This window comes from Eptesicus fuscus, chromosome 17 (genome assembly GCF_027574615.1).
Source record: "Eptesicus fuscus isolate TK198812 chromosome 17, DD_ASM_mEF_20220401, whole genome shotgun sequence".
Taxonomy (NCBI): Eukaryota; Metazoa; Chordata; class Mammalia; order Chiroptera; family Vespertilionidae; genus Eptesicus; species Eptesicus fuscus.
The window spans coordinates 54331988-54404076 of NC_072489.1; positions in this window are offsets into that span (position 1 = coordinate 54331988).

Genomic DNA, 72089 nt, shown 5'->3' on the forward strand with positions numbered 1-72089 from the left:
TTAGGGGTGAGTTAATTAAATGTTTGACCAAATAGAGCAGGCTGATCTTTAGTTGATAATTTTGCATGGCCCGTGAATGATGTTATAAATACCCAAATGGCCCTTGGTTCCCCCACCCCTGCTCTAACGGAATGATGTGCTGGGGGTTCCATCACTGAAAAGTGGTCAAGTCAGGTCCAGAACCCAGGTTTTGAAAGTCAACGTGGAGTTGACTCAAATCCACCCCCATCTCTGTAGCCTTGGACAAGGCTAAGCAAGCCGTCCTTGCGACGTTCAGCATGGACCTGCCTGGACCGGAAGTTCGGGAGAACCGAGTTCTAACTCTGGTTCCACCGTTCTCACTGTGCAGGTCATTTCAGCTTTCTCGTTCTTCGTCCCTTTCCTACCAAGCACTGAGGGTCTCCAGTTGGGCCATCTCTGCTCCAGCAGCCAGGAGGAGCGTCTCCTTCCTCAGAACTGAGATTTACCATCCGCACCCCGCAGTGTCTCCTCTTCCTTGGGGTTCTCCCTGTGTGTGAGCGCTCGGTGGACAAGGACCGTGCCTGGTGGTGGCTTGCCTGCCTGAAGCCCCCGGGCAGTCCCTGCCACGCAACAGGTGCACCCTTAAAAACGTCTTGTTTCCTAACATCCCCTTGACCTCGATTCCTGGGGCTTGGGGAAGCTCCGTGAGCAAACGAGGGGGATCTCCTTTACACATGTTAGGAGAAGCTAATAAATCAATAAAGGTGTTCATCAAGATAAAAGGAAGACCAGAGCATCTGCTCTGCCCAGGTGGTTGAAATCAGCATGTTTCCTGAGGAAGTTTTGCCCAGTCACCTCAAAAGTGTTCCGTTTCAACTGTTAGAAGGGGTTTAATGATAAAAATATGCCCTGGACACGAGTCTCTGTCAGATATGGAGCTCAGCCAATAGCCCTGTTCGCAGCCCTGACTGTGAGACGCTGGCTTTGAATACCAGAAATGATGAGAAGTGTCACAATAGGCAAAATCGGACACTTCTGCTCTGACGTAGGCAGCTCCATGACCTCAGGGCTCTCTTCTCTGTGGGAAGATGGAACGTATCCCCACGTCATCTTTCTAGCTTTGTCAGCCTCATCCGAGTGCTGTCTACTGTGGACCTGAGCATAGGGAAGCTTCAGGGAAAGTGCTGGTCACCTGGAGGGACAAGGCTGGCTGACCTGATGGTTACCTCCAGCTTTCAAGTGATAAAGGGGTGAAGGTAAGGAGGAGTGGTGTGGGATGTTGCGGTAGATTGAAAAATTGAATGCAATTCTTCACGTCCACCTGGGATTATTCTACATGGCTGCCCTTGGACTTTGGGCTCAGTCAGGGGACTTGCTTTGGCCAATGGGATGCTTGCAGATGGGATGCAAGAGAGAACTGAATTGTGAATGTGCAGTTGGGTTTTCTCTCTCTCTCGCTCTCTCTCTCTCTCTCTGCTTCTGCTATTGCTCTGAGAAGTGTGTGTCCTGGTTAGCCACTGCCCTTCCAGTCTAAAACCCAGAAGGTGACACGGGAGAGAGCAACTCCAGCTGAGTCACAGACCTGCAAGCAAGAAAAATGTGTCTTTGCTGTAAGTCAATGATGTCTTGAGGTTGTTTGTCATGCACAACTATGTGTCAATAGCTGACTAATACAGAGGTGAAAGCTGGTGTGTGCGTGGGAGGGCTCGTGTTGGTAGAAAGTTCCAGTTCCTTTCTCAGTATTCCAGAGAGGCCTGACAGCTCTCAGCTAGCTGCTGTGTGATCTCCCTGACTCCCCCATGGTCGGTCTTCAATGCTCTCCTTCCCAGAGGAGGTTATGGAATGTGGGCTTGGTCAAGTCTGTTCTGAATTACCGAGTGTGATAATTGTTGCAGCAATGCCCCCAATATATCTCGCTCCTTCTGTGTCAATGCGCTTGTGTGGTCCCTTCTCAGAATGACTCTAGGCGTGGCTGTGTGACTTGGCCAGAAGACGTTAGCAGTTGTGTTGCCAGCCGAATCTTAAGACATGCATTGAGCTTGCATCCTCTTTTTTTTTTTAAAAAATATATTTTTATTGATGTCAGAGAGGAAGAGAGAGGGAGAGAGAGATAGAAACATCAATGATGAGAGAGAATCATTGATCAGCTGCCTCCTGCACACCTCCTACGGAGATTGAGCCTGTTGCAACCTGGGCATGTGCCCTTGACCAGAATCGAACCTGGGACCCTTCAGTCCGCTGAGCCAAACCAGCTAGGGCTGGGCTTACATCCTCTTGTGGAAATTGGCTTTTTGTGAAGAAGTCAGGCTAGCCTCCTTGGGGATGAGGCCATGTGGAGAGAAGTCCCAGTCATCCCAGAAGTCTCAGATATGAGTGAGGGTGCCAGCCGAGGCATCCAGAGCAGAAGAACTGCCAGCCCATCCACAGAAGCATGACAGCTAGTACATGGTTGTTGTTTTAAGCCACTGCATTTGGGGGTGGTTGGTTATGCATCAAAAGCTAACTGGTACACCTAGGTCAAAGGCAGTTTGAAGCATCAGTGAGGCATCATTCGCGCATGCATACTTTTTGAACATTTACCATGTTCTAGACCTCGTGCTACAGGCTGAGCTTGAGATCTTGAGTCAGGAGATGAGTTCTACGTTTCAAATGCAGAACCAAAAGGCAGATGGCATCACAGGGGCTTTGTCTAAAGTACAGTCAAGATGGGTCATCTTGGCAAAGCCGGTCATCCAAGGCAAAGAAGAGCATGCCAAGGAAACATGGATTACTATGAGGGCAGAGGTCTGAGCTTCAAGTCCAAGTTAAGCTGTGAGAACAGCAACAGGTGAAGAGGGCAAAAGGGCCTAGAACTTGAGAGGTGTCTGCTCTAGTCAGGAAACTCTTTTTTTAGAAAAAATATTTTTATTGATTTCAGAGAGGAAGGGAAAGGGAGAGAGAGAAACATCAATGATGAGAGAGAATCATTGATCAGCTGCCTTCTCCATGCGCCCTACTGGGGATGGAGCCCGCAACCTGGGCATGTGCCCTTGACCGGAATCGAACCCGGGACCCTTCAGTCCGCTGGCCAGTGTTCTATCCACTGAGCCAAACCAGCTGGGGCTAGACAGGAAACTTTTAAAAAAATATATATATTTTATTGATTTTTTACAGAGAGGAAGAGAGAAGGATAGAGAGTTAGAAACATTGATGAGAGAGAAACATCGATCAGCTGCCTCCTGCACACCTCCTACTGGGGATGTGCCTGCAACCAAGGCACATGCCCTTGACCAGAATCAAACCTGGGGCCTTTCAGTCCGAAGGCCGACGCTCTATCCACTGAGCCAAATTGGTCAGGGCTGGACAGGAAACTCTTGCTCCTTAACCAGAATAGCAAGATGATGAGTATAACCCTGGACAGGGTAGGGGGTCTTGCTAAAGAGGGACCTGGGGTTCAGGAAGGAGGCTATCTGTCTTTTTGTCCAAGTCAACACAATGCGGGAGAAAAGTGTACCGTGGCGATCACCCCATACTCCGGGAAGGCAGGTGCATTCACAAGGGAATGCGGATTCAGCCTCGACCCTCGACCCAGAGTCCTGGAAGGACCAGGTCTTCAGAATCGAGCAGACCTAGTTGTGATTCCTGGTGCAGCCACTCCCAAGGTGCGTGGCCTCGAGTAAGCAACAACCTCTCCAAGCCTCAGTTTCTTCATCTATACCAGGGGTCCTCAAACTTTTTAAACAGGGGGCCAGTTCACTGTCCCTCAGACCGCTTGGAGGGCTGGACTATAGTTTTAAGAAAAACTATGAACAAATTCCTATGCACACTGCACATATCTTATTTTGAAGTAAAAAAAAACAAAACGGCAAAAACCGGTCATCCAAGGCAAAGAAGAGCATGCCAAGGAAACATGGATTACTATGAGGGCAGAGGTCTGAGCTTCAAGTCCAAGTGAGGCTGTGAGAACAGCCTGATCTATACAATGGGGGTACTAATACCGACCTTGCAGGGTTTCATGCAACTTACATGAGGGGGTGGCCTGAATGCCTGGCATGGGCAGATAGTCAATGCATCGTTGCATTTTTCATCTCTCCCTGCTTGTAAAGACACGATCCAGCCCAATGCTTCTCTCTTTCCCTCTCTTCTTCTTCCTTTGTCCGCGTGTGAGCCATGTACTTATAGCGTAAGTTCTCTGCAATTATGAAGCTGGGAAATTGGGCAGGAAAGCTCTGCAAACCTGTTATTTCTCTGTAGATTGTGTGTGTGTGTGTGTGTGTGTGTGTGTGTGTGTAACAAGAGATTGGGTGGAGGAGAGTTTAACTTCCCCAATTCTAACCGCAAACATACCGTAGGTACGATGACCTCCGTTCCCTCTTTGTATCCTGAATGGTTTATTTTAAGGTCTGCTATAAAAGCGAGACGCCGCTTAATTGTCTTGCTATGAAATATGTAAAGTAGTACACTATTGGGGCTCATTAGCTCGAGCAGAGTTGCTGTTTAGTAATCCGTAAGGTGATACTTGTTAATGAACGCTGCAAATGATTCTCCTAACTACCTAAAGAGTAATAATAGATATGTCCGCCTGAACAAACAAGCCCCCGGTCCCCGGGGGGCGTGGAGATGCTGGATCATAATTGGATGGAGGGGAGAGCAGACACTTGTGCTTTTGTGCCCCCCCCCCCCCCGCCACCCCCCTCCAGGTGTGCAGAGCTGGAGCCCCTTCGGTCTGCATCCTTGTTCGGGTGAAGGGCCCTCCGCTGGCTCATGAGGGACATAGTCACCGGGTGTTATTGAGCCAAAGTTCCATCCCCCCAGATGTGGGGCCGCGGGGACCCTCACGAGGCGGCCTTTCCGGCAGAGAGGTGTTTTCAGTGGCTCTCCGTCCCTTGAGGCGAAAGGGAAGCTCATTATCCTCCTCCACGCCGTGGCTCTGAGTCTGAGACACTCAGAGAGGAGGCGTGCGGGGAGGGGCCGTATTCTTGGGCACTGGTGTGCTGAGAGCCATTCGGTCCTTGGAAAACAGCATGGCAGTTCCTCACAGGTTAAACAGAATGATCGGAGGATCCAGCAGTTCCACTTCTGGGGATGCACCCCGGCGAACTGAAAACAGGGACTCAGACAGACGTTCATACACCCATGTTCATAGTAGCTCTATTCCCAATAGCCAAAAGGCGCAAAAGCAACCAAGTGTCCATGGACGAATGAATGGGTAAGCCACTTGTGGTGTGTATGCAGCCTTAGAAAGAACGGAAATTCTGATACATGTTACAGCATGGACGAACCTTGCAGACATCATGCTAAGTGAAATAAGGATCTGCGAACTCATTCTCGTGATATAAGTAAGTAAATGAACAAGTGAGAGGGAAGGAAGCATTTCATCACAGCGATTTAAAAAAAAATATTTATTGATTTTTTACAGAGAGGAAGGGAGAGAGATAGAGAGTTAGAAACATCGATGAGAGAGAAACATTGATCAGCTGTCTCCTGCACACCTCCTACTGGGGATGTGCCCGCAACCAAGGTACATGCCCTTGACTGGAATCGAACCTGGGACCCTTGAGTCTCCAGGCCGACACTCTTATCCACTGAGCCAAACTGGCTAGGGCTCATCACAGCGATTTTCAAAGCATAGGTTAGAAAAAGGATGGAGTTGAACATGAACATTTGATGTCTACGATAATTAGAATTGTTTCAGGCAGCGATCGTCAACGAATGCTAAAATTATTGGTTGAAATTAGGATGGGAAACAGAATACTTACATAGTTTCAAAGTCTCTGTCCACAAGATACTATTTACAGAGGGAAAATGGGAACTCTACAGTAGCAGCAGCGAAACCTGGCAGGCATCCCATGAACTGAGGAGCAAGGTCAGCGTGACAGGAACAGAGCAAATCAACATCGTGTGTCCCCCGATAGGACTCTCTGGGAAGGCCTGGCACCCTAACTGCTAAAAGTGTATTCCTACTCAAGATGCATAATGTGAACCCGATCACGAGGAAACGTTAGACACTCAAATTGAGAGACATTCCACAAAATAACCGCATTTACTCTTCAAAATGGCCAAGCCCAGGAAAGATGAAAACTGAAGACTGCTCCAGATCCAAGGAGCCTAAAGAGACATGACAAGTAAATGGAGCGTGCCATCCTGGACCGGGCTCTGGACCAGGAGCAGTACAGCAGTGTGACAGTTGGTGAAATCGGAGTCAAGCCTGCAGAGTGGATAATGCTATTTGTCAATGTCAGTTTCCTGATTTTGATCATTGCACTGTGGCTCTATAGGAGAATGTCCTTTTTTGAAAATTATTAGTAAAGGAAATATACACTGAAGTATTTAGAGATAAAAGGACACTATGGCTCCAACTTACTCTCAAAAGTTTCGAAGGAAAAACATTAAATTTACATATAAGTTTGTATATATGAGAGAGAAACTGAGAGAATAGTAAAGCAAGTTAGGGAAATGTTAATATTTGGGGAACACTGGGTAAAGGGAATTCATTATATTGCTTTGGCAACTTTTGGTAGGTCTGAAATTATTCCAGAAAAAGCTCGATTCTTAATTTTTTGAGGAGTCACCAGACTGCGTTCCATAGCGGGTGTATCAGTCTACATCCCCACCAGCAGTGAATGCGGGTTCCCTTTTTCCCACAACCTCTCCAACACTTGTAATTGCTTATCTTGTTGATAATAGCCACTTTAACAGGCGTGAGGTGGTATCTCATCGTAGTTTTGATTTGCATTTCCCTGATTGCCAGTGAGGTTGAACATCTCTTCATATATCTATTGGCTATTTGTATGTCTTCTTGGGAGAGGTGTATTTTCAGGTCCTCTGCCCACTTTTTGTTGGGTTGTTTGTTTGGTGTTCAGTTTTATGAGTTCTTTATATATTTTGGAAATAAAACCTTTGCTGGAGCTACTGTTTGCAAATATCATTTCCCATCTGGTTGGCTGCCTCATTGTTTTGTTGTCAGTTTATTTTTGCTGTGCAGAAGCTTTTTTGGTTGGGTATAGTCCCATTCATTTATTTTTGCCTTTGGGGTCAAGTTCATAAAATGTTCTCTATGACCAAGGTCCATAAGTTTGGTATCTGTATTTTCCTCTATATAACCTATTGTTTCGGGTCTTACATTTAGATCTTTGATCAATTTTGAATTCCTTTTTGTACATGGGGGCAAACTATAATCCAGTTCCGTTCATTTGCATGTGGCTTTCCAGTTTTCCGAACACCATATATTGAAGGGACTATCTTTACTTCATTGTGTGTTTCTGGCTCCTTTGTTGAAAATTATCTGTCTGTATACTTGTCCTTTATAGCTGGGCTCTCTATTCTACTCCATTGATCTGTGCCTATTTCTCTGTCAGCACCATGCTGTTTTGATGATGGTAGCTCTGTAGCATCATTTGAAGTCAGTAGTGTGATATCTCCAACTTGGTTCTTTTTTCTCAAAATTGCTTTGGCTACTCGGCGTCTTTTGTGGTTCTATACAAATCTGATGATTTCTTGTTCTATTTCTTTAAGCAGATGACATTGTATTTCCCCTCATTTTAAAGGTGAGACACTGAAGGCTCAGCAAGATTCCTAACTTGCCCAAGTCACAGGGCTAGTAAACGGCAGAGTCAAGATATGACTGTAGGCTGTTTCACCCCAGCACCTGCATGTATAAACAATTCATAACCAACACTGAGAGTGTCTATTAGGTGCTCAGTACTCTATCATAGCAAGCAGAGTAACTTTCAGCTCTCACTGTAACCCTTTGCCGCAGGCAGTGCCATGCTGGTTTTATGGACGGGAACTTGGCTGCTCAGAGAGGTTCAAGGATGGGCCAGTGTCCTACAGTAAGAGATGGCAGATGCGGGATTTGAACTCAGGTCCTCCTGAGGCCAAAGTGTGTCTCTCCACTACGCCACGTGCTTCCAATCTGGGTCCAGGCTGGGGACAATCAATAGAATATTGGGATCCTGGCCCACATCAGGTTTGTGGGTGTGCAGCCCCTCTTCCTTGTGAGAAGCCACACGCACAGGCTCCGGCTTTCAAATCTGGGAGCAAAGTGCTAATGGCACAGCAGCGTGCACTGTCTTTGTTAGCGAGCCGCACGGTCACCGTGGCGGGGAAGTCCGGAGAGTCCTGAGGGAAGATCCTACAGAGAAGGCCATCGACATGGTGAGCTGATCCCACAAGGTCATGCCTGGCTCCAGACCCGGCCTCAGGGGGTCCTCAGCTCCCAGGACCATTTTCACTGGTGGCCCGTGGGCCTTGGACTCCAGCCTCATCAGGCCGGTCTGCAGGCTTTCTCCCCGGCCTCCCGGCCTGCCTCCCTCTCTGTGCGCGGTGGCTGCGGACAGCTTTTGCTCAGTTTCTGGCAGGGCAGCTTGATCATGAGTTAGGTATAAAAATATTCAGGGGAAGACAGTGACTCACAATGGGGGATTCCAAGGAGACACACGTGACGCGATGTGGCTTCAGCACCAAATCCAAGGGGCCGCGATGGTGTGGAAGAGCTCCATCCTCGGAGGAAGAGGAGGAGGCCCGAGGCGGGACTGCTCCTTCCTGTGAGCAGGCCGGAGGTGTCCTTCCGATATCCTCTCGGATTAAACGTGTGGATGCTCTTCCTCGATGTGGGTCTGGAAATAGACAAACCCATCAGCTTCCAGGACAGAATCTTCGGCCTCGAGCGCTGGCCGGAGCGCGGGGATCACGGACGTCGGGGGCCCCGGTTTGGCCGGAGAAGCTGAGGCCGAGAAAGCCCGCCAGCCCTGACTCCCAGCCGGGTACTCCGTCTCCCCGTGCTCTCGGCCCGCCTCCCTCCGAGGCCTCCCGGCTCACTCATTCCCCCGGCTGTTCGGCATTAGAATTCCCCCAGGGTTCTTACACTTTTTAAAATTTTAACCCACAGTAAGAACTGCATTTTGTATGGTGACTCGGTACGCACACACATACACACACATACACACACATGCAAGATCAGCAGGGGTCAGGGTCCCAGCAGAAAGCAGAATTCTCCCAAATGACTCGAATGAGGAGACTTTAGCGAAGGGGTATTTCCAGAGATGTGGCCAGGGTTAAGGAAACAAAGCTAAAGTGGCAGCCCTAGCTGGTCTGGCTCAGTGGTTGGAGTGTCGGCCCTCAGGCTGAAGGGTCCCAGGTTCGATTCCGGCCAAGGGCAGGCGCCATCCCCAGCCACAGTCAGGGTACGTGCAGGAAGCAGCCAATCTGTGTGTCTCTGTCACATCGATATTTCTCTCTCTGCCTCTCCCCCTGCCTTCCATGCTCTCTAAGAAAAATCAGTGGGGAAAATCGCGTCAGGGGAGGAGTAACAAAAAACCCTCCCAAACAAGACAGGGCTGTTGAGGCATCCAGACACTCCCGACAGGGGCAGCTGTCCCACCCGCAGGGCTGAAGGGGCCAAGCGAGGACCAGTGGTGCCAGGGCTGGAGCCTTGAGGGAGGGTCCTGGCAGGGCCGAGGCCTGGAGGTGCAGCCTGGGGTGCAGGTGTTGAGCCGAAGCTGGGTGTGTGTGGAGCGAGGAGAGCGGGCGGGTGGAAACACCTCTCTCTCCCCCAGCCCGTGTTCTCAGACTGGGCTACCTACGGCCTAACCCCGTGAGCAAAAGCCCAGGAGATCCACGTGAAGGGGCAGCCCGCTGGGCCCAGAGCAGAGCAGGGGAGGGCGGGGAAGGGACAGGGACTGGGGTGTAGGAAACTCGGTGGGGACCAGCTGTGCACACACACAGCCATTAGCCCAAGGGGCACCTTTGTGAGCAGGGGATAGGCCCCCCGGTGAGACGCAGCCCGGTCAGCACGCAGCCCGGTCAGCACGGAGCCCGGTCAGCACGGAGCCTGGCACGCAGGAGGGCATCTCTGTCCACACCGGAAAGGCGCTCTTCCTCCCGGGGTGCGGTCCCATGTCGAGTGTGCGGTTGGTGAATGAAGGTTGGGCTGAAGCCTGAAAGCCAGCATCCCAAGCATTCCCCATGGGCAAATTTTCCACATTCCACATGTGCAAAAAGGAAATAAAGTGTCCTGAAATAGTACACTTTATTGATGGCGTTGATCTGCTTATTCCCATGTCATTCCTTTTCACCCCATCCCATCCCATCCCACCCCATCCCACCCATCCCATCCCATCCCACCCCATCCCATCCCACCCATCCCATCCCACCCCATCCCATCCCACCCCATCCCACCCACCCCATCCCATCCCATCCCATCCCCCACCCCATCCCTCCCACCCCATCCCATCCCACTCCATCCCACCTCATCCCACCCCATCCCATCCCACCCCCATCCCACCCATCCCATCCCACCCATTCCATCCCATCCTACCCCATCCCATCCTACCCCATCCCATCCCACCCCATCCCATCCCACCCCATCCTACCCGACCCCATCTCATCCCACCCATCCTACCCCATCCCATCCTACCCCATCCCATCCTACCCTATCCCATCCCACTCCATCCCATCCATCCCACTCCATCCCATCCCATCCATCTTACCCCGCCCCACCCATCCCATCCCATCCCATCCCACCCCATCCTATCCCACCCATCCCACCCATCCCATCCCACTCCATCCCACCCATCCCACCCCATCCCATCCCATCCATTCCACCCCATCCCACCCCATCCCATCCTTTTATTTAAAATGCTGGTCTCACCTCAATTAATGGGTGGTCATTGCCACCTAAAAGTGCTGCTCCCGAGTGTGAGCTGTGGCACTTCTGGGGCCTGAGAACCAGGGGTAGCTCTGTTTTCAGGGCACAGCTTGGTGCTGCTCACCCCTGGGCCCAGACCTCCCAGGGGCAGCCCAGGCTGCCTGCAGGGGTGAGAAGGGCATGGACATCATTGTGGCTCTGGGCTTAGAAGGGTCTGGGATCACACTTTGCCTCCATCAAGTGTGACATTGGCTAGGTGGCCTCATCTGTAAAATGGGCATGATAATTACCCCTCTTGGATTTATGCAAACGTTATATTAAACTAGACGAGGTCAGCAACACACATGGCACATGTATGTGCTCAAAATATATTGTAGAACTTCTTCTTATTATTATTGTGATCACGGCTCCTCCTTGCGAGGAGTCAGCTCCCAACCTGGGACCAACAGGCAGAACCCGTGTTTCTCAGGCCCACGTCGAGGACTTGGGGGTGGCCTGGTCTGGACAGAGATTGGCCACCAGTTTCTGCTTTCCAAACTGTGAACTAAACAGGCCAAAGGTCAGCTTTGCCGGACCACAGGGCACTGGAGAACGGTGCGGCCCAGATAGTCCCTGGACATGGATGTACAGCACCTTCCTGTTTACCCAGAATCCGGACTGGAAAGTTCAAACACTGGGCACCATTTTTTTCTTGCAGTTTGCTTTTATGAAGGAGAGATACCTACAGATAAAGCAGCTGAGAGCAGGGATTTGTGCAAGAGAGCAATTTCCTGGGCAGGTCTTAGGGGGAGGACAGACTCAGCCCGGGATTTCAGTCCTTTGGCACCGAAGCCACAATCAAGGCCACGGCTGCCTCCCCTCATCACTGCGCAGCACTGGCAGGCTCTAGGGTCGCCAGCTACACCCCTAAGAGGGGACTGACAGTGCCATCCTCTCCAGGAGCTTTGCCCCGCCCAGTTTGGTGTTTCAGATCTCACCTTGGAGCTCCCTCCTCACCCCACCCCACACCAACCTCCTTCAGAGGGAGCCCCTCCCACACTTAATGGACACTCACCGTTTGCTGGGGGGACCTTGGGGGAGACAGTGGGTGACTCAGGGGTGGGGCCTGTCTGATTCATCTTCGTGACCCCAGTCCCAAGCAAGGAGCTTGGCACGTGGCAAGCACTCATCCCCTGCTGGTGACATGAATGGGGTGGAAGACATTCAAGCACATCGTTTTGGAGCCTCATGCCATTCCCCCCATTTGCTGTGAGCTGACTGCATGTTCAGAAGGCGACTCAGTTAGATTAAAACCAAATGCCAACCCAGATCAAGTCCCTCCCACCCACACTTGTCCTTTTGTGTCAGAAGAACACCAGACAACAAAACTTGGAAGATGAAATCAGGGCCCTCGGATGCCACATTTCTTCATTTTGTTCTTAGCATCCTAGCTCACCCTCTCACCTGACTCCGGGGCCACTGGGCTCATGTACCCTTTGTTCTGATCACCAGAGGAGTACACACTCATCAGAAAGAATCGGACAAAGCGGGGAAAAACAACACCCAAGGAACCAAATCAAAATGACCCATAGCCTGCTCCTGAGAGAGAACCCCACCATTCGATTTGAGTACGTTCTTCTAGACTTTTCTTAGAGTATGTATGCACACACACACACACACATTGAAAATAAAAATATCGTCACTTACATTTGTAACATGCTCTTGCTAACTAACATCACACCGTGACAGGTCTCCACGCCAATCAACACGAGGCTCCCTCCCGTTCTCTCCATGGCGTACCCCAGCCCCTCATGCTCAGACATGGAGGCTGTGTCCACTCCCTTTGCTATGGAACACAACGAAGAGCATTTACCCCCGAATCTGGGCGGAAAGTGCTATTTTCCTAGGAAAGTCTTGACAATACGATGGACTGTGCCTCCCCCCACGGGATAGACTAATTCGTGGGGAAACAGCCTCAAACAGCGAGGAGAGTTTTCTCTTCTGCCAGGATGACAGCCAAACCTTGTCGGAACGAAGGAGCCTTTTGGAGGGAGGCGGGTGCTTGCGGGTTTGGGAGGGAAGTCCCGCAGCCCTCTCCATCAGCCATTCAGGGAGGAGAGCCGTTTTCCCCGCGGCCACCACTCGCAGGCTGTCCCTGCGGCCGCCACTCTTAGGGGCTGACGCGGTCCCTCTACCAGTACACAGATGCGTGTTTTACTCTCCGGCATGACAACCTGCCAGGGAAATACAGACAGAAAGCCCCAGAGAGCTCAATACAGCGACACAAACATGCCTATGTCTAAAAGGCGAGGATGAAGCCCAAGACCTGAAAACCTACCAGCTTCCTTCGTTTTCATGAAAGAGTGCTTCCTTCCCATGGCCTGTGACCCAGTGTCAAAGCGGGCACCGCCATACAAAGGCCCTCAACTTTGTGAGCTGCAAGGAAAAATCCTGGTGAGGCGACTTGATTGTGTTGACAAATTAACCTAATGAGAATAGCTTCCCACTCCGAATTCATTAGGCAAAAATGTGCAAAGTAGATATTTGCAGCCTGTTAACCCTTAATTGGCGCAACACGGAAAGCACTTAATTGTGACGTGTGTCACCAAAATCCCCAATGTAGTTAATCGCCGTTAGACTTACAGAATTATACATTTTAAATGATGGTCTTTAATTAAAAATTATTTGGGATTATCTTTAAAATGAGCAGCTCTGGTGCACTGGAGGAAATGGTGGCCAAGACAGAAAAATCGGGAGCACCGCTTTCTGCTCCTAATCAGATTTCTCCATAGGGGGTAATATGGAACGAAGACACAGGCAATTTTGAAATAAGCTCCAACTATTTCAAGATGGCCTGGTGGGAGGTGCTGGACCTGACGAGAGAAGAGGACTTGTCACTCCACTGCTGTGTGGTCTTGGAGAAATCACATCTCCTCTCTGGGGCTCAAGTTCATGATCAGTTACATGTGGGGGTTGGATCAGGTTGGCTTTGGGAAAGTCTGGCGCACCGAGAAGATGGCTGAAAAGAAATATTTTTAACATATCCATTGGCTCAACCAAAGTCAGGACACAACGGATGAGTTTCCCACTCAATGGATCAACGAGCTCCACTGAGCCATGGATACAAAAAATGGCAACAACCAAAAAAGGCGGGGGCCCAGTTAGACTCTCTTTCTGCCTCCTGACACATCTGCTGACATTAGCTGACGGATATTTAGGTGCAGAGGAAACTTCCATCCTACCCAGCGAGCCCCATATTGCAAAGGAAGTGCTCTCCCCAAATTAAAAAGAAACGGTTACATTCTGGAGTTGTGCTCATCTTTCGTACACCTTCTATATCCTGCACAATCCATTCCAGTGTTCAAATACAAATTATAGTAGCATCTTTTGGCTCCCTGGGGATCCTTCATCATGTACACAATTTTAATGATCTATATTCTAAGGTGGTTGAACAGTGGTCTCCCCCAAGGGACTTGGAAGTCCCCAAGGAGTGTGTTCAAAAAACACAGCTGGTGGCAGGCCTTGAAACCTCAGTGGGGTTGAATGTGGAGCAGGTGGGGAAGGGAGGAGGCTGACACGATGACCACATCTATTAAGCCTCCTGCTGTTGGCTCTGCGACATGGGGAGCCTGGCATGAGCCATGATACAAGGAAGGGTGTTGGGAAGAGGGTGAGTATGGACTGGAGTGGGGCTGAATGCCAAAAATATCAATCAGAGGGAACGTGGGTGCTTTGTTCTTTGTCGTGATTATAGACCAGGAGTTGGAGATGCCAGGGTCTCTGGGTGGGTTCTAGTGTGACCCCCATGGTAGGTCAATGGAACTTTATTCAACAGCTATTGAATGCCTCTTGTGTGCAAGGATCTAGGCTGGGCCCTATGGGTTCCTGTTGGGAGACAGTGGAACTTCCATCCGTTTCCTCCTTGTTCTCCTCCTCCTTCCATCCCTCCCTCCCAGCCAATGGGCTCAATATAAACGGGGCACAGCCAATCATTGGCCAGCCCTGGAGTTGTTGCTGGCCTGTTTTGCATAAGGTTCTATTGTTTGTCTAGGCTCCTTTATTCTTTGGGCTTGGTTCTACCCTAGATTGTCCTCCTTGTCAATGGGGTGAATTCCATTGCTTTGGGGCTCACTGTGCTTGGACCAGGGTATTTTTCTGGACCTCTTCCTGGCTGAGCAAGCAGTGTGGCTGCAGGTGAGAGGCACTCACCCCCACCACCACAGGGTGTTCCTGAGGCTGGGCCCTCTCCCTTCCTAGCATGAGGCGTCACTGGGGGACACGAAGCATGGTCTCTGACCTCATGGGCTTCCAGGCTGGTGGGGGAGGGCTCATATGCCCATGAACCATGGGGTGGCATGGGTCCCACGAGGAATCACATGGAGGAAAGCCAGAGGCTTTTGCAAAAATCTCTATACAACCAAGTAAAACAGATAAAAGCTGAAGGCAGAGCTTCTCTGGTTGAAGAGAGGGATGGGGTCTCCAGATAACATTTTAAAAAATTAGTCTCTCAGTGAATTCATGGTCCTTTAAAAAAAATTAGAACATTGACAGATTAAGCTAAAAGCTGTTGGCCCTCCACGCCCAGGCTTGCTTCCCTCGTGCCCTTCCTAGAGGTAACCACAGTTACAAGTTGGTGTAATCTTCCAGACCCTTCCTCCACACTTGTGTGCAAATCTCTAGCTGCCTACAGAGCAATGCTTTGTGTGCATTTTATAGCAAAATTTCCATACTGTAGCCCGGTTCTTTATATACCCGGTTCTTCCCTTTCAATTGCTGTATGGTATTCCACCATATGGAATTCCCGATTTTATAGAGCAGTCTCCTATTCATGGCACTTTAGTTATTTCCTACTTTTCATGGTCACAAACAAAGTTTGTGTATGTCTTTTTTATGTGTAGGTCAGAGAGTTCTCATACTGAGGAGAGTTCTCCAGACAGTTTGGAAATGGTCATGGGTGGGGAGGTGGTGGTGGGGTTGGGATGGGAGAGGAGAAGGATAGATGGGAAGGCTTCACAGAGGAGCTGGGCTCACACCAGGCTGTGAAAGGTGAACCAAGGCTTCAAATAGAAAGAGAAGAGGGAAGTGGGAGGTCCAGAGTGGGGAGAAGCCAATGGTGTGGCCAAGGGTGCTGACCCAGGGGGGCGGAGGAGGTTGGTGTAGAGTGCCAGGATGGGCTGGTATGGCTGGAAGGGCATAGCCATGAAGGGCAAGCTTTGTGGGGTTGGGAGTAGGTCGAGTGTAATTAACAAAGGTGCTCATGGCTGATGGTGGACCCAAGGAGGACCCTTTATTAGGCATCTGGGTTTACTTCCGTCTTAAAATACCGGGGAGGGGGTGATCTTGTGCCAACATCCATCCTCTTATCCTGGTCCAGTAACCCAGGCCTTTCCTTTCTCTTGTCAACGTGCTGCCACTCAGCTGTCATTCCTGCACAGCAGAAGGGAGGAGCAGCAGCCAACAACACCTGCCTGGCCTCCCCTGGGGTTGGAGGTCGGTGGATGGAGCCAATCCAGGAACTCACGGAAACCATAGGTGGCTTGGAGGAGAGGGGCGGAGACCAGCTCCCTCCAGGTGATCAGAGGGCTGGGGCAGGGGGTGGTCCATCTCTTGAGTCCTGGATGGAGCCTCATTGCTTCACAGCGAGGCCAATCTTGGCCACTGTCTGCTCAATCAACCTTTGTTTTGAGAATGGCAGGGAAGGCCTTTGGCTGGCCCCCAAATACTCTGGGAATGTTGGGGGTATCCCTCCAGACTGGGCTGAGAGTAATCATAGAAGCACAGACTCTGGGAGGGATGGAGGTGAAGAGGGGATGGCTTTATTGAACTTCCCTTCTCATAGAGGGTGATATCACTCCTAAAGCTGCTTCTTGCCCCAGGACATTCACATCAGGAAAGATCCTCTGACTATGCCTCGATTTCCCCAGGTGCCTCGGGACTGGCTCCCCAACCTCTGACAAAGTGGGCCTAAGAGTCAGTGTCCTTTAAGACTCCTGGGTGGGAATCTGAAGACCGATGGGGGTGGGAACAAGGTGTGACTGTGTACAGGACGTCTCCACCATCCTCCCAATACTTGTTGGCATCCCTGCCAATTGCCTCTCTCTCTGGCCCCTCTGTGGTCAGCACATGTTCCAGGCAGGAGGTCCCACACTCTGTGAGCTCCAAGGAGGGGTGAGGCCTGAACAGGGGGACTAAGGTTGGAAAACAGGGGCAGTGTGCTTGGAAATGAAGCTGGGTCCGCTTGTGCAAATCCTGAATACCAGGCTACGGGGTTTCAACCATTTCCTGTGGGCACTGGGGAGCCACTGAAGGCTTCTGAGTGAAAGTAGCAAAGCGATCTGCTGTGGAAGTGGAGGATGGACTGTGGGCCAGAGGCAAATTCCAGTTGGAAGAGATTGGGTTGTCCAGGTGTGAGGGACGAAGAGCTGAATTATGGGATAGTAGGTCAGGAGGCAGATGGGAAAACGGCAGGAGAAAAGTCTGGAAAAATCAGCAACTCTTTGCCTCTGGAGGTGATACATACCGAATGGGACACATGGCCCAGCCCCTGCTGGCTGTATTTTCTCTGGGAGGGGCCTTCCTAATTACGGTGACTTTTGTCAGGTGGATGAGTAATTAAAAGAGCAGAAGTTCTAACCTGTGAGGCCCTTAGCAGTCCCAGGTCAAAACTAATGGCCTGGTCCCCAGAGACAATGAATGCCCAGGTAACGGGGAGAGAAGCCTCCTCCCCAGGAAGAATGCTTGGCCCCAGCTTCCCGCTACACCCGCTTCTGCCCCCAACTAGCCGTGTGCCCCGGAGCAGGCAAGAGACATCTCTGAATCTTGGTTTTCTCATTTGGAAACGGGCACAGTGATCGTCTCAGTCTCTATGTTGTGGAGTGATTAACGGAGCTAATGAGTGCAGTGTGTGTTGAGCTTGGACCCAGTGAACACTTTGTAGATGGCAGTTGCTATTAATGACAATCAGGCTAAGACTTTCCTCAAAGGTTCTCCTACTTTCAGTTCTTCTCAAGAGTCCTGACTGATCCAGATTAGTCGTTGCTCTCAGGACACCCACATGCCACTTTGTCCTGCCCCCTCAGCCAGACCTGGATTTCCATGAGGACACCACAGGATCCTTGAACTTCAGGTGTTCATGGTTCCATGGGACTCTCCCCAGGCAGGTGCCCTTCCTCAGGCCACCCCTTCCACAAGATGTGTGGACTCACTGTCTTGCCTGCATGTGAATGTCTTTCCCCCTTTTCCTGGCCAGTGATACTGAAGGCAGGTGTTTTCCTAGAACCTGGATGGGAGGAGTTGTGTGCCTTTGTCTGTGATAAGAACCAGCAATTTTGTTGGTCCAATACTGCCAATTACTTAAGACGATGGCTTTGCAAAAGCAATGACATAAAAGGGACTTATGAATACTCCATCCAGTTAGCATATAGCTCTGAATGTAATGCCCTCAAGTGCCCCACTGCTCCTCTTATCACGTTGGCTGATTCTTCCTGGTGTCAATGAGGTGCGTTGGTGACAAATGTTCAGGAGAGAATGAAGGAGACCAGCCTTTGGTGTCCCCAGGATGGAGGAATCGCAGATTAAGAAGAGGTTTGGGGGCACCTTGGGTCCAAGGCCAATTTATTTACTTTTTGATGAAAAATGCCTTTGAGGAGTGGTCCCTGGCTTAGGGCTGAGACTTACAAGTACCTGGAATGTGTCCTGATGGGGGAAGGGGAGGAGGAGTGAGTATCAGGATTTCTTCACTTCGCCAAGAATGGAAATAAGGCAGAACATTCAAGTGCACCCAAAGCTGGTGGGGAATTCCTGGCAGAGAACTGAGCTACCCCATGGCTTCAGAAGTCAAGGGTATTTTGTTTTGGGAAAGAGTCTGTCTCCTCAGCATATCCATTTGGATCTGCATGTGTCCCTGGATTTTCAGGAATGTGGATGGAAACAGGTGCATCCATTTAAGGCCTAGTCACTTGCCTATGTGTTATGGCTGGAGGGCTCTGTCTTAGGAATGCAGAAAGCGTTAGTGAGTATGACATTACGTGGGAGGGACAGAAAGAAATACGTGGTCAAGAAGTCTTGCCAAGCGAGTCATAGAATCCAGTATGGTAGGAGGCAACTGTGGATGATGCCTTGTTTGTTTTGTTCATACTGGCTCAGCATCTAATTCAGCCTTCATTAGGGAACATAACCTATTGTCCCTGCCCTGGGAGAAAATTGTTCCTTTCCATTCTCAGTCCATTAGGTTTGGATTGACATCACTCCCGGATCTAGGGTGAGCACGTGAGTCAGGCCTGGCCAATCAGAGCATTCCACTCCCTGTTGGCCCCAGTGAATGGTTCAGGGTTGGGCAGGTAACCCAAGTCTATGTAATGAGGTCGAATCTAGAGATATTTCTTGGGAATATTGGGATTGAGGCCTATTTCCTCTACTAGCATTTAAGCCTAGGATTAGTAATAGTCATGTGGAAAAGCCTGTATAAAAAGAAAGCATTCAGAAAGGAAAAATGTTTAGAGATGGAGTGACAGAATTCATATAACTTTGAGTACCTGGATTCAGCCATACCTGAAGGCCACTCAAACTATCAGTTAAACGAGTCTACAAATACCTCACCTTCATTTTCTCTCTCTCTCTCTCTTTCTCTCTCTCTTTCTTTCCCTTCCTCTTTCTTTCTTTCTTCCTTCCTTCCTTCCTTCCTTCCTTCCTTCCTTCCTTCCTTCCTTCTCTTCCTTCCTTTCTTTCTTTCTTTCTTTCTTTCTTTCTTTCTTTCTTTCTTTCTTTCTATTTGTGCTTATGTCACTGTAAGCCAAAGAATACCATCTAATTCAAGGTCTTAGATAGACTAATCCAATGCCCTCTCCTTGAACACCTGTATGGCTGGGAGACGGTTCCTCTGGAGGCAGGGAGACCTCGCTCTAAAGTGGCACCCATTCAGAAGGTAGGTTTGTGTGCATCTTTTCTGGAAGACATTTGTAAGTGCTGCCAACTCACGATTGTCCTTTTGAGAATTCTTTATGCCACACTCAAACTTGAACTGCAAGTGCTCTGACCAGTACCTGGGAATGCCTTATAGGTGGCCATGTCCCTGACATTGGTCAGCAGGCCATCTTGGAAAGGCAGGCAGATGCAGCGAGCTCAACACTACCCAGTCCCCAAACTGGAGCTGTGAGCCTGTGGACAACTAAATCTCCAGTGGGGGGTGTGCAGGAAGCAGCCGATTGATGATTCTCTCTCTCTCTCTCTTCTCTCTCTCTCTCTCTCTCTCTCTCTCTCTCCTCTCTCTTCCTCTTTGAAATATATATATATATATATATATATATATATATATATATATATTTTAAAGAATGAAATCTGATAGTAGTTCTTGTTTCCTTCTCCAAATGGCTTCTCACACAGGGCAGGGAATGTGGTTCCTTTCAGTCATATGCGATCCCATACAGACTTAAACATTTTTTAAATATAAAAGTACTTTTTAAGAACAAAGAGGACTTGGACACACATGGTCCAGACAGTCTTACAGGGCAATGGTCTAACTGACCCTCCGTCCCTTTCAGGAGGAACCAAGAGACACGAGTTCAAGTTCCGACTCTGTCTTTTTTTTTGCTGGGTGATCTTGGGCAAATCTCTTTGCTCCTCTGAACATTATATTCTTTCTCCATAAAGTAGGGGTGAGGATATCTATCTTGTTGGGTTGTTGAGATGTTAAAATGTGACAATGGATTTGGAAGTGGTAAAGAATCCTACAGGACACAGAGATGAATTGTTTCCTAAACTTTCACTCAAAACTGGCCTGAGAATGGGCCCGGCATTCCTTTAGGCCTGTGTGTACTGTGCTTTGCACGTAGCAGACACACAGCAAATATTCATTGAATGAGTGGGCTCCCAGGGGCTGCTTTTGAGTTGTAATGTTATATTTGAGTTATAATGCAACTGGACATAGCAGCTTGGCTGTGCTACTTCAGGTCCCAGCTGCAAGTCTCCGAGGGGGCAGCTGGAAGGGCAGATTCGGGGACGGGATCAGGGTTGTCTGGTACCTGCTTGTTGCCAAGGCCACCCGCAAGCCTGGGGCGGGGCATCTGTCAGTCAAGGTGGGGAGGTAGCTTCCTCTCTTTCTATCAGGCAAGGGGTGGGGAGTGGGTTAGGTTTTTCTGCTTGAATTGCCATTGCTTTTCCTCTTTCCTTCCGGGAATAAATTACTCTGGCTTTGTAACTCTTGCAGGAGTTTCTGGAAACTCCGACTGGATGAATTCCAAAAATGGAATTCCGTTTTGAGTCTCCAACTCCCCCAGATCCTCATTTAGAAGGAAAATGGGGTCAACGTCCTTGCCTCTGACAGACACCCGATCACTCTCCAAATGGGGTCACTGCTCTGTGATCCTTCAAAGTCTTTTCCCCCAATGGATTCCAAGGCCACGGCTGAGCCACCCAGACACACAACCACTTCCCGAGGGTGGAGAGGTGGCTTTGGGAGCCCTGTCACCTCCTTGGCCAAGTGCTCAACCCAACCAGGACAGAGTTTGGGGCTGGTGGAAGCTGCCAGGCTGCCCAGTCTCATTGCCTTGCTCCCCGCAAACATCCCTCCACATCCAATAAATGCTCTTACACCGACGTAGGTGCTTGTGGCTTAATAAGCATTGGGGATGCTCTATTGTCAATTGAATTAACCCCCCAGGCCCCTGGCCCCCTTCTTAGAAAAATGCTCTGCGCAGCCCAACGTTTGTAGCCTTGGGCATGTCATCGCCCTCGCTTTGTTTTGCTTCAGACAAAATGGTGGAAAAGCTGAAATCGATGCCTTCGGAATCCGAGGCTTTAGCCGTTGTAAGTCAGCCTTCCGTGCCCAGAGGTAACAATTACGGCTCTCATTAATAGATTTCCCCAGCTTCGCTCATGAAACAGCTCTGGCAATGTCTCCGGGGACAGGGTGGGGGCGTGTGCCCGGGGATCATTAACAGTCAAGTACCCTGGGCGAAGAGGAAGGCCACCTCCCTCTCCCCTGGGCCTGCTCCACGGACGTGAGAGAAAGCTCCCCAGACCCCCCACAGGGCTGGGGTGCTGGGTGCCTGAGGGACCCCCACATCTGGCAGGAAAGGATGGTGGGGGGGAGGAGAAGGCTTGCATTTCCATCAGGACAGGTGACTTTCTTCCCTTGGGAACCTCAGGGAGGGGAGGGATCTTCAGATCATCGGGTCCACCTCTTTAGGACTCACGCTGGGACCAGGGGAGCCCAGACTTGCCCAGGGTCGCCCAGCAAGTCAGGGGCTGAGCTGGGTGCCATGGCAACGAAGGACAATGCAGAGGGCTGCCCAGGGTGCTGAGTGTGTTTTGTCTCTTTGATTGGAACATAAGATGGATTGGAACCCAAGCAGTGCTTCTGCTCGGCAGGCGGTCACACCTGTGGCCACCGGACATGGTAGGGCAGGGGCTGTGCTCCGCTGGAAGGAGGTCGTGTCTGTCCAGGCATCTGTTTGCATCTGGATCTGGGTGAAGATACTGGACCAGGCGGCAGGGAGGGTGGACAGTTCATTCCCATGATGACACGCCCCTGGTTCTATTTTATTTTATACTAGTGTCCCGGTGCACGAAATTCGTGCATGGGGGGGGGTGGGTGTCCCTCAGCCCAGCCTGAACCCTCTCCAATCTGGAACCCCTCAGGGGATGTCCAACTGTGGGATCGGGCCTAAACTGGCAGTCAGACATTCCTCTCGCAATCTGGGACTGTGGCTCCTAACTGCTCACCTGCCTTCCTGTCTGATTGCCCCAAACCACTCTGCCTGCCAGCCTACTCACCCTCAACTGCTCCCCCCTCTGGCCTTCTTGCCCCCAACTGCCCACACCCCCCCTATCCCCCCCGGCCGGCCTGATCGCCCCAAACTGCCCTGCCCTGCCGGCCTGCTCGCCCCCAACTGCCCTCCCCTCCTGGCCTGATTGCCCCCAACCGCCCTCCCCTCCTGGCCTGATCGCCCCTAATTGTCTCTGCCTTGGCCCCACCACCATGGCTTTGTCCGGAAAGACGTCAGGAGGATCTCCCGGTCTAATTAGCATATTACCCTTTTATTAGCATAGATTGATATGTGGGTGGGGTTCTTGTCTCTCTCCTGGGATACTGGTTTGTTGAAAGAATCATATGCGATTTGGATCCAGACAGGCCGTGTAGGAATCTTTCCTTATCAGCTAACACACCTCTCTGCTGCTTGTCTGCGCAGGCAGCCTCGTTCCTGTGTGGGACGTCGCCGTGAGGGTGACCGCCTCGCTGTGAGGGTGTGTGTGTGCCTCACAGAGTGTCTGGCGCTTTGTAGGGGCTCCCAAATCACTAACCTGACCTCCTGGGTCAGTTTCATTCTCCCCAGCGATCTACTCCCATGTAAGTGCCCAAAGCCTTCCTGGTCTCTGGGAAGACCCCCGGCTTGTGGGCCAAGCTTGGCTCAGAGAGGCTGCCAGACTGTTGGGGGCACCCGGCCTGGTGACCAGCAGGCAGTCAGCTCCCAGGCTCCCTGCTCCCGCCTCTGAACCTCGTTTCCAGCTCGTAGCACCTCCACCAGGGGGATTGCCAGGGGAGTGACCCCTCGCTTATTTTAGTTGTGGTAAAATACATGTAACATATAATTTACAGCTTTAACCAGTTTCTTTTTTAATTTAATTTTTAAAAATTTTTTTTTATTGATTTCAGAGAGGAAAGGAGAGGGAGAGAGATAGAAACATCAATGATGAGAGAGAAACATTGATCGGCTGCCTCCTTCACGCCCACACTGGGGCTTGAGCCCGCAACCCAGGCATGTGCCCTGACCAGGAATCAAATTGTGACCTCCTGGGTCATAGGTCGACACACAACCACTGAGCCACACCGGCTGGGCCTTTTAAACCATTTTTAGCTGCACGGTCCAGTGGCATTAAGTACACAGTTGTGCACCCATTACTTCTATCCATCTCCTGAAATTTTAAATCATTCCTGTGCCTATTAAACAATAACTCCCCACCCCTAGCCCCCGGGAACCTCGAACTTCCTGTTTCTATGAATTTGCCTATTCTAGGTACTTGGTATAAGTGGAATCACGCAATATTTATCCTTTTGAGTCTGGCCTATGACATCGAGCATCATGTCTTACGGTTCATCCGTGCCGGAGCATGTGTCAGAGTTTGTTCTGAAGGCTGAACGCATGCCATTGTTCGTATATATCACATTCTGCTTCCCGTTCATCCCTCCACCGACGTTCGGCTTGTTTCCGCCTTTTGCCTCTTGTGAATAATGCTGCTATGACTAGGGTGTGCAGATATCTGTTCGTGTCCCCACTTCCAATTCCTTGGGGTATACTCAGAAGTGGCATAGCTGGACCATAGGATAATTCTATGTTGACTTTTTTGAGGAGCCACCCCACGGGCCTGTATGTTAACTTTCCCCGTGGAAGTGCCGCAGGGCTGGTGTCTGATGAGCCCACCCACGGCCACACTGGGCCTTTCCTGAGTTAGGGGTGGGGCTGTGGCTGGACAGGGAAGCCCCTGGAGCTGGAGCTGGCACGGGGACCTTCTTCCCCCCCAACCCCCATCCTCACCACCAGTTTTACACTAAGATCAGGGAAAGAAAACACTAGCACTGGGCACCAAAGATGCAAAAGCTTGCTTTTGTTCTTATGATTAAACAACAACAGCCCCACGTCATGTGGACACAAACTCCAAATTGGGTCCAGAAAGGGGGCTTAAGGAGTTCTAAGGTGTCATGGTGATGAAACACATAGGCTTTGGTGTCAATTCATGTCCTGGTTCGGTCACTTACTAGCTGGGGACCTCGGACAAATCATTGAGCCCGTGAGCCTCAGTGTTCACATCTGTAGAACGGGGGTGACAGGTTGTTGTGACCACAGAGAGACGTTATACGTGAAGAGCTGTGCGCGGGCTTGGGCCACAGGGAGCTCTGTCCAAAGACTGGGGTTTTCCTCTCAGAGGCCAGTGACCACACGTGAGTAAAGGTGGCAGATGTCCCCCCCTTGGCCGCCTGGCTCTGTCTCGCTTGCCTGCCCTGGGTGTGGAGGGAGGGCTATGTGTGCTGGGTGCTCCCCACCCCACCTCGAGCCCTGGATGTTACACATTGACTGCAGGGCTTTCCGGGCCCCAAGCCTGGCGCTGACCGTGGGGAACTCCAAATGGAAATCGGCCCACCGTGCGGGGTTTATTATCTCTGGTCTCCGGTGGGTCACGGGTCATGTGATGTGGCTAATCCTTAATTACCCCTCATGTGAAAGGTTAGTCCACCTCTGGGATGGTTCCCAGCTTGAAGGTGCCTATGAAAAATTAGTTCATTGGTAAAACCAAGTGTCAGATTACAGGCTCACGTGGCTCCCCCAAACCCCGGTGGGGATGGAGATGCGGCGGGTGGGGGCTGCTGGGAAGCGGCCTGAGTCTGCCTCCCGACTCACCCGGTCCCTCTAACACAGTGGTTCTCAACCTTCCTAGTGCCGCGACCCTTTAATACAGTTCCTCATGTTGTGGTGACCCGCAACCATAAAATTATTTTCGTTGCTACTTCAGAACTGTAATTTTGCTACTGTTAATGAATCGTAATGTAAATATCTGTGTTTTCCGATGGTCTTAGGCTCTACAGCAGCGGTTCTCAACCTGTGGGTCGCCTAAGACCATCGGAAAACAGATATTTACATTATGATTCATACGAGTCTAACAGGTGTCGGATGAATGTTTCCCCTCCAGAAAGATAGCCTCTCAGCCAGAGGAAGGGCGTGGTAAAAGGGCTTCGGAAGCATCGGATAATCACTCAGATGGACGGGGGTCAGCTCGGGAAAGATGGGGTCCGGGAAATTACCTGCTGATGGTTCGACTTTGCTGTTCCCCATCCCCACTGCTGCTGTGCTCTGTACGGTCCATGGAGACACTGCCAAATTGCTGGGAGGTGCTGGGGCCCCTGACTCCACACTGGGCACTGAGAGCCCTGGTGGGCCCCGAAGTCATCACAGCCAACCACCCGATAGGCCCAAATATTTTGTTGAGGACCCATAGTGGGTGCACAGTCTTGGATGCACAGGGGTAAGATCTCGGCCGAAGGCTTCAGCGATCTGAGCCTCAGTTTCCCTGTCTGTGAAGTGGGGATAATTACTTGTGGAACGAAAATGAGATAAGGGGCATGGCATGTAGGAAGTGCACATTAAATGAAAGCTGCTGCCTTGATCATCAACCCAACTCTTCGTCATCTCCCATGAGCCAGGGCATCTGCCAATTCTCAGGATCAAGGAGAAAACCCCCACACCTGTCTCTGTATCCGCGTGCCACCGCCAGGCCTCTGCGCACGGCGCATCCCCTCCGACAGGGCCTGGGAGGAGGTGGGTATTCCTAAAAGGCCTCCCTGGGCACAGCTTGGCATCCGGCCTAAACCCACTGCTCCCCGACAGAGCCTCAACCAGTTCGGCACATTTGGATTCGCAAGTAATCTTTGATTTCCCATCAGGGCGTGCACAGAGCTGCAGCGTGCCATGGTTTTGTTTTGCAGGTGTCCTGTTGGGGGAGGGTCAGTCTTTGCAAAGCGCCGTGAGCGTATTTATTTATTAGGCTCCTTTAGGATCAGGTAAGAGCAATAACAGGGCATTATAGGATTTTGCCCACCGGACCCAGGTGAGCGTTGATCGGTGTAGGTGGGGAGAAAGGGGGCAGACAGCGGGACTTTGGGGGTGGGATGGAGGTGTGGGCTGGGAAAACGGTGACTTCGTGGGACCACGTCGCCATGCCGCTTGGCTGTGATGACAATCCACTCGAGTTACATTGCATTACAAAAAAAAAAAAAAAAAAAAAAAAAAAAAAGTGGCGCGAGTCCAGTGGCTGGAACGCAGACGCCACGTGTATTTATAGCTGCAGCGCCTGGGCCATGTGTGCGGGGCGGTGGCGGACGAGAAAGCCGTGCGACTGAAAATAACATATGTCTGTCTCCAGTGCCAGAGGAAATTGTAGCTCTGGCGAGAAGGGGAAGGGTACAGGTTCGGAGACGGGGAAGACATACGCGCCTTGTTCAAGAGGGGTGTGGATACGCAAGCCCCCGTTTCTCCCTGACGGCATGAGCGGCCCCAGAACCGGTGGGAAAACAAATGCACACCGGGGCCGGGGGAGCTGCTTGCTTCTTTGCCAGTTGGTAGGCTTTGTGGAGTTCTGGATTGAAAATAAAGTTCTGGCAGGTTGAACTTTGACCCCCCCCCCATGCCCCCTTGCTGCGGTTTTCTGAGTTCCTTGGGGTCTTGTGCATTATGATGAAGCTGACACAGGTCGAGGTGGGGGTGGTAAGAAAGGGCCTCCTCATTCACCGGAAAACCCCCTTGGCTTCAAAATGATTAAAATAAAAATCTCCAAACCAATGACGTTCAGTCTCTGGAGAGCCAGAGGGTTGTCTAGGGTTTTTCTGGGCTCGGGGACCCCTACGATCACATTTCTCTGCTGGGTGGGGTGCTCTTTTTAAGGCTTGGTTACCGCCCTCCATGTGTCTTTATGTATAAATAGAAGTGACTAAAATAAAAAAGAAATAATAGATTTAATTCAGATCTTTCAAAGAAAATCTTCAGGAAATCACGTGTCTGGGTAGCCTTCCTCATTTTCCACGTTGCACTCTGCCGTTTTGATGGTATCAGACACAGAACACACTTGGTCTTTGCAAACACAACTCGGTAGAAGGAATCCAACTCTGACGCCTCCCACTGATTCTGTGGTTCGTCTCTCTCAGGGCACCTCTGACAACCAGCACCCCAATCCAGAGCCCAGAACCAGCTGCAAGCCTCCCACCAAGGCCTTGGCTTGAAACTAGATCCCCAAGATTTTAACATACACAGTGGGCAAACCACTTACCCCTCACTGCCCCCCGCCTCCGTTTTTCCATCTGCAGAGAGGACACAATACTCTTGCCAGCGGCCAGGGCCGGGAGAGGATGGGACACGTTGGGGAAACACTCCGGGCAGGGCTTGGAGGAGCTGGTGAAGTGAAATGGAGTCTGATGGCCTATTGTTTCCTGCCTCTTCCTCACCTTACAGGTAGAGTATGGCCAACACCTGGTGTTCATGCTCCAATCTACCTTCTGGTCCGGGGTGAATTCAACTTGTTGCTTTAGAGAACTTGAGGTTGGGGGCTGATCTGCCACAGTCGGATCACCTCCCACGGGCCAGCACTCGGCACCAGGTGCTTCACCTCTCTTTGCTCAGATACTCCTCACAAAAACCCACGAGCGTGGCATTGCTGGGCCCATTTCACAGATTGGGAGACTGACAAGCAGCTGCCCCTTGAGCACCTATGAAAACTTAACTAGTAGTTTAACAAGTATTTTACAACCAACCAAAGAACAATGATGCAGCTGCCTGTGGGGAAGGGGTGCAGAGCAAGGCACTCAACGATCGGAATCTTGGGAGGGAAGCACTGGCTCCTCCCACATCCTGGGTTGTGGGTTGAATAGTGTGCCCCCAAATCTGTGTCTACTCAGAGCATGGCCTTCTTTGGAGATAGGGTCATCACAGGTATAGTCAGTTAGGGATCTTGAGGGGAAACCACCCTGGGCTTATTATGAGCAGGTGTGGCATCCTTGTAAGAGGAGAGAGCCCAGAGACACCGAGGGTAGAAGCCATATCAAGACTCAGGCAGAGATTGGGGTGATGCAGCCACAAGCCAAGGAATGCCAGCGCCACCAGGTGCTGCAAGAAGCAAAGAAGGAGCCTTTGGAGGGAGCGTGACCCTGCTGACTGACACCTTGATTTTGGACTTCTGGCTCCCAGAACTGTGAGAAAATAATTTTCCATTATTTTAAGCCCCCAAGTTTGTGGCAATTGGTTATGGCCGTGGTCAGCAAACTGCGGCTCGCGAGCCACATGCGGCTCTTTGGCCCCTTGAGTGTGGCTCTTCCACAAAATACCACGGCCTGGGCGAGTCTATTTTGAAGAAGTGGCGTTAGGAGAAGTTTACGTTTAAAAAATTTGGCTCTCAAAAGACATTCCAATCGTTGTACTGTTGATATTTGGCTCTGTGGACTAATGAGTTTGCCGACCACTGGGTTATGGCAACCCTAGCAAACTAGGACAACCTGCAACCCGCTGGCTAGCTGTTTTCATTTGGTCACCACAAATGAGGCAGGAGCGCGTGCCAAGCACACGTAGGCAGGCGTCGGCTCTGTAAAGGGAAATGTTTCTTTGGTAAAAACAAGACAAAAGGCAGAATCCCCCCGCTCTTGCGTTGGAGCGCGCCTGCAGAGGAGTCCCGCAGCGTGAGGTGCGGGAGTGATGTAAGATGACATGATTTATTGCTCGGTGAAGCAATATGTTCAGCCACGGATCTTACTTTCAAGCTTACGTGATTGCTGAAGTAACAGGGGGGCCAAGGGAATCTGAACCCCCAGAGAGTATCTCGGGTGAAGGGAGAGTGAGCTTGGCTGATGTTCCTGTTGGGGAGGTGGGAGGTTGGAAGGCTTGACTATGGAAACCTGCTCTGGGCGACCAAATGACATCGCCAGTAATTTAGGAACATCGGGGAGTGGGGAATATTGAAGTAGGTTTTGGTTGAGCTGGATCTCCAAGGGGCTGATATGAGAAGCCCTTCAAAGTGGGACAGCAATTGGGGGCCTCTAACCCCAACAGGTGAGTGGGCAGAGGTAACTGAGAGGCCCAGGAAGGCTCATTGCTTAATAGGAGGTCAAATTGGAAGAGAACAAATGACCTGATAGATGGGGAAACAGCCGAGAGCAAATTACAGCAGGTCAACTGGGAGATGACTGAAGCAAAAACTGGAATCTTGGCAACAGTCACTGTTAAGTATCTAGCCACCCATGTGTGAGCGCAAGCGTGTTTGTGCATTCTATTTTAAAACAGAGATTAAAATCTCATAATTACAAGACTTTATTAATGCCTCCAGAGGAGTCAGAAATGATGATCATATCCCAAAGGACACCCAAATTTCTAACCTGGGGCCGAGGTGGTAGCTTGGCTGCCTTCACCTCAGGAAATGGGCCATCTACCACGGGAGGGAGGGTGAGGACAGCTCAGTTGTGTGGGAAGAGGAGTTAAGAATCCCGGGGGAGGTGGGAGAGGGCTCTCTGCAGAGGAAAGAGCACCGGCCTGCGGTCCTCTCTCTGTTGTGTCCAGGGGGCTGGTCTTCCCATCAGGCCCTCAATTGGTGCCCAATCACAGAGGCTGATACTTATTCAAGTTGATGGAACTGAAAATGTGACTTATGATGAAACAATAGCGCCCACATATTGAAGGCGACTCTAGAGGGCAGTGGCTCAGAGCCTGTGCTCTGACATTCAATCCTGCCTCAGCACATCGTATGCAACCATCACATGACCTAACCTCCTCTGCCGGAGAAGTGGGTTCTAGAGCTCTAGGTGGCAACAATTAAATGAAATTATATGTGTACAAGGGAGAATGCCTGGCACATAGAAAACCTGAGTGAATGTGAGCTGGCCTGTGTTGAACTATATTGTCCCAGTCAACCTCCCGAACCTGTGGAGGTTGGGGTTCTTCCCTGATTCATATTTGAGGAAACAGAGGCTCGGAGGACTTGAGGTTCTTTACGTGGTGAGTGGCAGGGCCAGGATTTGAACTCACAACTAAGAGCCTTCACCCGTGCTACTGCTCTGATATTTTTCTTGTTGAATTATAGGCGTTCTCTCTCTCTCTCTCTCTTTTTTTTTATATTTTATTGATTTTTCACAGAGAGGAAGGGAGAGGGATAGAGAGCTAGAAACATCGATGAGAGAGAGACATCAACCAGCTGCCTCCTGCACACCCCCCACCGGGGGATGTGCCCGCAACCAATGTACATGCCCTTGACCGGAATCGAACCTGGGACCCTTCAGTCCGCAGACCGATGCTCTATCCACTGAGCCAAACCGGTTTCGGCGAATTATAGGCGTTCTCTATGTAATCTGGATATGAGTTTATTAGGCTTGCTTTCTGACTTTTCTTCATGGTGTCTTCGTTGAACAGAAATTCTCATTTTTCTTGAATATGTTCATTTCATTTTAATGGATGCTAATGATGATAGAAGACTGAATCTATCATAGGAATTATTTCCTGTTGAATATTGTTTCCTACGTTTTTTTTTTTCATTTTAACTTTTTAATTGTGAAGAGATTAATAATTTCAATGAAGTTCAATTTATCAAATGTTCCTTTATGATTATTGCTTTTTGTATCCTCTTAAATTTCTTTTGCTTATCCTAAGGCTATGAGGATATCCTCTTGTGTTATCTCCTAGCAGCTTCATTGTTTTAATTGCACATTTAGGTCTACATTCCATCTGGGATTGACTTTTATGTATGGTGTGAGGTTGGGGTCACCATTAGCTTCTCCATGGGGAACATCCAATTTGGGCCTGCAGTATACCAGTACATAGACCATCTTTCCTCTAGGCATTGCAGATGCACCTTTACTGTAAACTGGGGAACCATATATGTGAGCATCTGTCCCTGAACTCTTTTCTGTTGGCTCAGTGAGTACTCCAGTGATGAATGGGAGGTGGACTGGGCCTCACCACGTTCCCATGGAAGATGGAGGTTCTGGGTTCCTGCTTTCTGAGGGGCTCCCGTGCTTCCTCTGCTGGGTCACTTGGCCTATCTCTGCCCTTTTCTGACTTCTTCCCTTAGACACAACAAATTGGCTGACAGAATGATCAAAATAGCAAAGCTTTCCATAACATTGGCCATGCGGTAGGCCCTGTTCTAAATATGCTTTAATTCATTTAATATTTGCACAAACCCATGATGTCGTTACCATTATTATCTCCATTTTTTTTCTGATAAGAAAACTTGGACACCCAAGACCACAGGTGGTATATGCTAGAGCTGGAATTAAAACCTAGGGATTTAGCCTTGGAGTCCATGCCCTTATGCACGACACCAAAGGCAGGAAGTGAGATGGTGAAGGAAAAAGTCACCCTGGCCTAGGAGGAGTAAAGACATCTGAGTTCTTATCTTGACTTTATACCTACTGGGTGCAAGAGTTTGGACACATTGATTAAGTTCTTTGAATCAACTTCCTCAAGTGGAAAGTGAGAGAGTGAAATGATATTTTCAGCTCTGACATTTTATAATATCACTTATCTGGACGATCCCTGAAGAGACTGTGGATGTTTTGGAGAGAAGACAGTGGTACAATGGGGACTAGGGTTGTGGCACAGACTGGGGAGGAGCCCACAGAGCATGGTGAGAGCCGGGTTGGGTTACAGGGTAGGGAGGTAGGGAGGAGGGAATGGGCCCAGCCTTCCAACCCATCCCTTCCTTTCTGCTCATCCCCTTTCTGGATCCTCAGATCCAGCCTATCAGGTTACATGCTGGAGGAGGGGGTGATTCCTAGGTGCTAAGTTTCCTAATTGACCCCCCCCCCTTTTCTGGGAATTAGTATGAGAGCATCCCTATTTATTCCCAAGGTTATGGTTCTTGTGTGAGGCTCCTGGGAGGCGGTGTCTCTGCCCAGAACTGGCTAATTGTTCACCCACCGTGTCCATTCACTGGTGAAAATCACACCAGGCTCTTCCACACAGACACCAAAGGTCGATGAGGGGCAGGCGAGTGTCCTCGGAGGCCCTTGAAGCCCCAGGCCGGGGGCCTGGGAACAGCCTTTTATCATTAACTCCTGGAAAGGGGTATTATTAGTGATGGTGGTGGGGACAGTTAAAAAATAACTTAGAAATGTCACACAAGGAACATTCACTATTGTTAGAAAAATGTAGTAACTTCAGATACACAAAAAGGGGAAATAAAAAAAGTTACCTGCAATCCCTTAACCCAGAAATAACCACTATTATCATTTTTGTGTGATTCTCTTTATTTGTTTTTGGGGACCTCTCTCTCTGTATGTGTGATATGTATGAATATAAATATAAATATACATATATACACACACACATACTCATGTATTTATTTTTGGTAAAAATGGATTCTTTTGAAGCTAGATTTTAAAATTTGACAATATATAATAGGCATTTCCCACACCACTCAGCATATTTTGTCATCTTTAATAGCTGTATGATAAACCCTAGTTTCCCATATTCACCATTACACACAGTGGACATCCTTGTTTATGCATTTTTAAAAACACATTTCTCACTATTTCCTTAGGATGTTTTTGAAATGATCAGACTGAACATGTCCCAGTGATTTTGAGAGATAATTAAGTCCTTAATTCTGTCCTCACCATTATCATTAAACATTCATACAGCACCAGTAGTGTTAATAACTAGTTCTTAATGGAATGCCTTGTATATTACCAACTTTCTCTTTATGTTAACTCATTAAGTTTTCCAGAGAGATGTAGCCATAGGAGGTCCATTTATTCCCATTTTACAGCTGTAAGAACTGAGGCCTTAAGGGTTGCTCAGCTGAGAAGAGCTGGGACAGGAAGCAGGGCTAGGGTGCTCTCCGCTCCGCTGTGCTTCCTGCTCCCAGCAGGGTGTGTGGGGCCTGCCCAGAATGAGGCTCTGGCTCTCAAATGCTTCGGGTGGGAGACTGGTGCCTACAGAGGTTGGCATTTCCAAGGAGAGACCCGGATGACGCAAGCGCAGCCCTGTGAGGAGAGGTGGGCTGGGGCTTCAGAGCAGCTTTCCTGGAGCTGAGCCAGGAAGGAGGGGGACAGGGAGCCACAGAGGAGCGGAGAGAGCACCCCAGGCAGGGGACAAAGTGGTGAAGTCAAGGAAACCCGACCCGCCTCCCTCCGACTCACTCCAAGTCCCGTGTTGAGCTCAGCTTACAGGAGGTCTGTTCTAGCACCTTCTCCAGACACTGACAGCGAATGTGCAGTGTCACAGGCAACGGTCGTAATGACGGAAATTTAATTTTCTGTTAAGCTGCCTACATATATTGAAACAATTTCATTCTACAGATAGAAATGCTTTTCTGATTTCCTCTTTGTTCCTCAAAATGGGAATAGCCTTTCGCCCAATTGTAAGAATATTATGTATTCAACTGTAAAAGATAAAATCGTACACAATGCAATACACGAGCTAGAGAGGGGAGCAAAGGCTGGCAGAACGCCCCCCTCCTGGGATAACCACTGGGCGTCCCAGCTTCCAGACTCCCTCTGGGCCTGTAGACTCCGGGGGGTTTCCTCTACGGTTTTACAGAAGAGGGATCGGGCCAGACACACTCTTCCCGGCATGTTTTCCCACTCAACAATCTGTCTTGGACACCTTCCCCGTCATTACGTACGGATTTCCATCATTATTTTTATTTATTTTTGTAGAGTCTGGCTTGCAGCAATCCAAAAGGGTCAAATTTCCGGGCTGGAACATGTTCACTAAAGTGCATAGACATTGGGGTTTGACACTCAGATGAGAGGTCATCTTCTTCTCAAAACGACGTGGGCTTTATAAGCCGCGGTGGCCCAGGACCGAGGGACCTCCCTGTTTATATATTTTTGGGGTTACTCTTTTATTTTGCAAATTTCTAACTACTTCAAGTAGAGGGACCGGTACAATGGACTCTCTCATACCCATCACCTGGATTCAACAACCATTAAGATTTGGCCACGTTCCAGCTGGCGCGGCTCAGTGGTTGAGCATTGACCTATGAACCAGGAGGTCACAGTTCAATTCCCGGTCAGGGCACATGCCCGGGGTTGCAGGCTCGATCCCCAGTGCAGGGCATGCAGGAGGCAGCTGATCAATGATTTTTCTCTCATCCTTAATGTTTCTACCTCTCTCTCCCACTCCCTTCCTCTCTAAAATCAATAAAAAATATATTTAAAAAAAAGATTTGGCTACATTTGGTTGGTCTATCCTTTATTTATTTTATTTTCTTCTGCTGAAACATTTGAAAGCAAATCCAGTTTTGTCATTTTATCCTTGCATCATTTAGTGAACAGTGCTTAACAATAAAAATGACATTTTTTTATGCACCTGCCACACCTAACAAAATTCCCTGGCCATCTGGTCTATCATCAAATTCCCCAATAACCCCCAAACTATCCTTTTTGTGGTTGTTTTGTTTGGATCAGGAACCAAACAGGAAGAATACTTTTTGTTTGGTGATTATATTTTTAAAATGTATTTTCTAGAGAAATTCTCAAAGCATATTAACTCACATAGTGAGCTAGTAGTAATTCATGAATTTCACTTCTACTTAAACCCTTCTGTTTACATCAACAGAACTCAGCTTGTTGGGAGTATGTTTTTAGCACAGATCTGGGGGACTTCTAGTAACTCCCCTGCTTCCTTTGTGAGTTTCTTTCCCAGCCTCCTTCCTCCATCCCTCCTTTCTTTCTTGTTCCCAGTCTTAAACAGGCAACCTTCTCTAGCTAGATTTTAATAACATTATTTTCTTTGCCTGTGGTTACTACTACGGTTACCCTCTATTCATGGTAACTGACACGGCTATTCTATTTAAGGTAGTATAAGTATAGTATTAAAAAAATACATTTATTTGAGTAAATTGAATGGTTCTGTTTAAAGAAAAGCCACAGAATGGATGGCATGCAAATGCAACAGCCCTTTGGGAATGTGCACTTAGTTTAACGTTTTGTTTCTGTTTTTACTTTTTGGTGACTCGCGGTCACGTTGGGAACATCAGCAGGCACAGGGATGGCCCCAGGCTCTGCACTATTGCTCAGTGTCCCAGGCTCTGCACTATTGCTCTGTGTCCCAGGCTCTGCACTATTGCTCTGTGTCCCAGGCTCTGCACTATTGCTCTGTGTCCCTGGGTTCTGCACTATTGCTCTGTGTCCCAGGCTCTGCACTATTGCTCTGTGTCCCAGGCTCTGCACTATTGCTCTGTGTCCCAGGCTCTGCACTATTGCTCTGTGTCCCGGGCTCTGCACTATTGCTCTGTGTCCCGGGCTCTGCACTATTGCTCTGTGTCCCAGGCTCTGCACTATTGCTCTGTGTCCCAGGCTCTGCACTATTGCTCTGTGTCCCAGGCCAGGACAGTGGCTGCTTTTGCATCTACTTTTCATAAAGTTTCTGTCTCTTCCTTTTTGGTAAGTTTTCCTTTCTCATCCTCCCACCCTCTTTGAATCTGTTACTTCTCAAATACTGTGAGCTGGAAAACAGATAAGCAAGTTGGTGCTCATTGTAGCTAATTTAAGAGGAAATAGGCCTTGGGTGAGGGTCAGTGGGACAAACAGAAGGCAAGGTTTTTCTTAGGTCCTGCCCACCCCACCTCCATTAAAATATATATGTATATTTTTATTGATTTCGGAGAGGAAAGGAGAGAGAGAGAGATAGAAGCATCAAGGATGAGAGAGAATCGATCACCTGCCTCTTGCACGCCCCACACTAGGGATGGAGCCTGCAACCTGGGCATGTGCCCTGACTGGGAATCGAACTGCAACCTCCTGGTTCATAGGTTGATGCTCAACCACTGAGCCACACTGGCCGGGCCCATCCCCTTTTTAGCGTCACCCTGCTTCACATCTCCAGGGTTCCTTGGAGGGTGGCTGCTGGCCATGGTAATGAAAGTCATTGCTACTTATGGCAGGTAAAGTGACAGATGTGAGGATCATGGGTCCCTTGCTGTCCCATACCGATCTTTCAGGATATAACATGGATTGGCAAATTGCCTTCCCCCATGCTTGTAGCATTTTGATGTAGAATCATCATTATGACCTTCGATTTGGGGAGAAAGGATTTGCAGTTGAGGGAGGCCCAAGGATTTTCCAAAGGCCACACAGCCGGCTGATGGCAGAGTTGTGGCCTGAGCCAGGTCTTGCCGGCGTAAGAAACGTGCAGGATTTTTATAAGCGTTTGAACCAGTCTGATGACATAGGCTGGGAAGCAAGAGCTCAAATGCCCCCAAAGCTCGCAGGTTTGCGGCTGCCTTTGTGCATTTGAAATTAAGGAGGGAACATAAGGCACTACATGGAGGTGGGAGAAAGCAAGATGGGGACTGGGCTACAGGAGGGTTAAGGTGATGTGGAGGTCCTAGGAGGAGGGGTCTGAAAAGGGACATTTCAAAGGCACGTTAACCAGGATGCACAGACACAGTGGACAGGGCTTACTTAAGGCAACGAAGAGCCTTTTAGGAAAGAAGTTATGTGCCTGGGGCGTGACCACCCACCATGACCTGGCCTGTTAGGAATTCACCATCAGATCACCCTGCCACATTACTTTCCCTCGAACCCCTTTTGTTGTCCACCAGCCCAGTGAACATGTCTGCTCACAGCCGGGGCCAGATGCATCTGGGGGTTCCGAACAGGGAGTGTCGGCCGGAGGAGGGGTGCGGGAGGGAAGGGTCCTCTAGCTGCAAAGAGCCAAGCACTTCCTCAGCCGGAGCAAGGACAGGAGCCAGGGGCTGGGGCCGAGGCTGCAGGGGAGTTCGGCTGCTAGGGCCGAGGAGGCTCTTACGTGGCTCAGGATGTCCTCAGCCAAAAGGACAGCTGGGCCGGGGTGGGGGCCAAGAACGCAAAGTCCTCATTCCTCCTCAGCCTCCTGGCTGTGGGAGGCGGAGCAGAGTCCCGGGAGCCCCTGAGCTGAGTTCTGGAGCCTTCCCGGCTGTGGGCCCCGGGCTACGAAACAGCCCATTGCCGAGCGCCCGCTGAAGAGAGGGGCTGGGGCCTGGATCCAGGACCCTCAGCATGGTCCCGGGTGGGGGCCGCCAACCTCCCTCCACCTCTCCAGATACCTCAGTGATGAAAACAACTAGTTTTCGTTTTTAAATTCTTTAGACTCCATTGAAAGGATTCTGATGCCAACATTTTTCCAAAAAACTGAACAAAAGGATATTATGGGTTCCACTCTCACCTCCTCCTGCGTTTCTACTCTTGGGTCTCCCACTCTGTCGATGTTAACCAGGTCCCTGAGAGACAGTCTTGGGTCCTCTCCCCTCCTCCTGCTCCTCCTCCTCCTCCTCCTCCTCCTCCTCCTCCTCCACTACATTCTATCCAGCTACTTCCTCAGTTTCCTTTTTAGCCCCCTGCCACCATCCTGACCCTGCACTGAGCCCCGCCTCCTCCTTGGCCTCCCAGCCTTTACCCTCACGCCCTGGACGCTCCACGCCGTGTGCTCAGGGGTTCCCGCTGCCGGGGAGGAGAAAGCCCACGGTGTGAGGGAGGCAGCCCAGGCCGTGGGTCCCGCCCTTCTTGGTCTTCTTTTCCTTCCTCTCCTCCATGGCTCACCCAAGGGACAGTTTCGCCTCTTGTCATCTTGGAGCCATTGGGCTCATCCTGCAAGACTCAGGTCCAATGTCATGTCCTCAGCGATGCCTCCTGCTAGCCCCCGCCCAGCAGATGAGTCACTTCTGAGTCCCCGAGGCTGCTGCTAAGCTCGATTACATCACCCTTCCCAGGCCCGGGTTGCCCGCTGGAGCCGGTCTGCTCAGGGTCTGGGATTTTACAATTCACCCCAAATCACAGCCTCTCGGCGTCTCTAACAGGTCTGGGGTCAGCAGATGCTTGTTGAGGGAACAGATGTGTTCCCCTAAGCCAGGTACAGGGGGTGGCCCTCGCCATTGTGACACTGTGGACAGGTAGGCCCTCCCATGCTGACCCTTAGAACTCTGTGACTGCAGCTGGAAGAGCACTAGCTCTTTAAAAAAAAAAAATCTGACTTATACAGAGGCAGAGGCATTTACACCGAGAGATTAGAGCAAACCCCTTCAGGCCAATTTAATGGATTGCTTTTCCATAGAGCATGGTTCAGCAGGTCCTGATTTTCTTCCATTTTCATCCATATCGATTCCTTCCAAGGTAGATTTTACAGTGAAGATTTGCTTCATGGATCAATTTTTTGGCCCCTTTTAACCTTTTGCAACTCGGATGTCGAGTGTGACTCGACACGGTTAGCATCGGTAGCAGCTGGTATGTCGAATTGTATTGAATGTATCAATAATTTGAAATATAAAAAAATCCAAATAAATAAGTTTGTATGAAAAGAAACTCCAGTTTTTTATTCTACTGCCGCGCTTTGTAAAATCTGGGGTATTTAAAAAATTAAATCCCGAATAGAATAAAGGAATCGAGAAAAAAGCAAGCGAGTGCAAGGGGTTGAAAGTTTTATACGTTTCTGTTGGAGTTTTCTGTTATGGATGTTCTTTCTACCCCATCCAGGTTTTCTGGGACAAATTTAATAAAATTCACTTTTTAGAGCAATTGTAGGTGTATAAGAACAATTGAATGGAAAATAGAGTCTCATACCCCCTCGGCCCCCTTCCTGACCTCCCCCACTATGGACATCTCCTACACAGAGGTGCCTTGGTTACAATCGATGAACCTGCGTTGACATGTCATCACCCAAAGTCCATAGTCTACATCAGGGTTCACTCTGCTGCTTGTATTCTATGGGTTTGGACAAATGCTCCTAGGAACATTGACTTCCATGAACTTTGCGGGACTTCTGGCCTGTTCAAGGCCCCCGCCAACAGAGAGCCCTCTGGGGCAGACATGTTGGGTACTTGCCGTGGGGCACTGCAGGTCTGCAGGTGTGTGTGGGAAGGCAAGTGCCGAGACCGCTGAAGGGGTGGCCTGAGGCCTCAGGGCATTTGCACTTACGGTCTGATTGCAGCAGCCTTCTCCCCCCCCCCCGCCCCCCCCCCCCCCGCTCTTGGAAGACCCGGCACCCATTCTTCAACTGCCAGCCCAGAATCCCTTCTTCTGACAGCGCTGTATCGTAAATCAGCAAATGCGATACAAGACCTTAGTAAGCCAATTAATTAGGAGTCGTTTATTGCGCGCAGCCCAGAGGGGGGTGTCTTTTCCAAATCTCTGAGCAACACAAGCAGGAAGTTTCCCCGTATTTATACTTTTCGAGCCTCTTTGTTTGCAGATATTACAAAGGGCTCTGTGTGAGTTATTGTTACAGACAGTTGTAACCTTGAATACATAATGAGTTAGTACTTGGCATAAATGGGAATCATTATCAGTATTCGTCTATTACATTGGGTGGCTAGCTTGCAAGGTCAGACAGTTAAGTTTATCTTTTTCTATTATTTGAACTAAGAACAAAGTCATTTTATAGAATAACAGACTGTCTTAAAGTGACAGAGTTTATACTGACAGAGTTTACAGGACTAGGGGCTATCTAACAATAGCAGAGAGTTTCAAACAGCAGGTTTTTTTTTTTAATACAAGATGGAGGCTACTATACTTCAACAGACATCTCTAAATTAACCCCTCTCCTCCCCAAAATACTCCCCATCAGCTCATCTTGTTTATTTCTTTCCCAGTGCACGTCCCAATCAGAAGTTAGCTTATGTATTGGTTTGTTCGCAGGCACGGCCTAGCTCTAGGTCCTCGGAGAAGCACCTGGCTCGTAGTTGCACCTCCGTAGCTATTTTCTGTACACACAGGTGCCTTGCCATCTACACCCCGGCTACATGCCATCTACACCCCAGCTACATGCCCCCCACTCTTACCCCCTGCGTTCCGGCAGTGCCAGACAGGGGCAGCACAGACTGAGTTTGAGTTATGGGAACACGAAGATGCTGCTCAGGCTTCATGCACTGGCCAGATGTTGACGCATCCGAAGAGTCTGACATCTGTAGCGGCCGTGTGCTTTGGGGGAAAGGGTTTTGACATCGCAGCAGAGCGACTGACATCAATATCGACTGACATCACTGCCCAATATCGATGGCAGGTTCCCCGAATGATTAGACATGTGTACCTCTGATGTAAAGTGCACCCCCCTCCAGACAGCCCACTTGTAGTTTTTTTTTTTTTTAATATGTTTTATTGATTTTTTACAGAGAGGAAGGGAGAGAGACAGAGAGTCAGAAACATTGATGAGAGAGAAACATCGATCAGCAGCCTCCTGCACACCTCCTACTGGGGATGTGCCCACAACCAAGGTACATGCCCTTGACCGGAATCGAACCTGGGACCTTTCAGTCTGCAGGCCGACGCTCTATCCACTGAGCCAAACCGGTTACGGCCCACTTGTAGGTTTTAAGTGGACAAGAGCCCAGTGAATATCCTTCAAGATAAATTTCATGTCATGTTTTCTGTGAAAAGAGGTTTATTCCATCCCTTCAAAAATCTGTATGGGACCCTGCTTCTTTTTAAAAACTATATTTAGTTTGCTTTGAAGCCGAGCAAAACTGAGATGCTGTTATGTTCCTTTCCTACTTTGCAACATCCAGAAATTCCTTTGCTATTAATACTCCAGAGAAACAGATTTCTTTTTTTTTTTTTTTCAGTTTAGACGATCAAAAGTTGCCAGAAATTATTTCAAAAGAGAAATAAATCTCTGAGAAGTCAGATTTGAAATTCCGTGGGGCCGGGGCCCGCGTCCACTGTGTTAGGAGCCAGGTAATGAGAGAGTTGCTCTAATTGGTGGGGTTTGGCCTCCTTCCCGCCTTCCCTCTCCTCCTAGGGAAGTCCTGGCGTAGCATCTCCTATCTGCGTTCTTTTGTGAAATCTTAGAACACCAGGCCCAAAATTAAATTTATTGTAAATCTGGACAGGCGGATCATTTCCTGAAGAGGGTGGTTCAAGCACATGTCTGCTGATCCCTGGAAACCTCCACTGTCTCTTGGAGATGAGCGCTCAGGTTGTAGGAAGTTTCGGATGAAGGATTCAGTTTCCTTTTTGGGTCTCATCGTATAGTGAACGTTACGCTTATAAATGTCACGTGATTCTACCGCAAAGGAAGTACCTGGACCAATGCCTTGCGCTGCCTCTTCTCTCTGCTTCGGCCACCAGCTCCCCACACTTTCCGGGATGCTTTGGGACATCTGTGCTCCGGGCTGCCACCAGGACTTGGGGGTCTGGGAATGCTGGTGGACGGAATATTTGGGGGGGGGACAGAACATCTCAGAAACTCCACGGAGAGAGGTTGGCCACCTGGTCGGAAGTGGAAATCAAACAAGGGGAGAGGTCCGACATCACCTGAGGGATGCTCTGGGGTAAAACAATAGAGACGGGCTTTCAGGAAGACAGTGATCACAGAATCCCCATCACCACACCCACCGGAGCTGAATCCTCGAGACGGGTCTTCCCCTGATTCCCAGTTCAGCTTCGTTCTTGGATTACACGTACACGTCAACATGGCAAAAGCTAGAGAACACACAGTAGAATGGGTTAATGGCAGAAGAATTAGAGAATAAAAACAAAAAAAAAAAAAAGGGGGAAATGACACCAGCCTCAATCCCACCCGCTCTGGAAAACGAATGCTTACACTTTGGTATCATTTTATCCTTTGGGTACGATGTGAGTATATGTACCTATGTAATGTATCTAAATAGGTATATAGACATATGTACACATTTGAACCATAAATGTATATGAATACATACTTGTTTTGATAAGTAGACAGCATTTTATATATGGCTATAAGGCATATATTGTACTTCCTTACCATTATACAGTATTCCTTTTTAAATCTGGTAATATTCCTTGTCCTGAGGTCTACTTTGTATGATGTTAATATAGCGACTCTGGTTTATTTGGGTTCGTGTTTGCATGACATTTTTCCACCTTTGCTCTTTTAACCTATTGATGTCTTTATATGTAAAGTGAGTTTCTTGAAAACAGCATAGAGCTGGGTCTTGCTTTGAAAAAATGTCACCGGACAGTCTCCATCTTTCAATGTGTGTGTCTAGCCCAGTGATGGGCAACCTTTTGAGCTTGGTGTGTCAAACTTCGCCAAAAAACTGAGCATAACTCGGGTAGTGTGTCACTTTGAGGAAAAAACTAACTCCAAGACTCTAGTCGCAAATGTTTCATCCTCAGGAGCAGCAAATGTTTCATCCTCGGCATGTGGCCGCGTGTCATCAGAAATGGCTACGTGTGTCAGTGCTGACACGCGTGTCATAGGTTCGCCATCACTGGTCTAGACGATGCATATTTCATGTAATTAGTGATACGTTTGGATTAAAATCCAGCATCTTGTTCACTGATTCTACTTGTTCCACCTTAACTGAGTAGGATAAACTACTGGAAACTGGATTGTTGGGGATCCTACAAATTCTTCAGAAGGGTTGTATTAAATGCTGCCAACTTGCCTCCTAGGAAAGCCATGTCCATGAACCCCCCCCCCTAGCAAAGATGAGTGTGTTCATTACAGCTCTGGGACTCTGGGGAGAGCTGCCTCCATGGCACGAGTTTCTTGCCCTCAACACAGACCTGCCATGTGCTTGGAAAGGCCCGACCCTGACCCAGGATGTCCTGGTTTCCATCTCTGGCCAGCTCTCGCTGCGTGAATCCCTGCCAGCAAGGAGGGCTGAAGTGAGGCTGGGTAAATATTGAGATACCTCAGACCAGTCTGTGTCTACCACGTGCTCTTCCGACGGCTGATGAAGATATTGGAAGAGCATTTGGACATGTCCCGCCTTAGGCGTTCTGAGCCATTTCTGAGCCACCCGCATCTATGCCACCCTAGCAGCTCCAGTCGGACCTGATGGAGCCCACTTTCTGATCAAGGCAACTCCTCCTGATTGTCCTGGCAAATAAAGAACGGAAACAGTCTTTCAATATTTTTTGGTGGTGGGAGGATGTTGTGGTTTGGACTTTTTAATTCCAATTAAAATATTGAACACGTTATAAAGCAGCTGCTATTTCAGCTGCCAATACTGTTTAACATGAATTTACTCCCCATTTCCTACCCGCGTCTGTATAATTCATAACACTAAGCTCTTTCAATACTCCAAAATGCCAGATAAACTTTTCTCATTTGCTCTTAATTTGGTCACGCAGGATAATACCAACATCTGAAGGCTCTTTAAAATGCATTCCTGTGCGCACCACCCGGCCCTCTGCTCCTTGTCGTCACTCATAATTATTTCCAATCCAAAGCAGCCCTTAATGCACTTAGTAATCTGGCATTCTCCTCAGTGTGGAGCACAGTCAGCTCTATTAATTTTTTAAAAAACCCTTTTTTTATAGGGGACTGCAGATGCTTGGCTATTACTGAAAAGCTATTAGAAGTTAACACCTTTCTCTCCCTGGAGACGGGCATCGTCCCAGGCCTCCAAATGCCACCCCGTTTTACATTATCGGCTGCTAAGACGAAGTATTAGAGACTTTTTTTTTTTTGCTTCAGGATGGTAATGCTATTATTAGCTAATGGCAGAGTCCTGCCCGGCCTGCGGAGTGTGGGCTAATGAACACAGAGTTGTAGATTTCCAGAGAGTGTGTACTTTCAGCTCAGAATGGCCACTCAGGTGAGGGAGACAGGACTGGCCTGGAGAGAGAAGAGGGGAGGATTGGTCCTTTCTCCTCCCTTGGGACCCTTTCCACATGGGCGACTCCCTAGGGCCATTCCAAGAATCATGCAAACATGGGAAAATGGCTGAGGCTCTTGTGTAACAAAGAAGCAGCTTTTGTTTCCCCAGAAACCACAGCAGGGACACAAGCAACGTGACAGCTCAATGCCTCTGGGTCTCGCTGATGCACCGAGGGCCTGGGTGGGGAACAGGAGACGATGCTAGCAAATGACCGCCGTGGCCACTTCCAGGTCACCTGCAGGGACAGGGACAGGGACAGGGACACGGAGCTCTCAGAAGTGGCTGCTCTTAGGAGCTGTCACAGCCTGGGAGCCCCCGTGAGGAGGGAGTTGGGGGAGGGCCATCGCAGGAATCGGTCTTCAGCTGAGGTTCCTGGGCTCTGGACTTGACCTCCAACAGACAGGTGTGGCTGCAAACCCACCAGAGTAACAGGATACTGACGATGTGTGTTTGGTCTCGTGGTCTCTCTCCCGGTCCTCCTCACTCTTGCGTTTGGGAGGACAGAAGGCCAGGAAACAACACTGGAGATGCTGAAGGGGAGATGAGGTTATCCCTACAGCAGCTCTTCAACCAGGAGCCCCACCTCCGCTTTCCTGAAGCTTGGCCATTGGTCTCATCAATCTCCCCTGTATCTAGTTTGCTTAGAGAATGTTCCATGCAAACATTCATATCCACAGTTCTGGGGCAGACATTATTATCCCCAGTTTACAGATGAGGAAACTGAGGCTCGGAAAAGTGAAATCATTTCCTGAGGTTATATTCTGACAGGGACCGGGCTCAGCCCAGGCCTTGCTGCTGCTTCTACTCCAATACCTGCTTCAGAGGCTCTGATGGTTCAGTCTTCACCAGCACAAATAACCAGGAGACAAACAGCCTGGCTAGTCCCAGTTGCCATTGCTGGTCACTGTAAGGTCATCTCAATCATGTCTGATTTCCTAAAGAAAAAAGAAATAATAGTTAAAAAAAAATTGAAGAAGGTGTTAAGATGTGGAACAGGAGCCCAGTAATAGAAAGAACTCATGGCTGGACACAGACTGGGGATTTGGGGGAGGAGGGCATGTGCTGGGGGGTGGGGATAGCTCAGGAGAGGTCAATGGGGGGAAAAAGGAGACTTATGTAATACTTTTAACAATAAAGAACTAAAAAAGAGAGAAATGACTCATGGCAGAACTGTTCTAATATAAGGCTTCTAAACAATACTATTCTTTATAACATGATAAAGACTGTTTTGCTAGCAGTTCTATTTTTTTGAAGAGAGATGCCCCAAATAAATACAGTTTGTTTTACCTCAAATTTGTAAACAACCTACAAGATACTGCTTGTAATAAACTTCATTCGACTAGTTTCAAAGATTACAGATGAACGACAATGATGCTAAAAATCACAAGAATATCCTCGACAGTTTCCATGCATTGTGTGCTCATGTACCACTGACGTGTACATATCAGGTCCATTTTGGGGGCTCTGAGAAATTCCAGAGCACAAGTTGGAAGGATCTAGGCCCTTTAATTCATTTCTGATACACGTTGTATTGTTGCAAACTTTATTTATTTTTGAAGAAAGGAATTTGACAATAGCTATTAAAAATAGATATGCGTATACCTAAGACCCTGCATTACTCCTTGAGGGAATCTAATCTACAGGCAGTTTGACCTCTGGATTTTCTGCCTCTGGGGAGACATATAAGGATGTTTTCCTCCAGTGTTATTTGTCATGGCAAAAACAAGTAAACAAAAATAGAAGGAAAACAACCTACAAGTCTATTAACTCAAGATTGGATGAATAAAATTAGAGTGTTGATGTGGAGTGGTCTATGATATATTAAATGTCAAAAGCAAACTTGAGGATAACATTTATAGAATGATCCTATTTTAGCAAAAATTCAATCAAACCAAACCAAAGGCCACATGTGTATCTGTGGTCCAACTGGCAAGTGTGTGCCCAGGGGAGATGCCCTCCAGGCTGTTAATATGGGTGGTCAATGTGGTTGGAGGATTATTAACGTTTCCTTCTACACCTTTGGATGGATTTACCTGTTATAGCAAGCACATGCTACTCTGGTAATGAACCAAATCGAAGAAAGAAACGAAGAGGAGTGAAGTCACCAGGTGAAGTCAAGGCTGAGGATTTCAGCTCCCACGTTATAATCAGAGATGTTAAAAATTAGCTGTGCTCCTGTTATGGGAAAGGTTATTCCCATGATTACTCATTTTGAATATGTAATGAGATTTTCTCCATTTTTAAATGGTTGGCTCCCAAGTGTTGTGCTCTTACACTTGACTTCAGAAAAGAATTTACATGTCAACACAGCTCATCATTAATATAATCACCAGCATGGTGAATATTCTTCAGTTTTCATAGAGTGCTTGTCTCTCAAATAGCTTAATTTTCCCCCCCTCATGATTCAAAGAGCAGATATGGATGGCAGAATAGATAATAGGTAGCAAAGCAGAAGTTTAAATGAGAAAGTTGTGGCTGAACCAGAATGTGCTATCTTTTTAATAAAAAGTAATGCTGATTTAGTGCCTGATAATGTGCTTGATTGAATAAGATTTAATAAAATACGGCTGAATAGATTGATTTTCTAAAGGACTTTGCTCAGACTCACTCATGCCTTCATTGTCCCTCAAGGAAAGTCCTTGTGTCAAATTACTGAATAACTGAAATGGGTTTTCATGCTGAGAGTAACAGAACCATCAACCTCTGTTGAGAAGAGTGTCTGAGCTCTAGGAGCCCTGGGGTCAGGTAAGAACCATGTGTGAAATCCGTGACAGTGTGCAGACTCATTCTTACTCTCCTCCTTCCAGTGACTTCGATTTGGTGGTTATCACAAGACCTGTGGCTCTCTCTCCAGTGATCGTCTTAGTAGGATTCTTCAGAGGGTGGCCTTGGACCTCTCATCTCCTAATTTATTACCTGTGTCATTTTGGGGTCTGTTTCTATGGGTTGTTTTTTCTTCTTGTTTTGGATCATATTTTCCTGCTTCTTTGCATGCCTAACGATTTTTGATTGGATGCTAGACATTGTGAATTTGACCTTGTTGGCTGCTTAATATTATTGCATTGCTTCAAGTATTCTTGAGTTTGCTCTGGACACGGATAAATTATTTAGGAACTTTTTGATCCTTTTGGGGCTTATTTTTAAGCTTTTTTTGGATGGGAACAGAGCAGTCTTTAATCAAGGGTTAATTTTTCTCTAGCTCTGAAATAATACCCTTCTAATACTCTACCTGCTTTCCACGTAGTATGAGGTACCCCAGTCTGGCTGGTGGGAACACAATTTCTAGTTAAGTGTGAACTCTGGTGATTATTCTGCTTAGTCCTTTCTGCTATCTCTCTGCCACTCCCCACTTTTTCTAGAGTAGTTTTTTCACATGTGCCCACTGATCAATACTCAGTTTAAGACTCAAAGGGAGCAGATGTATGGCTCTTTTTCTGTGCAGCTCTCCTCACAGGCACTCAACCCCACCTACTCCCCAATTCTTAACTGTGCCTCTTCAACTCAGAGAGGAAGTTTGGCTCTGTTTGAGTTTCTCCACCCTGTACTATGATCTGGAAACCCTCCACAGCAATAAGCTGAGCAAACCATAGGGCTCATCTCATTTATTTTCCTTTATTTAGGAACCCATGACTATGCTGCCTGTTGTCCAATGTCCAAAAAAATGTTTTTTTTCCATATCTTCTGCATTTATTGGTTAATGTGAGAGGATAACGGTTCCTATTACTTCATCATGGTTGGAAGCGGAAGTCTTGAAACAGTGACTCTGAACCTCAAAATGCCAGCTGGGTTCCTCGGTCTCAAAGGGCTTTCTCATTATTGTCCTATAAGCCTACAGTGAGTAGTGTCTGAGGAAGGGACAAGATGTCCTGGGAGGCCTTCCCTAGTGACAAGAAGTAAGATAATGACTGCTAGGTGGTACCCATAAGAGCTTATTTAAATCATAAATCTGTCACCTTCCTGGTCAAGTCTCTACTCATTGCTCTTATGATGAAAACAGCATCCTGGCCCCTGTCTATATCTGCAACTCACTCCCTGTCCCTGCCCCAAACGTCCTGCCTCCAGCCAGGCTGGCTTTCTTCCAGTTCTTTGACTGTGCCAACCTGCCTCGGGGCCCACTCCTGGGCATTTGGACCCACTCCCCAGCATGTTCTTGCCTTCAGTTTCTAGTCATTTCTCAAGTCTCAGCTGTGGTGTCACTTCCCTAGACTAGCTAAGCCCCCCTAGGGGTTCTCGAAGCCCTCTGTACTCTCCTTTATAGCTTTCACACCAGTGCGATGACAAGAGGTCTTGTCATCCACAGGTAATCATACCTGGAAAGGCCACCTTAGACCAAGTCCATTTAACATGGGAGCCAATATTTCATGGGAAATGGCGGGGGGGGGGGCGGGGGGGTGTTAAAAAAAGATTTGATTTAAAAAGTTCAGAAAACCAAAACTAGAAACTCTAAAAATAAATGTATTTTTATCTTATTCTTACCCAATTTTTTAAAATTCTAATTACAACCACACACTGAAGTTTTAGAATAAAAAAAGAATAAATTAGGTGTTGATAATTTTGTGGGATGTAATTTTTATGGCCAAATTGGATGGTGGCATGATATACCTTCTCTTGTTTCATGTTTTTTGATATCCTTGCAACACAAACATAGAGAAAGCTATTTATTGCAAAAGGTGTCCAGGGCCTCATGGGTTGTCCTGAGGGCTTTTCTTAACAACCTGATGGTCCAATCATTTTGTTTTGACCATCAGCTCATCACCTCCGTCAACCCCCCTCTTCCTGCTGTTTCCTGATTGAACTGTCAGAGCCTCATCTGTCACTGGCTTGGCCTGGGGTTTAAGTAGTTCTCTCATTGACCTCATAAAACCCTCCAATGTTGGTAAAGTCTTCAATTTCTCTTTGCAATTTGTTTGCATGACAATGTCATCATACTGTCAGATAGATAACCCCAAATGAAGAGAGGTGGACCGAACACGATGACAGCTCTCAGGGCCATGATAGATGCTGATGTTATACAAGTTGTTTGGAAACTGATCTTCCAAGTTGTTGGTTCACTAATGAATATTTTTTAGATTAGTATGATATTTTTTGTTTCCCTATATGTGCTTAAAGTAAGAGGTCCCTGTAAGTACAGACATTCTTATACTTAGTTGTGTGATGTTGTTTCCGCAATTGGACATCAGCTACACCAGAGCGGGACCTCCGGGCCGCAGGTGTCCAGAACAGGCCTGGTCTAGATTCAGGTCTTGCTCAAATGTTAGCTGAAAAAATAAACAAACTAACAAAGAGCCAGGAGGAAAGGGGCCTCGGCTCATCCAATCATCCCATCACCAGTCACCTGACCTTCTTAAGATCTGAAACCTACGCTTTGGTGGCAACCCTTGTGCTGATGGGTTGAAATTCTTCCCTTGTTCTTTAGTCATGTTTAGTAAGATAAATGCATGGCCCGGGTTAGAAAGGCAAGCCAGTGGTGTTTGTCCCCCCGAGGGCAGGACTTCTAGAGGGGGCTCCCACCCGGAATGTAGTATGTGAGTGAGGTGCCGAGCTGCGCTGGGGACGCAGGAGCAGGAGGAGCTCTGGGGGAAGAAAGTGCTGGAGAGCCCCGTGGAGAGTTCTGCTCTGCTCTCGCCTGGGAGGGTGGTGTGTGTGTGTGTGTGTGTGTGTGTGTGTGTGTGTGTGTGTGTGACAAGTTCCTTGCACGGTTTTGGGAGACTCAGGCCTGTTCCTAGGAGACCTGCTTCTCTGGCCCAGGAAGGTACATATAAGCAACCAATGATTTAGCCCCCAACCATCTCTCAGAGAAAGTGCGATGCTTTTGATGATTTTCTTTGCTCGGGGATATTTTCGCCCTTGGGATTGCCTCATATTGGGCTTTCCCCAGCAGCCACATAAGTACCCGTGATGCCAGAGGAGGGTAGACACGTGCTGGGAGAAGGACATTTTAGGATGTTTTATTTAAAAATGAATGTAAATTTTATATTTGATTACAAGATGGGCCCAAGTGTACTTTTGTATAAAATAATATCTCCCACTAACCTCCCCCAAACAATGAAAATCATATTCCTGGAGGGCTCAGCTCGTGGGCGCCGGCTGGTGTACGCTCTGCAGTAACCTGAAGGTTTCCATCATCCAGTTTGTGAAACTCGAGTTAATGACCCTTTCCTGGAAAAGTGTCCATTCCCCTCACCCTCTCCTGCAAACTTATCCCCAGATGCCGAGCAACCTCATGATCTGGGTCCTCCTGAGCACTGGTTCTGAGTTAGGAAAACAGCATCCCTCCTGACTCATCCCTCCCGGCTCCTCTTTAACATGTGCTCCTCACCACTCCCCGCCAGTTCCAGGGGCACCGCTTCCTGACATAGGAGTTCTGCTCAGAGGGCATCTAGCTGTTTCTTACGGGCACTTAGGAAAACAAAGAAAACCAGTCCATGTTGCTCGTGTTTCCATTTCTTCACCTGGCAGCGTTCAAAAAGAAAATGGTTGGTCGGATTCCAGATAGGTAAAAATGCCAATTTATTTTGGAGGGGGCTCAAGCAAATACTTAAGAGTCACTAAGATTTTCCCTTCCTGTTCCGATCTGGGGTTTCCTTCCCCGGAAGGCCTCGTCCCAGTGGATTTTGGAAGCCCTTCTGGATCCCAGCAGGGAGCTCTTTCTGGATCTAGATGCTGGTGGTAATTTCCTTTCTCTGTAGGCCGGGATTCGTTAGTTTCTTTCTGGTCAGCCTTTCCAACGTCGTATTTCGCCTAGAATCCAACAAGCTCATAAAATGCTGGAGAGTAATTTTATTTTTATGCTCTCATGTCAAGGAACCAAATCTATTGCCTCAAGGTTAAAAAACAAAACAAAACACAAAACTCCAGAGACACAGCTAGACCTCAGTCTGGTTCAGAGAACTTTACTGCACTCACCAGTATTTGTTAGTAAGATTTAGAATCACAGAACGAGACAGAGCTAGAATGGGGACTTTAATGCTCATTTGAATTGGTTCCTTGGATTGACTTCCCCCATTTTCTGGTACAAGAAACCAGATTTAGTGACTTGCCAAAGGCCACACAGTGAATTAGAGGCAGGGTCCCCGTCTTCTGCCTCCTTCTGGGTGACCACGGTGTATGGTTAACTTTATCACGCAGGTGAGACTGTAACTGATTGGAGACCCCTTTTTTCTTTGGCTGCTAGGAAGCTCAGGGATAACTGTTTTCTTAATATTTTTAAAAAAAGTAAATATTACCTTTTGGTTTTTAGAAATATAAACAAAATACTAATAATTGAAAAATTTAAATAGTACAGCCACGTACAAAAAAGAAAGTTTAAATATCACTCCAAATATTACCATTAGGTGAAAAATATCTAAAGAATTAGTCAATGTGTGTGTGTGTATACTTATTCATATGTATCAATCTCCATACATCTATGTATTTACTTATCTACTTATCTATCTCTTTCCATTCACGAGAAAGAGAGTATATCAATGATGCATATTAATTTTAACATAAAGCCTTAAAACTGATGTTCCTTTAATTGAAAAAAAAAAAAAAGATCAAGAAGCTAAAAAGAAGTGGAAGGAATTGTTGAACTTAAATAAAAGTTTCCACCACAAATATTAATAAATAAATATTCTTTTCCAAAAGATTCTTCTAAGGTTAAGAAAAAATATTATGAAAAAAAATTGAAGTTGCAGTGTTCATGTTTTTCTAACTGCACTTTCAAATTTAGACACGACTGGTTACCTCCCTGCCATGAGAGCTGAGAATATGAGCCTATTCACGCCTCTTCCCCCCCCCCCCCCATGACGTGATTGGTATCAGTTTTATCATTAGTCTTTGAGGACTTAGGAAATGCCTGCAGTTTACCCAATGGATTAGTATTAATTCTATATGTTTAAATAGATTCTATCCGTCACCTTGCCTCTTTTACCACACCCCCATGGCTCAATGATAAATGTTGATTTATCTCTGAATTTGGGGTGACTGTAGATAGAGCTTCTCTAAGTATCTGCAAGAAGTGTTTTCTGCGGGTCTTCATATCTTTGCTACTTTGAGGAATGGCGCTTCATGTCATAGTCACATGTTTTTGTTGAGTGACTCCAATAAGGAGGCGTCTATGGTTGACTCCACTTCTGAAATTTTGCTAAATACCTCCCTTGGGCTCACCATGCCCAGCTTGGGGGAGGTGTATACCATTCTGGGGGGGGGGGAGGGGTAACTCTTGTCTTTGGGTTGTTTCCCCAAATCACATGGAGCCCCGGAACCCTCACTTCCGCCAGAGAGAGTCAGGGTCCTGATCAGTTTCCCTATTTCTGTCTCCCCCAGGCCATGGAGGGGAAGCTGTGGCCTGCCCGTCGGTGGGCTTCCCTCCCGGGCTGATGGTATGATGGTGTTGGGAAGAACTGCTGGGGTTGGGCTGGCTCCCTGAAGTTAGCCAGGGCTCTCCAGAGAAACAGCACCGATGGGAGACGTTTCCATGTCTACGTATATGAATATTTATTACAAGGTATTGGCTCCCAGGATCGAGGAAGCTCAAAAGTCCCACAGCCTCCTGTCTGCCAGCTGGAGACCCAGGAAGGCGGGGGGTGCAGTTCAAAGGCCCGAGAGCCGGAGAGCCTGTGGCGTCGATGCCAGTTCCAGGCGGAAGGCCCGGGCCCAGGTGCACTGGGCGGGAGAAGATGGATGTCCCGGCCCAACAGCAAGGCGGAGGGGAAGCCAAGCCTCACTGCCTCCGCCTTTTCAAATTCTATTTTAGGCCTCAGAGGACGGGTGATGCCCACCCACCTCGGGAGAGCCTTCCCCTGGTCTCGGTCTGTCTCTTCAAATGCTAATTTCTTCTGGAAACACTTTCACAGACACACCCAGAAATAATGTGTAGGCCCACATCAGGGTCTCCCGTGGTCCCGCCGAGCTGACACCTGAAATTAACTGTCAGGACACCCCAAATGGCTTCTGGTGTCGAGACTGGGGCTGGACACCTCGCTGCACTGAATCGTTTTGCTCTGCTCCATAAATTTTTTTTTTAAAATTTCATTCCTTGGTTGACACTTTTGAAGTTCAAGGCTTTGGGCTGAACCTCTTTCCTTGATCATGGTTTCTCTTTTTTTAAAATAAATTTCTTCAGCTATTAGGGGAGGGCGGTTCCATATGCTTCCATGAGCCATCCTAACTCAAACATCTCTGCTTGCACTTTCTCGTTCTAACTTTTTCTCACCCTCATCCTTCTATTCTCGTCTGGTTTTCCCCCTCTCAGATGTCTTCATCTATTTTTAAATTTTACTGAGCTATATGTGTATTTATACGCTGCCTCAAATACTTTTTGCAATGTAATGGGATACAAATAAATCCAAACGATTAAGGAAATATCGGGATCCGTCAAGGGTTGCCTAAGACCCGTCGGATCCGGCAGCTGTTGGTTAGATCAGCGTTTTGGATCTAGTGGTGACTTCGCTCAACTAACTAGTATTGCTCTTCACAAAGCCGTTTCAGGTTATGGCAGCTGAGACAGTGTTGAGCTGGAGTCACAAACTCCAAGGCCTCTGGGCCCAGGCAGGTTTTATTAATTAGTGAAATGGTGGTAGAAGGCAATAGGGAGTGGTGGGGACTGGAGCAAACCGGAGAGCACCTGCCCTGCGTAAAGATGGTGGCTTCTCCTCAACTTTCAATGGATAGGCAAGCCTGGGGGCTGATCTTGCAAGAACTTTTAGAGGGGCCAGATAGCAGGCAACTGGCTAGGCACTAGTTTTGAACACTCACCCACTCCCTTTGGCCATGAAATCCTACCTTTCGATGAAATTGTAGTGGAAATTCAGTACCTACAAGACGAAAGGTGAAACAGCTCGGTTGGTTTGAGTGTGGCAGCCTGAAGCCATGACCGCCAGGGGCCCCGCCTTAAGGCTTCACGGCTGAGGAACAGTTTGGAAGCCTTCAGACTAGATCACTGGGAAGGTCCTTGGTCCCTGCTCTGAACTGCTCTGTGCCTTCAGTACCCCTGGGGATAGTCAGCAGAGTGTCAGGCCTGGGTCAGTGGCTTTGCATGTTGTATATTGACCCTGAATTAACTTTAGGGCACGTATAGGATTTGCAAGTTATTTTCAAAAATTGTGTTTTTGTCCAGTGGACAAAACCCCAAACCTGTGTGTGGCCGTGTGTGTGAATATGTGTGTCTGTGTGTGAGGGCTCAGGTGTTGAGAGTCCCAACAAGGCCAAGTTGATCTCATAGGGATATCTTGAGTTAGGGCTGTTCTAAGGCCGAGTTGAACCTGCAGCCTGTATTTGTACATGGAGGATGTGAACGAACAATGGTTTTTACATTTTTAAAAGGTTGTAAAAACAAAAAGAAAGAAAGAAAATATATGCGGCAGAGACTGCATGTAGTCTACGCATAGTCTACAAAGTCTATTTCCTATCTGGCTTGTTACTGAAAAAGTGTACCAAGCCCATATTCTCGTTTCGTCTGAACCAGCCAGTCCCAGGCCTCCCAGTTGTGCGTCCTGGGTCGGAGCCATACAACTGGGTGCTTTTCCTGCTCCAAGAAGCCGCTGTGGGCTTGCTCGCTGCTTCTTCCTGACCAGAGGGTCCTCTCAGAGCAGAGGAAGGCAGCCCAGGGCCGACCAGCCTGGAGAGCAGGGGCTGCGAAGCCCGGGGTCAGGTTGAGCTGTTCACAGTCTGTCCAGGCCCGGCCCCTGGGCGCTGGGTCCCCCCAGGCACTGAGCTGCTGCCATAAGCATGTTGGGGATCTGCGGGTCGCCAGCAGGCCGGGTGGCGGCCATATGATCCCTTTGCCTGAGCAGTTTTGCGGGGCCGTGAGCACTTGGCTGAACTTGTGAGCTCAGACGGTCCAGTCTTCCCTGAGCCCAGGTGGGTCTCGCGGCCGCTCTGTGGGGTGAGGAAGAGGCCTGGCTGCTGCAGGGACCCCATCGCTCCACTTCTCAATCTCTGGGAGGGGCTCTCGGATGCCAGCCGTCAGCCCATGGGCCCCTCTGCGCCTGCGGGATGCTGGTGCCAGCTGTTGTACACAGTGTCTGGAGGGTGCACCCCCCTCCCCGCTCTAGAGGAACCATTTACACCACAGTCAGTGGCTCCAGCTAATGGCCATCCCTCTGGGATCCAGTGGGCAAAATTCCATTCTGGTCAGCTGGTCTTGTGGGCCCACTTTTTTTTTTTTTTTTTAAACAAATGGTTACTGATTTCAGAGAGGAAGGGAGAGGGAGAGAGAGATAGAAACATCAATGATGAGAGATAGTCATTGATTGGCTGCCTCCCGCATGCCCCACACTGGGGATCGAGCCTGTAACCTGGGCATGTGCCCTGACCAAGAATGGAACCTTGTTCATAGGTCGATGCTCAACCACTGAGCCACACCGGCCGGGCCGCGGGTCCACTCTTGAGCTGAAAAGGAGAACCCTACAGGGAGAGTCAGCATATATCCCACCTACATCTGGCTTCAGCCCCAGCCCCCACCGTGATCCTGACAAGTCGTGGTCCTTGGGTGAGACTCAGTTTCCCTATTTGGGAAAGGCGAAGGGGAGGCTAGATCTCGGCTTTTCAAGCTGTGATTCCAAACCAGTGGACAGATCCTCTAAGAGAGATTTTAAACTCTCCTGTTTTTATTTTACCGAGAATTCAAATACTCGCAGTAAATAATGTGTTTATTATGTAAACACATGTAAAGATAGCAATGTTTTATTTAATATGTAAGTATTTTCGGGCTCCGCTCCCTGGGCATGGCCATAAGACTGTAGCGGCTGAGCTTTCATTGTGTGGCAGGGGGCATGCTTTAATTCTCAGGGGCGAGTGGGAGAGAGCGCAGATGTGGCTGAGGGTTTGTATCCACCGAAGGCCCATGACGTCACGGCTCTCTGTGTGAGGGAAAGTGTCTGCGGTAGTTAGAAGAGAAAAACTCAGCGGGAGAAGTGAGTCATCACGTCTCCCTCTTTTCATATGGGCCCCGCCAAACGCAAACAAATGTGCGCCCAGCAGCCCGGCCACGCCGTGCCCAGCGGGCTCCACGGCAAGGACGGCGGGGGCATTATTCTCACGCTGTTCTGGTAACTTTACTGTTCTTGTCATTCTGTGGGCTTTTCGCCTAAGAATGTTCTTGGGTTTTCTAGTTGTGTGAGAGCTCAACGCCTACCAGGTTTATGCCTCACCATGTACATGTATGTGTGTATTGAAGTCATACTGTAATAAAAAGAACTGAAGCCAAAGTCCGGGCCCTGTGGGCATCCTCCCCCCCCCCCTTTTCTAAGTGAGGTGCATGTTACGGGACGGTCAATGATCTAACACAGGGCTGCACACTGTGTCTGTAAAGGGAGTCATGTCATCGGTGCTTCAACTATTCAGCTCGGAAGTTGTAATGCACCAGCAGCCATAGATAATAGGTAAACAAATGGGCAGGGCTGTGTTCCAATAAAACTTTATTTACACAAACAGGTAGTGGGCCGGATTTAGCCCTCAGGCCAGAGTTTGCCAAGCCCTGGTCTACAAGATGGCTGAAGCGTCTTCCTTCTCAGACATCTTGGCCACATACTTAGATCCTCACCGAGAAGAGGGGTTTTCTCCTCTGCCTTCTCAAAGACCTTCCTGCTTTCTGCTGCCTAAACTCCCCGGGGCACTCAAAGGTCAGCTCCGACTGCCTGAGTGAGGGGGTGAGGTCCCCCTCAATGCTGGAAGGCTCCTTGCTCCTGCCCTGGGTTCCTGCTGCCGCTCAGGACCGCAGAGTCAGCCGAGATCCCCTTGTCTGTCCCGATGGCCGCCTCTGCACCTTTGTGGGGAGTGATCCTCACTCCCCTGGCGCACACACCTTGCCAACATTTGGAGGCTGTTATCGAAATAATCCTGCAGCCCAGCCTTATGAAGCTGGGCCCTTTTATCTTTCTTTATAAATCACCCTCTCCCTCCACTTAATCCTGCCTGGCCCGCTCCTCTGAACTCCCTCCAATTTGTCTCTGGTGAGCGGGTTCTGAGCTCTGCTGGCTGCAGGCAGCCAGGTGCGGCCTTGCTGGGGCTTCTGGGAAAGGGAGGGGTCCCCTTCCATCTGCCGGGGATGGGGCTTGGCCTGCGAAGTCCCACACCTTTTCTCTGCTCTTGCCGAATGGAACCCGAGCAGGTTATTTATTCAGCATGCGCCTAACATTTATTTCAGGAGTCCCCCACCGAGGGCACAGCGTGAGCACAATGGCATGGACACACCACCTTGGGGCTGACATGCGATGGACGAGCAAACGCACAAAATCCTTACAGATTTTGGACGACTATGGAAGAAACTCACGGGAGTTGAATCGGAACAACGGGGAAAAGAGATTCCAGTGACATCTGTCCAGATCGAGTGGCTGAGGAGGGCCTTGAAGGAGTTGACATCTATGACGAGGCTGCCTTCCCTGAGAACAGTGTAGGGAGGAACACCCCCCACAGAGGAAAGGCATGTGCAAAGGTCCTGGGGTGGGAAGGGCCCCTGGGCTTGATGGTGTGAGGAGCAGAAAGGAGAGTGTCTGCTCAGAGACTCCTGCTTAGGAGACTTCAGGGCTGGTAAGAAAGATGGTGTGGCAGTGCCTTGGTCAGGGCAGGAAAACACCTGCACACGTAGATGTCAATTGCATGTGCTATTATTCACACAGTTGCCTAATAACCACATAATAAGCTTAATCATCATCATCATATTAGCTTCTATTTAATGGCAAGGACCATATGCTCAGCACTTCATTAAATTTATTGCATTTAATATTTATTCAGGGCAGCCCTTCAAAGGAGTGTGCCTTCCCCGGCATTTTACAGATGAAGAAGCTGAGGCTCAGAGAGGGTAAGTAGTTTGCCCAATATCACACAGCTAAGCAGTGATGGAGCGGGGATTCTAATCCAGAGCAGCTGGCATCAAAGCCCCCGTTTCATTGCCACTTTAATTCAGAAGTCTTCTGTTACATTTGGACATAACATAAAATCTCATGCTCATTCATTCACTTCCTATGCAACGTGCAGGTAATACAGAGATAATAAGACATGCTATTTACCCTTGAGAGCTCATACTTTAATGGAGGGGACAGATGAAGAGGCAACTGTAATGGGATGTAGTGGGTGCTCTGCTGGGGTCAGCACAGGGGTCTGGCAGAATAGGGTTGGGAGGTCAAGGAAGGCTTCCCAGAACTGAGTCCCGAAGGTGGAAGATGGGAGTAGGAAAGGTGTTTGGAGCAGAGGGAACAGCAAGCACAAAGGCTCAGAGGCATAAAAGCAACTGCTCTGTTCAGCCTTGATGTCCCTGGGCCTGGCTGGAGCCTTGATTGTGGGGAGAGTGATGAGAGCATTGACGAGGACCCAGCAGTGTCCTTGAGGTGAGAAGCAGACGTCCCAGGCTCTCACCCGGGCCTGAGTGTGGTCCCCATCCTGCTCCCTACCACTGAGAAGGGGGAGCCACAGCAGAAAGGAAGGCAATTTGGCAGCTTCCCCTCCCAGGGGCCCCTCCAAATCGCTGAGCTAGAAGGGCCATTTCACAGGGAGGCGGGGAAGTGGGACTAGAACTGCAGGGACCTCAATGGGGTGGGCGAGGGAGTGAGCACCCAGGGGACTTGACTCTCTCATTCCTTGGGCTCTGAGGGTGGTTCTTAACAGGTTGGACCTTGGGAGTCTCCGGGGATCAGAGCCATCGAGTCCCAAGTCCTCCCTTTTCCCTTGACAGGCTCCAAACGCCTCTGGAGCAGTCCGAGATCGTGATGGTGGCTGAGGACAGTCAGAGGGAAGGGGATGGGGAAAGAGCAGCCATTTGTTATACCTTCCATGTGCCAAGCACTGTACTCCGCGCTTTACACACACCCTCTCATTTGCTGTAAGGTAGCTGCCGTTATGGCTGCTGACAGATAAAGAAACAGAAGCTCAGAGAGGTTAGGTAACTGGCCTAAGGACACACAGCTGATCCGCAGTAAGAAGGTGGCCTCTCTGACTTGCAAGCCTGTTCTTTTTCCAATGTACTCTTTTTGGCTTTTCCACTTCATCCACTGCTTCCCCCAATGGCTAACTCTCCCCGCCACACCCCTGTGACGTCCAGGGCTTGCCTGCACATATAACCCTGTCTTCTGATTGCTGTACACATCTGTGCTTGGATAGCGGGTGAAAACCGGGGCCTATCACACAGCTTTGTCAGGTGCCTGGCTTAGCGGGTGAGACTAGAGTCTATGGATTGGGATTAGTATGAAGTTTGAACTATTTCAATGGGGCTGGACACTTTCAACATCTCCCTCTTCTGAGCCTAAAGGTGGGCAAGAGATGATGCTCTTCTGCGTGCAGGTTTAAGTCCACCGTGAAACGTCCAGCCGTGGGCAGCCCGGAGGGACTGGTCTGTATGTTCTGGGGGCCTTGACTGGGAGTCTTCCCTGCCCAGCCCACCACTCATTTCTCCAGCTCAGCGAGGTGCAAGGCAGCCGGAGTCCCCGGAGGGCTGGGAGCTGAGCTGCAAATGTCCGGCCGGGCCTGGCCTCTCTCAGCACGTGTGATGCATTAGGCCCCAACGGCTCCCCAGGGACTGTGCTCCCATCATCTCCTCCGCAGCAGTTCAGAGGTGGTGGGAAGATCAAAATGAGCCCGTTTGCGGATCACGTGCTGAAGGCTTGTTGGATTGGGGCCGTCCCAGCTGGGGTGCGGGGAAGGAGTGACGTTTGAGGTCCAAGTGAGGAGAGGGGCGAGCCCAGGCAGAGAGGGCTTTGCGGAGGCCAGGCGGCGGGCAGCGACCCAGGGGCAGTCAGTAGCCTGTCAGCCACGTATCCACACTCCTGGGCCTGCGTGAGGCCTGGAGGTGGCTCTACTCAGCCATGACCTGTTCCTTGGAGGAGGAAGGAGGGTGGGCCGGGGCAGCCAAAGCAAGCCCACTGGGGCCCAGGAACAAGCCCCGTGGCATCCCTGGCATGGGGGTGAGCCTGGGATGCAGCCAGGCCTTCCCTGGGGATGGGGACCCCTGGGTCCTGGGAGACATCATGGCCAAGGGATCTTGCTCATGCCTGACCCCAGGCTGGATGCTGGGCAGGGTTTTTCTGTGGATGAATAATTATTTTATTCATTTGTTCATTCATTAAAAAATTTATGGACCATCCATTCCATGCTGTGCAGAGGAAACAGCCAAATAAATTTCAATTCCTGCCCTTGAGAGAAGATAGAAACATGTCCTATATAATAAAAGGCTAATATGCAAATAGACCGAACAACCAGTTGCTATGATGTGCGCTGACCACCAGGGGGTGTGTGCGGAACATGGTGGGCATTGGCTGTGGCAGGATGGTGGAACAGGTGAGCAGGGGTGCCAGACCAAGGCGGGTGCTGGTCGCTGTCATTGGGGTGAGCCTCTGGTGGTTACTCTTTGCTCTCATGCGCTGCGGTCCCACCCAGCACTCGCTTCTGCTGCCGGTGCTGGCCCCACTCATACCTGCAGCTGGTGCTGGAGCAGCCGCTCGCACCCATTGCCAGTGCTCAGCGCCGGTCCTGATCACTCGGCACCATCAGCAGGTGCAAGCGGTGGCTGCCAGCCCCGATCACCCCTGAGGGCTTCTCCACCTCCCCCTGCTCCTGAGGGGTGATCGGGGCAGCAGCCGTCACTCACACCTGCTGACAGCGCCAGCCCCGCTCATACCCGCTATTGGCGCCAGCCCCAATCGCTCTGTGCCTTCAGGAGGTGGGAGTGGGGCCGGCGCTGTCAGTGTGTGGGAGTGGTGGCAGTGGGAGCGCAGTGGGAGCGGGGCTGCTGGCAGACAGGGGACCGTGGCAGGAGGGGCCAGGTGGGGGCATGGAGGATGGGTCGAGACCCGCCCCTATGCCTACCGCAGCCTCACGGCCCATAGTTCCTTTCAAAGTGCACAAATTCGTGCACTGGGCCCCTAGTATAACTATAAAATACTAGGGCAATTACAGCACACCTTTGTATTAGGCAACTTTTGGTCATCCCCACATTCAAGCACTCTACCCCCATAGTAGACAATAGCCCTTCCAGAGTACCGTCGAGTCCACTGGACCCCTTCTGGTCCTTACTGAGTCTGTAAGAATGGCGCTCAGCGCATCTTGAGTTATGAATCCCTCGGTTCCCTGGGTTTCCTCCCGAGGACAGCACGGCGTCCCCGGGGTCTCTCCAGCTCCGAGACACACCCCGTTGCACAGAACACTGATGAGGGTGAGACGTGGGTGCGGGGCAGCAGGCTAGGAGCACTACCTGTGAAGGTGTAGTTCTCACACTCCAGCCATGCGGCAGGCCAAAGACAAGGAGCTATCTGAGCTTCCTGCTTGCTGACAGCACCAAAGAGCTGCTGTCGGAGCCCTGGATGCTGGGCTCCGTCCGAAGAGGATGGCCTGGTTTTCTGTTGCGTCTCTGCCCACGGGCCTGAGTACACGTGCCAGCTCTAGCATCCTTCTTCATCTCAAGGGCCACACCTTCTCCTGGACCAGGAGGACTGGACATGGGAGGGGAACGGTGTCCAGACAGGTGCTCCTGGGAGAGCCCTCCTCGTGGGCCTTGGCCTCCAGGCTATTGAGCATGAGGAGGCGGTGTCTATAGGGGTATCACTGAGTGCAGGTCCCATGATGGCCAAGGGCACGGGCTCTCTCCAAGCAACCCTGACCCTCCACTTGCCCAAGGGGAGGCAGGAGCCGGGAGGACCAGCCTGACCCCCAGAGTCAGGACATGTCCACGTCCTATCAGGTCACCAGGCCCTTCAGCGGTGATGATCATTCCTGGGTAAACCCAGAGGGACCCCGGTCCTGAAAAAGGGCTGAAGTCATTTCCACAGAGGACGAGCGTCATCACCTCCCCCACGCTGGGCCGTCCTCGGAGGAGAAAGCCAGGTCTTCTCTCTGCAGCCCAGCCCCGCACAGACCCGGGGCGCACGCCAGCGGCTGCCCTGCCTGGGACTGTGTGCGCACACCTTCTCCCCAGAGCAATCGCCAGGCTTGTTAGAAGCTCATTTCCATTTCGTTAGGAGCTGTCAGGCGGGGGTTAAAGATCGGAGCTGTTCCGTCCATCCCAGAATCCAGGCTCTCCCGGGCAGCCCTCAGGCGTCATTCCCCAGCATCCAGCTCTGGGGAGCCCCCTCCCCTTCCCAGATCGGAGCCCAGAACCACCTGCACCAAAAGGCAGCCTCCATGACCGCGCCCCGCCGCGTGTCCAGTTCAGCGCCAGGCTCCTCGCCCACGTTTTCGCTTATTCTCAGCACAAACCTGAAAACGAGGTCTTGTTATCTCCATTTCCCACCAGAGGAAACCAAGGCCCAGAGAGGTTAGGTGATTCGGCGAGGAAATGGCAGAGCTGGTCAGCTCGCCTCCAAAGGTTATGTTCTTTCAATTTCTCCAAGCTGACTCCCCGCTACCCGGGGGAAGGGAGCTCAGGTGTGATACTTACCTGCACCGAAGGGTCTTAGTGTGGGCTCTTTAAAATGAAATGCAAGAGGGAGAGGGAGAGAGAGAGAGAGAGAGACTCGTGTGTGTGTGTGTGTGTGTGTGTGTGTGTGTCTGTCTGTCTGTGTGTGTGTGTAGAACTCCCCACAGCTTTCATCAATTTTTTAAATAATATTTTTTTTGTTGATTTCAGAGAGGAAGGGAGAGGGAGAGAGAGATAGAAACATCAATGATGACAGAGAATCATCGATTGCCTGCCTCCTGCACGCCCCACACTGGGGATCGAGCCTGCAACCCTGGCATGTGCCCTGACCAGGAATCGAACCGTGACCTCCTGGTTCATCGGTCCACGCTCAACCACTGAGCCACGCCGGCCGGGCTTCCAACAACTTCTTAATGTCCCAGAAAGGACAGAGCCCAGTGTGGTGTTTCACGGTCCATTAATGAGGCACCATGGGAAATTCTCAAGGTGTCCTCAGCTGTATGCGCTACTACGCCAGAACACAGGCAAAGGCGTCCTTCCGGAGGCACAGAGCCCTCTGGCACAGGTCTTCCGGAAGGAACACGTCACAGGGCCGGTCTTCTAGCCGGGCACCTAGGCCGTGAGGAGTTTGAATCCTGTGGAGCAGACACTGCCGGAGGCTTTTTCTCGAGGACAGGGAGCCGGGGGCCCGGAGAAGAGTGGGAGAATCCGTTGGCTTCTCTTTCCTCCTGGGCACACCACGGACGGAGCAGTGGGCTGGCCGGGAAGAACAGTGGCCGGCCTCCCCCGCCCATCCTCCAAGTCCGTTCCTCCTCAGGTTCGTAACAATTTGTGTTTTATCACATTTCCACATGCCAAATGTGTTTTGGCATTTTTCATTAGATTTTTAAGGCTCAGATTGATGAGGGGGAGGTGAGAGCCAGACTCGGGGTGGGAGAGACAAAGGTTCAGTAATGAGTTCGAAATTTACAAAACACAGAAGCCAATGTGGCTTCAATACACGATGTGACCCTTTAGGAGGCTGGAAATTACTCTTCAGAACTCAGCCTGGCCTGACTTCAGAGTCGGGGGGATGCTGGGATACCACAGATTGACTTTGAGAAGTGGGTTGGTATTGCAGGAATTTTTTAATTTCCTGTAACTCACAACAATTTTCTCCCAGCGAGACTTTAGAATCACTGGGAGCGCGTTTGCCGAGCGATCCGCTGCGTGAACCAGCTCGTGCAGAAAAAGAAACCCCCGAGAAAGGAAGGACGCAAATGGGATTACCTTCGCAAAGCCACGAAACGTGGAAAAAAAACATTTCCAGGTAAATGAAGGACCTGCCACTGAAGCTCACGTGTTCGAAAACGCGAAGTAAGAATGGCCTCACTTACACTTTGGAACTGAAAAGAATTTGGGAAGCGCGGATGATTATTAATTATTTTTAATAGCGTCTTCATTAGCCCTTCAAACAAGTTTTTCAAAACCCCCAAAGGTGTCTAATTTGCATGACATGTTTTTACTTTTCGATGCATTTCATTAGCAGCACTTCCTTTAAAAAAAACCACACACACACACACACACACACACACACACACACACACAAAACAAAAAAACAACTGAAGGCAAGACAGTATTACAAAGCATTAAAAAAAAAGGACTCAAATGACTCCTCCAGAAAAGTCTGGTTTCTTCGCCCAGTGCAGGGGTGCCTCGCCTGTACCTCAGGACACTCGTTAGAAATCACTAAACAAACCGCCAGAGTGAAAACCGCGTGGAGAACTTGATCCAAGGGGCCAGGGATTTATGGGGCCGATGACCCCGGCTTCTCCCCAACAGCAAATCCATTACAATAATGGGCTTCGGAGCCATCAGCGGGCGGACAGCGGGTCAGAAGGAGCCCCATGTGCGGACACTGAGCCATCCGCACGCGGCTGCGTTTTACAATGTGTGAAGCCAGGCAGAAAAGCGGCACATTCGGCTGAGAACAGAGGGGAGCGGCCCAGAGGAGCCAGCCGTCCCTTTGCTCCAGCTTCCGGGGGGACTCAGGGCTGGGGAGCCGGAGATGACACTTGGCAGCCGAGGGCGTGGGGCTAAACGGAGGGCCTGGGAGCCGGAAAGAGAGGAAGGGGAGCTAATTGATGCTTTGCCCTGCCTGTCCTTCACTCCCCCGTCTCCCCCCACTCCGGCGGCCAACACACAGCCACCATAGAAGAAGCGGCGACTTTCTCTAGTGCTTGGCGTGTGCCAGGCCTGTGCTGAGCGCTTTCTTGGAATTTTCTCCTCTTTGTCCTGGTAGCAAAATAAGCCCTACTATCAGCCCCAGTGAACAGATAACCATAACGTAATAGCTACCTTTTATTGAGTACTTACTATGTGGAGGGCCTGTACCTGATGTGTTTTGACTCAGTGGACTCATCACAACACCCAATGGAATTGGTGCTGTTTTTGTGCTCATCCTGTATAATAAAAGCCTAATAGGCAATTGTCCCCTCTGGTGGTCCTTTGACCGCTCGCTATGATGTGCACTGACCACCAGGGGGCACCGCGGAACATGGTGGGCAGCGGTGGCGCGGCACTGGCAGCAGATGGCAGTGGAGGCGCTGCTGGCCCCAATGGGCCCTGATGAAAGTGGGACCGTGGCGGGATGGTGGAGCAGGTGAACGGGTGGCGCCAGGCCAAGGCAGGTGCCAACAGAGGCCCAGTTGGCCCCGCTGATCACCCCACAGCCAGCGACCAGCGGTGGTGGTGGGGGGGCAGGGCCACCGCCTGACTACCAGGTGCTGAGGGAGCCGGGAGGGGGGCCCCAGCCCAGATCAATTGCCCTGCAGGTGGGATGGTGGAGCAGGTGAGGGGGTGGTGCCAGGCAAAGGCGGGATGCCAGGTGAGGCTGTGGGGCTGTGAGGCTGGGGGTGTGAGCTGGGGCTCGATCTCCGCAGGCCACCCCGAGGGACCCCAACCGTGCATGAATTCATGCACTGGGCCTCTAGACTATATATATAAAAGCCCAAGCTACTGTTTGACCGTTCCACCGGTAGCTATGACATGCACTGACCACCATGGGGCAGATGCTCAATGCACAGGCATGGAAAGACTGAACAGACTGATGAATCTCAGAGGGAAGGGGGAAGGGGGAGGGCGGGAAGAGATTAACCAAAGATCTTATATGCATACTAGAGGCCCGGTGCATGGATTCGTGCACTAGTGGGGTCCCTCGGCCTGGCCTGCAGGGATTGGGCCAAATCCATGCACCTGGCCTCCGACATCCCCTGAGGGGTCCTGGATTGCCAGAGGGCACAGGCCAGGCCGAGGGACCCCACCGGTGCATGAATCCTTGTACCAGGCCTCTAGTTTTACGTATAAGGAAAGGGAGGTGGAGAAGTTAAGTAACTTGCCTTGGTCACACGGCTGGTGAATGGCAGAGATGGGGTTTGAACCCAGCCAAGGGGACTCCATCCATTATCATTCTTCAAGGCCCAGCCTAGTTTCCTCTTTCCTCCCAGGAGCCTTCCCAGAGATCTGCATTCTTCTTCTCCTTTGGCCATATTTTATGTGCTGTCTTCTGAGATTATAAGCCCCAGGAGAGCAGGGGCCCTGTCCGTTCCCCCTACATTCTCTGCATTACCCAGCCCGATGCCCGACATGTAGTAGATGCTCAAGAAAGGTTTGTTGCATGAAGCGTGTCATCAAAAAGTGGCTGAAGTTTTGAACTTGAACATTGTGTAGAACTGAAGTTCAGCACAGGGGGCCTTGTTAGGTGATAAGGGACTGTCACGGTTGATTTTATGTGTCAACTTGACTGGGCTAGTAGATGCCCAGATAGCTGGTAGAACTTTACTTTTGGATGTGTCCATGAAGGTGTTTCCAGAGAGAATAGTCTTTGAATGGGTAGGCTAAGTAAAGGAGATTGCCTTCACCCATGTCGGGTGGGCATCATCTCATTGGGTGAGGATCTGATGAGAACAAAAAGGCAGAGGAAGAGAGAATTTGCTGCCTTGCTTGAGCTGGGACCCATCTTCTCCTGTCCTCCTCCTGTTCCTGAGTCTCGGGCCTTTAGACCTGAATTGGGACTTAGACCATTGGCTTCCACTAGTTCTCAGGCCTTTGAGTTTGTACTGGATCTACCCACCAGCTTCCCTGGGCCTCCAGCTTGTAGACCCCAGATCGTGGACTTTTCAGTGTTCGTAATCATGTCAATTCTAGAATAAATCTGCTACCTACAGCTCTACACATATCCTGTTGGCTCCGTTTCTCTGAAGAACCGACTAATACAGGCCCCAAGATTTCTTATTAAATTTCAAGATGATTCAGTTTTGTTTTTTTTCTTACCTACTAATGGAAAATTCTCTTCCGAAGTCACACTCATTAGCACTCAGAGGCTGTTGTGGCAAAATCTTTCCAAAATAGCCCAAGTATAGTTGTGAAAGGGAGAGAAGCTAAGCCCTGGTCAGAAGTACTAAGGCTCGGCATGCAGGGAAAGTTTGAGGTATGTGGGCTGGCAGTCCCTGGCCTCCAACCTGGGGTAAGGATGGGGAATTGCCAGATCCCAGGGCGGTGGGTGGGTTTAGTGTTTAGTGGGAGAGCAGCAAGGAGAACCAAAAGGAATATGCATGCCAAAGCCACGTGGAAATTCCGTAGTGTTGGTTTATCTTTTCGACATGCCTGGTTCCCAGCAACACGCAACTAATCAATGGTAGTAAAAGTCATGTAATTGGCATCTCTTATTACCAGACACGTAAATCAAGAGAGAGCCTCTCTCCAGTTGGAACGGGGCTCAGTCAAATTGGTGCAGGGCTCTGTTAGGACAAGTCTTCTGTTTTCCTCTGGGCTCCCTCTTGGTTCATTTTATTTCACTGCCTGTACTTCCTCTTCATTCTCCCACTTTACGTCTTCCAACCACCTTTGAGGTAGACCTTATTCCCATTTCACAGATGAATAAACCGAGACTTAGAAAGCCTCATTTAAGAGAACCGAAGTCCTCCATAAGCTGGGATTTGAATCCAGGACTCCCTGATGATGCAGGAACCCAAGGACCGAATGCCATGGCTCTTGTCTTCAGCCAGCCTGTCCTACCTTTTCTTCAGGAACAGGAAGGGATGCTGGAAGCTTTTGGGTGGATCAGAAAGATGTCACGAGGCTCCCAACTAGCCTGCCCACCTAGTACCTATCGTGGGTCTGACATTTTATTTACCGAGGAGATGCCATTGGGTTAAAACGTTGTCCAAACGAGTTTCTTGCTAAAGGACCCAACAGAAGTGTTCTGGACTCTACTGAGAGATGATAGCTGGAGGCCTAAAAAGGGGAAAATACAATCTACCTCTCAGGATTATTGTGACAGTAAGATGAAATACTGAATGTAAAACTCTCTAACACTGCCGCCATCATCATCATCATCATCACCATCATCACCACCATCATCATCATCATCGTTTATAGTTCTACAAGGTTATTGCGGAGATCAAACACCCATTTTTGTTTCCATTTCTTTTCAGCCAGGATGAGTGAGGGCTTGCTCTGTGCTGGAAGCGGCTCTCCTGCATGCTCCTTCTTCCAGTCCTCCCAGGAGAAATGGTGGAAGTCCAGGCATAGCGTAGGTGCTCCCTGGTTGTTCCCTCCTCCTGAACTTGGAAGGCCTGCATTCTGTGGACAGTCAAGGAAAGCCCAGGGGGCTGGGCTCCCAGAGCTGCTAAGGATGAGGGGTGGGAGCACCCAGTCTAAGCGTCTCCGGGATGGCAGGCTGGCTGGGAGAAGAGCCAGTGGCCTCGATGTTTGGCTCCTGCCAGGGAGGCTGATCTAGGCGTGCCCCAAACACTGTGAGGTGGCCCTTTGGGACTTGCAAGAGTGGCCCGTGCTGAGGGGAGGGGCTGCAAGCCCTCGTTGATTCAGGATGAGCAGAGACTTCGAATGTTCACCTCTGTTTGGCTCTTCTCTCCAGAGCACATGAGAGGGCTACGCTTCCCAGGCCTCTGCTGGCTGATGGGCTGTCTTATAGGGTAGCCAATGGATTGTGGAGGGAAGTGATGCCTGAGTGTCCTCCCAGCTGAAGCACATAAGGAAATCCTGTACTGAAGGAATTTCAGAGATCAGCATGAAACATAGCTCTGTTCTCGCCCTGTGGCAGCAACCTCTCCGGACAGCGCGAGGGGACAGTGGCCTCATAAGATGCAGAGAATGATTACAGAACATTCTGTAATGCAAAAGGACTCTGCTCCTTCCCCACTGACCACATTGGGCTTGTAGTATGAGCAGTCAATAAGCTTTTAGTATTTTGCATCATTAAGATTTGTAAGTTGTTTTAAGTTGTTTGTTACAGCATCCTAACTTAGGCAATACTGACTCATACATTTCCTCATGTGGCAAGTCACCCCATTCTGCCCTTCCATCCCCAAGAGTCATGGCTGGCCCTTCCTCTTCCTCACGTCAGCTTAAAACGTCACCTTCCGCAGCCAGATCTCCGACCACTCCGTAAACTGAGCCCCTTCCTTATGCTCTTGATGTCACCCCGCTGGTTCCTTCCGCTTATCTATTTGTTTACCATCTGTCTCTCAGGTCCGACTGTAAATTCCATGAGGGCAGCCGCCATGCTGTCTTGCTCACTGCCTGATGCCCAGCACTTAGCGCCATGTCTGAAAGGGTGTTGGACAATGTCTGGGACATTTCTGGTTGTCACGACTCCAGGGTGAGGGTGTTACCTGCATCTAGAGGGTAGAGGCCAGGCATGCTGCTAACCATCCCACAATGCCCAGGACAGCCCCCAGGACAAAGACGATCCTATCCCAAATGTCATCAGAGCTGAAGCTGAGAAACCCTGTACTGGAGGAATTTCAGAGATCAGAGGGGAAATTTGGGGGCCCAGGGCCAACCATTCTACTTCCAACCAAATGAGGCCACCGAATAATAACAGCAACCCCCAAGGACATCTTTTTTACAAAGGCAAAGTGCTTTCATAGCATCAGGGTACTTAAATCTCACAAGAACCACGGAAGGTAGCTGTGACTATCCCATCTGACAGATAACAAAACAGGCCCTAAGAGAAGGTGCAACCTGCCCAAGGCCACATAGAAGCCAGACCTTCTGAGGACAAGGCCCTTTCCTCCCATGACACCCCAGGTCCTCCCCATCCTAGAGCCAGGTCCCGAAGAGACAGAGCAGCTAACGTCTTGGGACGAAGGTCCCACGACCCTTTAGAAGACAGACAACTTCCCAGCTCCCTAAAGTAGACGAGGCAGTAAATTCCACTTCACTGAGTCTCGCTGATCAAAGACAAGGGTCATCAGGAAAAACAAATCCCGGGTCTTGGGAACCACTTCAGGATGAGTGTGAAATTTTAACCAAAAGTGTTCCGCTGGGGAGATGTGCAGCAGGAAGCGAGGGCATCCACACGCCACTGACACCCGCCCACGGGCCTGTGGACTCGGGGGAGACACGGTGTCTAGTTGGAATGGAGACAATATTGAGTTTCTTTTCAAGGAGTAAACAGTCTTCTTGCTTCCTGGTCCCAGGCACCTGCAGGGTGGCGTGTCACCTCCCCTCACCGATCTGTGAGGTTCTCCAGGGTGGGGACCATTTCTGTTTTGCATCCCCCGAGATACCTGGTGTTTGTTGGATAAATGAATAATATGTAGACTCTGTTCTTTCGAGTTGTCCCTCTCCCTTCTCCCTAAGAAACCATTCGATATATTCTTAGATTCCTCTTGCTGTTAACCCCCCTCAGCATTCCTACAGGATGACTTATTTGAATAGCCTCAACCTTCAGATGAGGAAACCAAGGTGGGGCACTCCGGGCTGATGACAGGACGTCCCTCTAGTCCATAGGTTCTGTGCTTGGACTGTTCATTAGAATCACCTGAGGACCTTCGAGAAATGCTGATGTCCAGGGCACAGCCTGAGATTCGGATTCAGTTATGGGGGTGGACATCAGTATCAGCGTCATCAAAATGCTCTCAGTCCAGGCAGAGGGCACAGCTCTAGTTAGAGCCAGAGGGCTGGGCCCCACTGATGCCCATGAGGCACCAGAAGCTCAGAGAGGGACAGATCTCACTGAAGGTCACACAGCAAGTGGAAGGCTCTGTCTGGACCTGAACTCTAGAGGCACCTGAGGCTGTTTGCCTATGAAGGGGCACCTTCCCTTGAAAACCCTCAACCCACCCACCCCAGGGCTGGGTGACTTTTCAGAAAGAGGGAAGGTGGCCACGCAGGCTGAGCCTCAGAGCCCCTGAATCCAGAATGAGGAAGGGGCAGCCAGCGCTTTCCCTGGGCTCACAACAATGCCCTGTCTCCCTTCCCATCTGTCCCCCCCTTTGCTGGAACTGGCAGCATCACACGTGGCCCCCAACCGGGCTGGGACTGCTTGGGGACTAGAGGCAATCCCCAAGTCTGGGGCCTGTTCAGGCAGCCTCTCCAGGACCGGAGTTTCCGGAGTTTTGTGGGGAAAGGCCACACTCTGCAGCCCGTGAAAGCCAGGAGTGGGCTGGGCGGAAGTGTGGCCTCAGTCGTCTGCCTCGCATACCCATTCCTGGCAGAGGACTGGCACGCTCCCACCCAAACGGACTCCATGATGGATGTGGAGAAGCAACCAAATGTCCCTCATTAATCACCAGCTCCGTCTGGCTCCCCGCCTGATGGTTTTCAGCTGACTTGAAAAAGACCCAATTAGATCAAAACATTTTGACAATTTATCTTGTGGCATAAGCAGGTCCAGATCGAGGCTATGATTTCATCATCCGGGAAGGAGGAAGGAATCGGGGCGTGGGTCACGCACAGAGCTCAGGGAGACGTGGGGGTCTCCCCCAGGAGTCTTCCTGTGAAAGCAGAGTGCAGCCCACCTCCCGTTGGCCGTTGACCCTGTCAATCTTAGGGCGGCGGGAACTTTAGGGTGATGAGTGTCCTTTGGCTTGGGTGGAAAGGGCTTGGGGTGGGGGAGCACAGAGTGGGGCAGAGAAGATGGACAACCAGAAAGGACCAAATATTTCGGCCAGCTTGACATGTAGGTGTTGGCCATGAACCAGAATTAGAAGTCGAGATGTGACCAAGGCCAGGTCTGTTCTAAATTGTGCACCAGCAAGATGCCTGGGGACCCAGCTCCTCAGCCCAGAAATAAGTGACCTTGAGTTTCTGGTGGTTCCAGCCCCTTGTAGATGGGCTCTGCAGATCCCAGAGATTCCCACTCTTCTTGCAGAGTTGGGCCCATGCCAGGGTCTCCAGTGTGGCCCATCCTTGCCCGGTAGAGTCGTTTCCATGAGCCCACAGCTCTTGGTTCTTAAACACCATGGATTTGGTTGCTCCCTTGAAGGTCCTCGTGGGAAGTCACCAGAGCGAGCGCCAGCAGACAGATCGCCACCCCTTAGGTTTGCTCCCCTTCCCTCACCCACACTTCCAGAAGCTGCCTTAGGACTGGAAAAGCAAATTAGGGTGTCTTTCCCAGCAAGTTCATTTCCCCAGCCTCCAGGCCAACCATGAGGTGTGCTGGCACACTGTGGTGAGAAACCAGTCTTGCTTCTCTGGGTAGGACTTCCAAGGCAGGCAGCCTGCCAGGCTGGGGAAGGTGCGGCTGCACCAGCCTGGTTTGTGGGTACAGGTTCTGGGAGGAGGTGGTCTGAGTTGGGGACCTGCCCACCGCCTCCTCTGGAAGGAGACCCTCACTCACACCCCCCATCTCATAGACACCCCCCGACCCACTTCACTTCCGCAGTCAAGTTGGACTCTTGTTTGCATGGCCTGTTTTGTCAGGTGTAGGCCCGTGCGCATATGCGCATGCACACACAGTATTTGCACATACAATCACCACCCTTTACCCCACTTCCTTCAAGTACTTCTCACTCAGATCCCCTCCTCTACCCCGTTCACAGGCATGCATGCTTACTCACCCACATGCATTCACCGTATTTACAAACGTCCTACACCCCTCCTACCTCGTCCCTGGCACAGACACAGAGTAGCAGGTCATCCAGGTACCCCCCTACCCCTTAGGTGCCCCTCGTTCCCATGCACGCATGTCTTCACATTTGCACATGCATGTGTGTGTACACGTACACATGTGCATACATGTACTCTTCATCCAGACACTTAGCTGGTGGGGGGCTGAGCCTAGCAGGTGACCAGGCACCTGGAGAGAGCCCATGTGTG